General features: G+C 39.8%; 1 protein-coding gene across 1 annotated transcript; it reads right to left on the reverse strand.

Annotated features, from left to right (window-relative positions):
* Nucleotides 1–453: 453 nt before the first annotated feature.
* MUC5AC (mucin 5AC, oligomeric mucus/gel-forming) lies at nt 454–39,956 on the reverse strand. The gene is made up of 43 exons (XM_072338830.1): nt 39,637–39,956; nt 38,492–38,606; nt 37,977–38,067; nt 37,466–37,578; nt 36,716–36,932; nt 36,250–36,375; nt 35,813–35,930; nt 35,100–35,238; nt 33,735–33,845; nt 33,255–33,324; nt 32,714–32,851; nt 32,465–32,629; nt 31,613–31,707; nt 31,059–31,185; nt 30,312–30,567; nt 29,667–29,716; nt 28,924–29,027; nt 28,644–28,795; nt 27,904–28,042; nt 27,295–27,408; nt 26,791–26,970; nt 26,076–26,315; nt 25,323–25,479; nt 24,666–24,794; nt 24,185–24,326; nt 22,758–22,801; nt 22,458–22,658; nt 20,456–21,527; nt 10,869–20,059; nt 10,182–10,381; nt 9,550–9,724; nt 9,147–9,397; nt 8,679–8,862; nt 8,170–8,368; nt 6,951–7,129; nt 6,654–6,723; nt 5,386–5,563; nt 3,866–3,988; nt 3,656–3,754; nt 2,811–2,939; nt 1,897–1,954; nt 1,266–1,368; nt 454–658 (listed from the first exon to the last, which is right to left on the reverse strand). Exons 1-43 carry the CDS (start codon nt 39,954–39,956, stop codon nt 454–456), a joined length of 16,269 nt encoding a protein of 5,422 aa, XP_072194931.1.
* Nucleotides 39,957–66,220: the final 26,264 nt, after the last annotated feature.

A 66,220-nucleotide genomic window follows, 5' to 3' on the forward strand; every position in this document is an offset into this window, starting at 1 on the left:
TGTCAAGTAGTTGCAGAATGTAATGGCCAGCAAAACTTGATTTCCTACAGAGTAATATTTACTCTGCACCATTGCAGTTTACGTTGTGCCACCAAAGGAAAGCCTAGAGGCAGAGTAGAATGTCATTCTAATAAAAGACTTCGTGTGATCTCAGTCTTATGGTTTAGCACTTCTCATAAGACAAACTAACCAGAAATACAAAAAAGATCTTACACTGTACCCCTCAAGGTGTAAATAAAAGTCAAAAAATAGTACGAGATATAATGGTAAGGAAAGCTGAAATAGTGTGGACAGACATATTGAGCTTGTATGCAGAAAATATAATCTGTTTGTCAAAAATATTAGCTGCTTTTGACACTTTTTTCAAATGTTTGTTTTCATCTATATTCAACTCATTTGGCTTCTCTTTGGTTTTAATTTTAGGCATTCCCTTTTTCTTGTGAGGTCTTTATCTCATATGTTGCCTGTTTGTTGTTGTTGGTTGACAATGTCTTGGGGAACACATTCAGCGCTCACACAGCTGCATTGGTCCACATAGGTGTATGAGTGATCAAGATAGGTTCCGTCACTGCATGTCAAAGTCACCTTTCTTACACTAGTCTGGATTTCCTGACAGCATGAGCATTTGTGTTCCATCATGTTTGCTTCTTGAGAGTACCTGTTTTCAAAACCAAGGAAAGAGAAATATTCAGAAATAATGTGAGATATACCACTACCTCTCTCATACATTGCTAAATATAACTAGAATTTGTGTGTTTGCATGTGGTAATTTGTCTTAATATTACCATTCTTCCAGTAGTTTAATGACACAGAATTTGTTCTTCATTGTAAAAATGGGTAAGCCTTTGTCCTGATCTAGTGGAAGACATCTCTTCTCATGGGGGTGGGGGTGGGGGGTTTAGAACTAGATTATTTTAAAGGTTTCTTCCGGCTCAAACCATTCTATAATTCTGTGATTCATTAAGACAAAAGACTAATCCAGATAATGTATCAAGCCAGTCCAAAGTGAGAGAGACTGGTATGAAACAAATAACCTCACTTTTACATAGGCAAGATCAAAACTTGGGACCAGTCACTTAACACTCAACAGTCTGTCACTTAACAGTCTATTAAGACCTGGTTAGTCTTGAGGTAATTAAGCTAATGTAGCACCATGTCTGTTAAAAATTCTGGTTAGCTTAATGGGAACAGTTGATGGCTTGGTGAGTGTTAGACATGGTACAAAATCACTACAGGAGACTACAGTTGTCTTTTACACCACTTACTTTGAGTAAGCATCACAGCTGCCTTCACAGTACGTCATCTCAACAGGTGCAGAAACACATCCATGGTATTTGATGACACTAGTGGTGTTGTACTTCTTGCAACCTGATATTGCCACAAACCAAGAGAAAATAGATTAAAATATGTGTATATAGATAGGCACCTGTATATGATAGACAATCCTTAGCTGAAAACTGAGGTGGATAGAGCTGAAATAGGAAATCATGTCACAGTGTGTTTCTGTTTTAATTGCTTATGGCTAAATGATAGATCTTTCTACTTGTCTTAGCACTGAATGGAAAATTCCTCTTATGCTGCATTGGTGTGCAGGATGCAGAAATATAGAGCAGTGCTGTGTCAACTGTTCAAAGCACATCCCAGGACCATTTTCACTTTCATCCTTTAAGAGAATGTGTCTGTAGAAGTTGGAGAATAGACATAGTCCTCTCTATTTCACTAAAGGCTAATATTGAGCAGTATGGGGCGGGAAAGTTCACCATATCTGTGTTTTCAAAGGCCCTAAATGTTCTGTTCTGCTTTCACCTCTTCTGTCTTTGCTCCTGCCTTGCAAGTTGGACTAATACAGCTAACAAGTCACATGTTGTACTTATACCCAAAATTACCATTACTTACCTGATGGTGGGATTGAACACACTCTACAACAGCCATCATCTGATAGCCTGATGTTGTCCTTGAGTAGGGAAAAAAGAAAAAGATAACTCAGGTTTCAAATACGGATGATAAAGCAGAGACTTTCCCTGCCTTGTAGGGTTCTCTGGTGCCAGAAAGTTCTTTGTATTGGCATGGAATCTAATTTCAAGCAGATCTAAATATTAGAGGCATGTAAGTACTGCTTTAGTATTTACTAAGACTTTTTTGGAAGCATATATTGAAGGGACTTGAATTGCTTTGCTGTCATCAGAGTTGGGTAGTAAAAAATTCAGAAATAATGCTTGCAGTGCACGTGGGATATTGTGAGGTGTCAAAATCAGTGTAGATTAAGGTTTATGTCAGACAGTGTAACACAGTTAATGAACTACTGGCTCTCCAGATGTCTGGTCCTGGGGTGTATTCTGTCCTGAGGTGTATTAAGTAAACAGAAGTAGCTTGTTTTCCTTCACTCTCTAAATGATTGATTTCCAAAAATGAAATTATAAGTCTAAATAATTTAGTCGTAAATAATTTAGTCTAAATAATTTAGTCGTAAATAATTTAGTAGTAAATAATTCATTATTTTTTCTGGTAATATTCTTGTTCCTAGACACCTGGTACTTTTAGGAATGCAAAGCATTATGCTGTGCCCTTTTCTCCAGTACCCTGTGCTATCTTCTTTCCTCAGAGAGGATATATTGCCATTTTTAGATTTGATTTGTTTTTTTTAAAGTTAAATTTGATGGGGGACTGTTTCAGAGAGGATAAAATCAGAGTTACATCCTGTGTGATGGTCCTGCTAGGTATTTTCCTAGGGCGCCATGATCTTTCTATTGCTGGTGCTAGTCACCGCAGTCTTTTCAAACCAACACGAGAGCTGGTAGACAAGTACTTACAGGTTCACAGAGATCAGGGTTGAAGGCGGGACAGCTTTTCTTTGAGATGACTGTAATGAACTGGCCATTGTATTTTTCACATGTGTAAGTTGTACAGTTATTACCAGGTGGGCTCCAGAATTTTCCAACCTGAAAGCAGGTAAGTTAAATAAAGGTGAATAAAAAGCTTCTTGCATGAAAGTGAAGCAAAAATACCCAAACAGCTGATGTTCTATAATTGCTGTGCACTGCAGCGTGCTTATTCTGAATTATGTCCTTGAATTGCAGCTGTTAGTTGCTTATCGTATAATCATCCTACTGTCTTTTTAATTAACCAAGCGAAGATGCTGTGATTTTAGGTGGCTATAGTTATGTTTTTTTGCATGAGTGGGATAAGTGAAGACTGATTTGTGTTTCAGAGGATTTGTTGTCAGAATTTATGATGTGCCCTAATCCTGTTGAGGTACATGGCAGAATTCCAGGTATTTTCAGCAACTCATCCTGTTCTTGAGCTCACAGTTAACCTGAGATTGGATATTTGGAGCAGAAACTGCCTCCACACATAGAAAGACAAAACCGAGCAAAATTGATGCTATATTTTCTAGCTGAAGGCAAACAAGATGGCATTGCTTTCACATATTTTTCTAAAAGCCATTGTTCAGTATCACAGTTGGTTCCAGAAGCTTCATTTAGCCTCGTGACTCAAGGTTCTGTTCAAGCCATGTGAGATAGTCCTTCCCCATCTAAATAAGCAGTATTCTAATATATGAAAAGACACTACAGGTAAAAGCGGTAGAGGCAAGGAAAGGAAAGAGTTAAAAGGCAAGCAGAGTTCACCAAAAGTGAACTGCAGCAGGGCTAGTTACCTTAAGTATGTGTGTAGTGTTGTCTTCCATGACCACTATGCAGGCCTCAGCCTTGCATGTGCCACAGCACTTTCCAGGTTCCTTTGTATACTTGTAACCCTATTTTGAAAGAAACAGAGAGGGAATATTGTTGAGTCAAGACACTGAGCTTTAGCAACAGATTTTTGAACTGAGCAGGGTAGGCATTACTGAGCACAGAATAACACTCACCACTGGACAGCGGGTGTCACAGACAACAGGCTGGCACTTGACAGCAAACTTCTGATGGCTTGGATACAAGGATTTGGAGCAGGTGCAGCTTTCACAGGGGCCCGATGGGATCACAGTTCCAGGCTAGGGAAAGACAGAAGAAAAATCATTATTAGCAATAGCAGGGTACTATGTGTATGTAAATCACAGACAATTCAAGGCTGAACTATCTGTAGGCTAAGCTATCCTTAAATTCAATTTTGGCTGTTTAATTTAAGCAGAGTTTCTGAGTTTCTGTTGTTGGCTATGTGCATGCTGCTTCTCACTGTGAAAGGAGATGATGCTAATGTTAAAGGTGAGCAGATAATACTCCTGCATGTAGGAAGGGTGCAGATATGCTGACCTCATTTAATATCTTGATCTTTTTTGCAAAATAGGCTCTATAATAAGGGTCTCAAAAAGGTTTGATTGTGAATCTAATGTAAAGTTGTATTTTTATAATGAGTTACCCTGTGTACTTACTGCATAGTAGGTTTCATTGACTACGCAGCCATGTCCTGGAAAGAAGGAAGAAAGATAGTGTCACTGAGGTATAAAATTGAAGAAGCAGAAGTATGTGGAAAAAACTGCTATTATGTTGGCCCAGTATGACCACACTGATTAATCACATCTTTTTTCTTTTAAGGATTTTTGTATTCATAGCTCTGAGTAACACATTGAAAAAGTTGCACAGTACTTACTGCATTCAAAGGTAGGGCAGCATTTTCCAGGCTGTGTTACTGTAATTACTTCCTGTCCCTCTAAGCATTGGTGTGTGACCTCAGGGCAGAGGCTCGTGTTGCAGTCTGTGTAATATAACAGAAGTCAGCAAATTGTGAATTTTTAAGTAAGCAATTTTGTTTTGCATGAACTTCAGAAGTTTTCCAGTGAGGCAAATATAGTGTTGTAGGTAAAAACCAGTTAGTTTAATAACTATTTCAGTATATTTACCCCTCTATTTTTAAAGTGAAAGAGCTTTTCTATAACCTTTGCAAAACAAAGCAAGAGAAGAATAGAGTGATGATGGCTTGAGAAGTCATATTTCCAAAGAGAAGCTAATCAGAAAATCTGATGGCTGTATGAATTTCAGACACTCTCTTGAACATTCTTTAAAGTTCAAGAGATACATTAAGACTAGATAAAATGTTTATGCTGGTCTTTGAAAAATAAGAGGTATTGAATAGCTGTTCATTATTGTTTTAGGTGGTGGCAGTGTTACAGGCTTTCTTTTTTTCCTTTTGAACATGAAATTACAAATTTCATTCCTTTGCCTACGAGTGTAAAATCAATTCATCTTTAAATGTTTTCTCTTCAGGCATCTAGTAGATGCTTTGCAACAGGGCTCTAAGAAGAAGTATTAGGGAGAAAAATGTTATGAGATCAATGCAAACTATATAATTAAAAAAAAAAAAAAAAAAAAAAAAAAGAGCGAAATTACTGTTGTAGTTTCCCAAAACAAATATAGTGTATTATGCACAATGTAGAACTGAGACAGTACTTACAGCACTCAGTCCTGGTGCAGCATGGATCTTCAGGCATCTGTGTCTGAACAGGCATGTATCCTGGTTCAGAACAAGACACTTGCTGTGGCAGAGGACATTCATATTTTGTGCAGTGCACTCTGAGAGTATATCTGTCACAGATGCATTCCTGGCAATTTTTTGTCCATTTTTCTCCTGGCTGTAGAAAAAGAAAATGAAAAATAAATAATCTTTTTTTTCTTTTTTCTTTTTGTCTAATTGTTTTATTAATAAATACAGTGATAGCTAATTACATCAACCTTTTCATGGTCCTATTATTTTTATATTTGTTAAGAAACCCTTAAAGTGAAACAAATAAGGAGAAGATCCTAGCGGCCACTGAAGGTTCTGAGGACGTTAAATTGCTCCTGTGAAACACCAAACAACAAATGTCCTCTTGTTTCAGCTGCATGTATTTGATAAATTACATTGATACTCACCCATCTGGATACTCCATTTGGTTCTCTGCAAGCTGGAAAAAAAAAAAAAAATAATGGAGATTTATACTACTGACACCTGACGGGAGGAGTAAGTTTGTGCAGCTTCAAATAAAAACACCATGAACATAAATCTAGCAAGAAAATGAACATACGTACTAGTTCATATGAAATGATAGAATTCTTCCATCTTGCCCAGTCTCATGTAAGTAAGAAAGATGGGGAAAAACTAGGATTTTTTTTTTAATTATTATTCTGTTTTTAGATGGGGAAACTAAAGGAACTCAAGTTGATTTGCCTGCAATCTGGGTATGTAAAAGATGGCAAGTCTCCTGCCATTGTTAATCAGGTCTCCTCTTTAACAATACAGACCTCCATTGCCCAAATTAGTTATAGAGTACTTACAGCATTCAGAGACACAAATGTTGCTGTCTTCACTCAGGAGCGTCTTTCCATCAGGACAGTAACAGCCTTCAGTTACTCCATAGCCGGCATGGTCAACAAAGCTGGAGTGAGAGGAATATATATGTATATATGTGTATTTGAGTACCATGTTTTTGCAGTGAAGCTGGAGAGACAGGTGTGTAAAGAGGGTCATTGTGTCAGATACAAGGGAGACAAATGAATTTGTATTTTGCTGAATGGAACAGGATGTGTGTATTCGTAGCAGTGACTGATATCTATGAATTTTGAATAAACTATGAAAATTCATGAGATTTAATTACAAAATAGTTCAGTTTTGTAAGGAAGGTAGGTAGCTAAAAACAGAAGGAAAAATAAAAAAAGACAAGCATTTGTTTGGTCTTTCCATACCTTTGGCTGCAGGTAGCAGGATTAATGGACCCACATGGCTTGTATACCATGTTTGCTGGACAATTGTATGCTGCATGACAAAAGATGGAAAATGATCAAAATCTGATAGTAGGTATTTTTATGGCGAAAGTGGCTCTGTCTTTACTGCCTACATCTGTGGTTTCTGATAGTAAGGACATTTCTGTATTTTTGTAGGTAAAAGGCTATAGTCAAGTGTGAGGTGTAAGATATACTTTCTCAATAAAATCCTAACTGCTGCTGGTGTACTCAGACATTTTCGAGTTCTGCAGTACTTACGGCAGGTATTGTTTGTCTTTCCTCTCCAGTCAACGCAGACACCTCTTGCAGCACACTCTGTAGCATATATCTCTAAACTGGAACACTGCATGGATTCATCAGTTATGCGACATCCATCAAAAACACATCCTTTGTAAAATGGGTCTGGCGGTATCACGTCATGGCATTCTGCAAAAACTCTACAGACAGGAAAAAAAAACAGAAGAAAATGGTCATTATATAAAATCTTATCACATGTGGCATTTTTCCAATTAATGGCACGTTACCCTCTGCTTCAAGAGGAATGTATTATGAGAAAGAGAGTTAGTTATATGAGTGGCCACTACTGTGGAGATAGATTCAGAAATGGAAATATTTAGAAATTTGAAGCTCTATTTTTTTTTTTTTTTTTTTTTTTTTTTTTCTGAAGACTGTCATGGTTACAGTGTTTATGTAAGTGTACACAATGTTTCATCAACCCGACCCTAGAAATTTCTTGTAGAAGGCAATTGCATCAGGTAGATGAAGAAAGAATGCTACAAGTATCTGAGAAACAGAAAACTAGGATAGAATAGCTTGCAACTTATTAGACACTACAGCAAACATGCAGGTGAACGTCTTTACAAATGACACAGCTGAAAAAAAATCTTCTGCTAGAGTTCACACAAGTAAAATAAATATTTCAGGAAACAGTCTTTGTTGGTACTGTTTTTTGTTGTTTTTTATTTGTTCTGGTTTGGTTTGGTTTTGGAATTCCCTAATTTACATAAAATTTAGAAAGAGTGAAGGACTCTCTTGGCTGAGATGTTTCCGTCTGTTCTGTTATTCTGGTTGGTAACCAGATTCTTTCCCTTCAGGAATAAGAGATCACTTCACATGTAAAGTTTAATCCTTATCTTAATAGCGTGACTAAGAGTGAGTAAGTGTGCCCTGGAAGGCAGGGAGGGAAAAAGATAACAGAAACGATATGGTAACAATCCAGGGTGTATGGGCTTTTAGTGCTTGCTATCTCTCTCATTTTCTAATTTCACTTCTCCTTGCTCAGTTATCTTTGCAATGCAAGTCCTTAAAGAAGACCAGTTTCTTTATCAGAGGCCTTTTATTGTATCCTTATATTGGGCTGATGTTTTCAGCAGTGATCCCATGATAGGACTGTAGTTCATACAATTTCATAAAATACTGAGACATTTCTATATAGAAAGAGCAACTTCATTCTGGTTGTTTGGGGTTTTTTTCTTACTTGCTAATGATAAGCTTGCAGAGTTCAGGAACGTGACACTGTGGCCTTGCAGGAGGTGTGGTTACTATTGGTGGTGTTGGTACTCCAGTGCATGATGTGTCGTTACCAACAAGCCAGTGATGAGCCATTTGGGGACAGGAAGAAATGATCTTACCACTCGGCAAGCGGCATTCATCTTTTTTGTTATTCGTACACGTTCCTGGAAGATAACAGAGACAAGTTATGTTAGCTTCGTATGCCAGATCCGCAATGCGCAGTGCATTAGTGTGCTGATACTAAGTTTAGATGTGATGTGCTTGTGAAATGTATAATTCTCTACTTCACAAGGATTCTTTACAGTCATATGAGTTTTAATTTAGTTTATGAAAAAACACAGTCAAAATCCAAAACCCAAACCTAATATCAGAAAACAGCTCAAAATATATCTGCATGCCATGATCTTGCATAGCCAGAGTAGGTAATGATAGCCATGGAGGGTGGGCAAAATATGATAAGTGCATCTGTCTTACCACATTGTCCTTCGGTATTGTTGCCAAATTTGCTGTACGGAAGTTTCACAGAAAAAATCAGCCCACTGAAGGTGATGGTTGCACCAATCTCTGGTATTTCTACAATCATGTTGATACCAAGTGTGGAGAAATAAATGCCATCTTTGTGAAAGCCTGGTTGGACAATCTTATTGTTGAAGTACATCTGAATGCAGAGTTTAAAAAACAAAACACAACTTCAGAATAAGCTTCTGCTTCTGTCTGACTGTTTAAAATAATCTATTTTCTAATCTTCATAATCATGCATAACTTTGTATTGTTGTGCATCATATCCAACTCCTGTTTTCATAGCAGTAGCAACATACAATGTTCTTGTCACTTTTATAATCTGATATTCTAATAAACTGTATTTCAAGTGAAAAACTGTAAGGCCTGTGTACCTTATTTCTCTTTTTCAATAGCAGAGAAGTAAAAATAAATTTATTTTACCACATTAGTCATCACACCATGCAGGAGTTCACGGGTCAGCTTCACTGTTGCAGATTTGTAGAAGATAATAATGGATTTAGGACAGGAAAGTCCATCTTTTGAATCACAGTAGTAATTCTCAATGAGAACACGGAAGTTGTCATATTTAGGCACGATCTGTTTCACCAGTACATAAGTGCAGTTTTCAAGGAAAGTATAGTAGGTTCCATCAAAAGTAACATAATGAGGATCACCCCATCCACTGCACACACCTGGCATTGAGAAAATATTTATGTTAACACAAAAGTAAATGTGGAAGAATATACTACAATTTCAAATGCAACCTTAGGAAAACATAATTTCCTTATATTCTGTGCAAACATTTGTTTATTTTCAAAAGTGTAATTCCTTAATTTATACTTACATTGACACTCATAGTGGTAACAGCATCCATTTTCATCAGGTACCAGTACTGCTGGATATTTGTTAGCACAGGTAATTTCCTTTATAGGTGGACACACTGTTTGATTTACTACAACTTTGTTGTTTCCCTCACAGATGAGTTCTGTACAGTTGGATAATTTGAATCTCTGGCCAGGCTGCAAAATGAACAGAAACTGCTGTCACAGTTATTTGCAAACAGGTATGAATTTTACTAATATTGTTATGAGATATCATGAGTAAGCCTCTATACTAGCTTTTATTTTTCTCTTCACTGAAGAGTCAAAAAGCACAATAAAAGTTGCTTTTTTATTTCATTGAGAAGGTTTGTTACATACACAATGCAGTGCATTAAAAAGCATGTTTAACTAGCAGTGGAATCATAAGAAAAAAACCACTGTACTTCTCTTTCTTAATTTACAAAAAACAAAAAAATTAAAAAAAAAAAAAATTGAAAGAAGGCACATAGAAATTTTATGCCATATATTGACCGGCAGCAAGAGTTATTCTGACAACCAGAATATATAAGAATGGCAACTCTTCCTTTCCTATATCTTTCAGGTATAAAACTAATACTGATGTTATTTCAAAAATCATAACACAGAAATGACATACCTGAAGGGGAGGGTGAGTAGCAGAAACACAACCTGGAGGAAGAATTGGGTGTGATGTTATGGTAGGCATCTGAGGGGTTGTAGTCGTTACTGGAGTAGTAAAATTACAGTCTCCAGTGTAGCGTTCAACTGTACATGTTTCACTACATCTAGCATAAAATGTACATCCATCGCTATCCATTGTGCTGTAAATCAGTTCACCTAAAAAATGGGGGGAAAAAAGAAGTCAAACAAAGAGAGAAAAGAAGAAAATTCATCAAAATAAAAAAAAGAATTACTGAGTGTTTTAATTTCAACCGGAGTGAACGAGACATTTTTATAAAAAATAAACTGCTAGGGTACGTATAAAGTGGTAATGAAAAATTCATGGGGAATCAGTTCTTAGTTTATACTATCTGTCAGAGATTTTTTTATTCAGAATTTAATCATTATTATCAAACACTTGCCAAAACTAAGGCTCAGGCATTTATATCTGTAAATTTCAACAGTGCCTCCAAAAGGGACAGACGTAGTGAAAAACTCTGATCACAATTTGTGTGTCCAATTCAAAGGTAATATGATATATGACCTTTGTGATAATACCGTTTGTGTAAATATTAAAATAAATAATAAAATAAATTTGAAAAAAATATTTTAAAAGGTACTAACAAGAAGATATATGCAAACTGAAAAACACACCATCACTCACCAGGAGAATAGATGTTGTTTCCAATTTTACAGAAACAGGGTGTTGATACAGAGGTAATAGTGCTGTAGCTGCTAGAAGTTGAAGAGGTTGTGACCGTGATGAAGGGTGTAGTGGAGGAGGTTCCTGTGGAGAAGGTGGTGGTGGGACTGGTGGTAGGAGTAACGGGCTGTACGCATTCGGGGTTAGGCCGGCAGCAGAGGACGCGGATCCTGTAGTTGAGGCACATCTTCATATTGTCGTGCTGGTCCTGGTTCTTGCACACCAGTCCGTAGTGGACGTCACACTGCACAACCTGTCCGACCTGTTCGATGGAAATCTCGGGGTAGTCCTCGGCCTGGCACTCAATTTGTTTTGGCTGTCGACAGACTTCCTTCCCGGCAGCGCGGATGTGCTGGTAGGTTTCGAAGTCTCCCTGGCTTGTCCCCGAGGAGGGGAAGTCAACGTCGAACCAGTCGGTCCAGGAGCAGAGTTCAGGTGTGCAGGTGGAAACGCTGTACGTGGTGGAAGGTGAGCTGGTGGAAGAGATGAGAGTAGGGGTCGGCGTGAGGGTGCTGGTGCTGGTGGAGGTTATTGGTGTTGTTTCCGAGGAGGTGGGCGTAGCGGTGGAGGTGGAGGTGGAGGTTGTGACCGTGATGAAGGGTGTAGTGGAGGAGGTTCCTGTGGAGAAGGTGGTGGTGGGACTGGTGGTAGGAGTAACGGGCTGTACGCATTCGGGGTTAGGCCGGCAGCAGAGGACGCGGATCCTGTAGTTGAGGCACATCTTCATATTGTCATGCTGGTCCTGGTTCTTGCACACCAGTCCGTAGTGGACGTCACACTGCACAACCTGTCCGACCTGTTCGATGGAAATCTCGGGGTAGTCCTCGGCCTGGCACTCAATTTGTTTTGGCTGTCGACAGACTTCCTTCCCGGCAGCGCGGATGTGCTGGTAGGTTTCGAAGTCTCCCTGGCTTGTCCCCGAGGAGGGGAAGTCAACGTCGAACCAGTCGGTCCAGGAGCAGAGTTCAGGTGTGCAGGTGGAAACGCTGTACGTGGTGGAAGGTGAGCTGGTGGAAGAGATGAGAGTAGGGGTCGGCGTGAGGGTGCTGGTGCTGGTGGAGGTTATTGGTGTTGTTTCCGAGGAGGTGGGCGTAGCGGTGGAGGTGGAGGTGGAGGTTGTGACCGTGATGAAGGGTGTAGTGGAGGAGGTTCCTGTGGAGAAGGTGGTGGTGGGACTGGTGGTAGGAGTAACGGGCTGTACGCATTCGGGGTTAGGCCGGCAGCAGAGGACGCGGATCCTGTAGTTGAGGCACATCTTCATATTGTCGTGCTGGTCCTGGTTCTTGCACACCAGTCCGTAGTGGACGTCACACTGCACAACCTGTCCGACCTGTTCGATGGAAATCTCGGGGTAGTCCTCGGCCTGGCACTCAATTTGTTTTGGCTGTCGACAGACTTCCTTCCCGGCAGCGCGGATGTGCTGGTAGGTTTCGAAGTCTCCCTGGCTTGTCCCCGAGGAGGGGAAGTCAACGTCGAACCAGTCGGTCCAGGAGCAGAGTTCAGGTGTGCAGGTGGAAACGCTGTACGTGGTGGAAGGTGAGCTGGTGGAAGAGATGAGAGTAGGGGTCGGCGTGAGGGTGCTGGTGCTGGTGGAGGTTATTGGTGTTGTTTCCGAGGAGGTGGGCGTAGCGGTGGAGGTGGAGGTGGAGGTTGTGACCGTGATGAAGGGTGTAGTGGAGGAGGTTCCTGTGGAGAAGGTGGTGGTGGGACTGGTGGTAGGAGTAACGGGCTGTACGCATTCGGGGTTAGGCCGGCAGCAGAGGACGCGGATCCTGTAGTTGAGGCACATCTTCATATTGTCGTGCTGGTCCTGGTTCTTGCACACCAGTCCGTAGTGGACGTCACACTGCACAACCTGTCCGACCTGTTCGATGGAAATCTCGGGGTAGTCCTCGGCCTGGCACTCAATTTGTTTTGGCTGTCGACAGACTTCCTTCCCGGCAGCGCGGATGTGCTGGTAGGTTTCGAAGTCTCCCTGGCTTGTCCCCGAGGAGGGGAAGTCAACGTCGAACCAGTCGGTCCAGGAGCAGAGTTCAGGTGTGCAGGTGGAAACGCTGTACGTGGTGGAAGGTGAGCTGGTGGAAGAGATGAGAGTAGGGGTCGGCGTGAGGGTGCTGGTGCTGGTGGAGGTTATTGGTGTTGTTTCCGAGGAGGTGGGCGTAGCGGTGGAGGTGGAGGTGGAGGTTGTGACCGTGATGAAGGGTGTAGTGGAGGAGGTTCCTGTGGAGAAGGTGGTGGTGGGACTGGTGGTAGGAGTAACGGGCTGTACGCATTCGGGGTTAGGCCGGCAGCAGAGGACGCGGATCCTGTAGTTGAGGCACATCTTCATATTGTCGTGCTGGTCCTGGTTCTTGCACACCAGTCCGTAGTGGACGTCACACTGCACAACCTGTCCGACCTGTTCGATGGAAATCTCGGGGTAGTCCTCGGCCTGGCACTCAATTTGTTTTGGCTGTCGACAGACTTCCTTCCCGGCAGCGCGGATGTGCTGGTAGGTTTCGAAGTCTCCCTGGCTTGTCCCCGAGGAGGGGAAGTCAACGTCGAACCAGTCGGTCCAGGAGCAGAGTTCAGGTGTGCAGGTGGAAACGCTGTACGTGGTGGAAGGTGAGCTGGTGGAAGAGATGAGAGTAGGGGTCGGCGTGAGGGTGCTGGTGCTGGTGGAGGTTATTGGTGTTGTTTCCGAGGAGGTGGGCGTAGCGGTGGAGGTGGAGGTGGAGGTTGTGACCGTGATGAAGGGTGTAGTGGAGGAGGTTCCTGTGGAGAAGGTGGTGGTGGGACTGGTGGTAGGAGTAACGGGCTGTACGCATTCGGGGTTAGGCCGGCAGCAGAGGACGCGGATCCTGTAGTTGAGGCACATCTTCATATTGTCGTGCTGGTCCTGGTTCTTGCACACCAGTCCGTAGTGGACGTCACACTGCACAACCTGTCCGACCTGTTCGATGGAAATCTCGGGGTAGTCCTCGGCCTGGCACTCAATTTGTTTTGGCTGTCGACAGACTTCCTTCCCGGCAGCGCGGATGTGCTGGTAGGTTTCGAAGTCTCCCTGGCTTGTCCCCGAGGAGGGGAAGTCAACGTCGAACCAGTCGGTCCAGGAGCAGAGTTCAGGTGTGCAGGTGGAAACGCTGTACGTGGTGGAAGGTGAGCTGGTGGAAGAGATGAGAGTAGGGGTCGGCGTGAGGGTGCTGGTGCTGGTGGAGGTTATTGGTGTTGTTTCCGAGGAGGTGGGCGTAGCGGTGGAGGTGGAGGTGGAGGTTGTGACCGTGATGAAGGGTGTAGTGGAGGAGGTTCCTGTGGAGAAGGTGGTGGTGGGACTGGTGGTAGGAGTAACGGGCTGTACGCATTCGGGGTTAGGCCGGCAGCAGAGGACGCGGATCCTGTAGTTGAGGCACATCTTCATATTGTCGTGCTGGTCCTGGTTCTTGCACACCAGTCCGTAGTGGACGTCACACTGCACAACCTGTCCGACCTGTTCGATGGAAATCTCGGGGTAGTCCTCGGCCTGGCACTCAATTTGTTTTGGCTGTCGACAGACTTCCTTCCCGGCAGCGCGGATGTGCTGGTAGGTTTCGAAGTCTCCCTGGCTTGTCCCCGAGGAGGGGAAGTCAACGTCGAACCAGTCGGTCCAGGAGCAGAGTTCAGGTGTGCAGGTGGAAACGCTGTACGTGGTGGAAGGTGAGCTGGTGGAAGAGATGAGAGTAGGGGTAGGCGTGAGGGTGCTGGTGCTGGTGGAGGTTATTGGTGTTGTTTCCGAGGAGGTGGGCGTAGCGGTGGAGGTGGAGGTGGAGGTTGTGACCGTGATGAAGGGTGTAGTGGAGGAGGTTCCTGTGGAGAAGGTGGTGGTGGGACTGGTGGTAGGAGTAACGGGCTGTACGCATTCGGGGTTAGGCCGGCAGCAGAGGACGCGGATCCTGTAGTTGAGGCACATCTTCATATTGTCGTGCTGGTCCTGGTTCTTGCACACCAGTCCGTAGTGGACGTCACACTGCACAACCTGTCCGACCTGTTCGATGGAAATCTCGGGGTAGTCCTCGGCCTGGCACTCAATTTGTTTTGGCTGTCGACAGACTTCCTTCCCGGCAGCGCGGATGTGCTGGTAGGTTTCGAAGTCTCCCTGGCTTGTCCCCGAGGAGGGGAAGTCAACGTCGAACCAGTCGGTCCAGGAGCAGAGTTCAGGTGTGCAGGTGGAAACGCTGTACGTGGTGGAAGGTGAGCTGGTGGAAGAGATGAGAGTAGGGGTAGGCGTGAGGGTGCTGGTGCTGGTGGAGGTTATTGGTGTTGTTTCCGAGGAGGTGGGCGTAGCGGTGGAGGTGGAGGTGGAGGTTGTGACCGTGATGAAGGGTGTAGTGGAGGAGGTTCCTGTGGAGAAGGTGGTGGTGGGACTGGTGGTAGGAGTAACGGGCTGTACGCATTCGGGGTTAGGCCGGCAGCAGAGGACGCGGATCCTGTAGTTGAGGCACATCTTCATATTGTCGTGCTGGTCCTGGTTCTTGCACACCAGTCCGTAGTGGACGTCACACTGCACAACCTGTCCGACCTGTTCGATGGAAATCTCGGGGTAGTCCTCGGCCTGGCACTCAATTTGTTTTGGCTGTCGACAGACTTCCTTCCCGGCAGCGCGGATGTGCTGGTAGGTTTCGAAGTCTCCCTGGCTTGTCCCCGAGGAGGGGAAGTCAACGTCGAACCAGTCGGTCCAGGAGCAGAGTTCAGGTGTGCAGGTGGAAACGCTGTACGTGGTGGAAGGTGAGCTGGTGGAAGAGATGAGAGTAGGGGTAGGCGTGAGGGTGCTGGTGCTGGTGGAGGTTATTGGTGTTGTTTCCGAGGAGGTGGGCGTAGCGGTGGAGGTGGAGGTGGAGGTTGTGACCGTGATGAAGGGTGTAGTGGAGGAGGTTCCTGTGGAGAAGGTGGTGGTGGGACTGGTGGTAGGAGTAACGGGCTGTACGCATTCGGGGTTAGGCCGGCAGCAGAGGACGCGGATCCTGTAGTTGAGGCACATCTTCATATTGTCGTGCTGGTCCTGGTTCTTGCACACCAGTCCGTAGTGGACGTCACACTGCACAACCTGTCCGACCTGTTCGATGGAAATCTCGGGGTAGTCCTCGGCCTGGCACTCAATTTGTTTTGGCTGTCGACAGACTTCCTTCCCGGCAGCGCGGATGTGCTGGTAGGTTTCGAAGTCTCCCTGGCTTGTCCCCGAGGAGGGGAAGTCAACGTCGAACCAGTCGGTCCAGGAGCAGAGTTCAGGTGTGCAGGTGGAAACGCTGTACGTGGTGGAAGGTGAGCTGGTGGAAGAGATGAGAGTAGGGGTCGGCGTGAGGGTGCTGGTGCTGGTGGAGGTTATTGGTGTTGTTTCCGAGGAGGTGGGCGTAGCGGTGGAGGTGGAGGTGGAGGTTGTGACCGTGATGAAGGGTGTAGTGGAGGAGATTCCTGTGGAGAAGGTGGTGGTGGGACTGGTGGTAGGAGTAACGGGCTGTACGCATTCGGGGTTAGGCCGGCAGCAGAGGACGCGGATCCTGTAGTTGAGGCACATCTTCATATTGTCGTGCTGGTCCTGGTTCTTGCACACCAGTCCGTAGTGGACGTCACACTGCACAACCTGTCCGACCTGTTCGATGGAAATCTCGGGGTAGTCCTCGGCCTGGCACTCAATTTGTTTTGGCTGTCGACAGACTTCCTTCCCGGCAGCGCGGATGTGCTGGTAGGTTTCGAAGTCTCCCTGGCTTGTCCCCGAGGAGGGGAAGTCAACGTCGAACCAGTCGGTCCAGGAGCAGAGTTCAGGTGTGCAGGTGGAAACGCTGTACGTGGTGGAAGGTGAGCTGGTGGAAGAGATGAGAGTAGGGGTAGGCGTGAGGGTGCTGGTGCTGGTGGAGGTTATTGGTGTTGTTTCCGAGGAGGTGGGCGTAGCGGTGGAGGTGGAGGTGGAGGTTGTGACCGTGATGAAGGGTGTAGTGGAGGAGGTTCCTGTGGAGAAGGTGGTGGTGGGACTGGTGGTAGGAGTAACGGGCTGTACGCATTCGGGGTTAGGCCGGCAGCAGAGGACGCGGATCCTGTAGTTGAGGCACATCTTCATATTGTCGTGCTGGTCCTGGTTCTTGCACACCAGTCCGTAGTGGACGTCACACTGCACAACCTGTCCGACCTGTTCGATGGAAATCTCGGGGTAGTCCTCGGCCTGGCACTCAATTTGTTTTGGCTGTCGACAGACTTCCTTCCCGGCAGCGCGGATGTGCTGGTAGGTTTCGAAGTCTCCCTGGCTTGTCCCCGAGGAGGGGAAGTCAACGTCGAACCAGTCGGTCCAGGAGCAGAGTTCAGGTGTGCAGGTGGAAACGCTGTACGTGGTGGAAGGTGAGCTGGTGGAAGAGATGAGAGTAGGGGTAGGCGTGAGGGTGCTGGTGCTGGTGGAGGTTATTGGTGTTGTTTCCGAGGAGGTGGGCGTAGCGGTGGAGGTGGAGGTGGAGGTTGTGACCGTGATGAAGGGTGTAGTGGAGGAGGTTCCTGTGGAGAAGGTGGTGGTGGGACTGGTGGTAGGAGTAACGGGCTGTACGCATTCGGGGTTAGGCCGGCAGCAGAGGACGCGGATCCTGTAGTTGAGGCACATCTTCATATTGTCGTGCTGGTCCTGGTTCTTGCACACCAGTCCGTAGTGGACGTCACACTGCACAACCTGTCCGACCTGTTCGATGGAAATCTCGGGGTAGTCCTCGGCCTGGCACTCAATTTGTTTTGGCTGTCGACAGACTTCCTTCCCGGCAGCGCGGATGTGCTGGTAGGTTTCGAAGTCTCCCTGGCTTGTCCCCGAGGAGGGGAAGTCAACGTCGAACCAGTCGGTCCAGGAGCAGAGTTCAGGTGTGCAGGTGGAAACGCTGTACGTGGTGGAAGGTGAGCTGGTGGAAGAGATGAGAGTAGGGGTAGGCGTGAGGGTGCTGGTGCTGGTGGAGGTTATTGGTGTTGTTTCCGAGGAGGTGGGCGTAGCGGTGGAGGTGGAGGTGGAGGTTGTGACCGTGATGAAGGGTGTAGTGGAGGAGGTTCCTGTGGAGAAGGTGGTGGTGGGACTGGTGGTAGGAGTAACGGGCTGTACGCATTCGGGGTTAGGCCGGCAGCAGAGGACGCGGATCCTGTAGTTGAGGCACATCTTCATATTGTCGTGCTGGTCCTGGTTCTTGCACACCAGTCCGTAGTGGACGTCACACTGCACAACCTGTCCGACCTGTTCGATGGAAATCTCGGGGTAGTCCTCGGCCTGGCACTCAATTTGTTTTGGCTGTCGACAGACTTCCTTCCCGGCAGCGCGGATGTGCTGGTAGGTTTCGAAGTCTCCCTGGCTTGTCCCCGAGGAGGGGAAGTCAACGTCGAACCAGTCGGTCCAGGAGCAGAGTTCAGGTGTGCAGGTGGAAACGCTGTACGTGGTGGAAGGTGAGCTGGTGGAAGAGATGAGAGTAGGGGTAGGCGTGAGGGTGCTGGTGCTGGTGGAGGTTATTGGTGTTGTTTCCGAGGAGGTGGGCGTAGCGGTGGAGGTGGAGGTGGAGGTTGTGACCGTGATGAAGGGTGTAGTGGAGGAGGTTCCTGTGGAGAAGGTGGTGGTGGGACTGGTGGTAGGAGTAACGGGCTGTACGCATTCGGGGTTAGGCCGGCAGCAGAGGACGCGGATCCTGTAGTTGAGGCACATCTTCATATTGTCGTGCTGGTCCTGGTTCTTGCACACCAGTCCGTAGTGGACGTCACACTGCACAACCTGTCCGACCTGTTCAATGGAAATCTCGGGGTAGTCCTCGGCCTGGCACTCAATTTGTTTTGGCTGTCGACAGACTTCCTTCCCGGCAGCGCGGATGTGCTGGTAGGTTTCGAAGTCTCCCTGGCTTGTCCCCGAGGAGGGGAAGTCAACGTCGAACCAGTCGGTCCAGGAGCAGAGTTCAGGTGTGCAGGTGGAAACGCTGTACGTGGTGGAAGGTGAGCTGGTGGAAGAGATGAGAGTAGGGGTCGGCGTGAGGGTGCTGGTGCTGGTGGAGGTTATTGGTGTTGTTTCCGAGGAGGTGGGCGTAGCGGTGGAGGTGGAGGTGGAGGTTGTGACCGTGATGAAGGGTGTAGTGGAGGAGGTTCCTGTGGAGAAGGTGGTGGTGGGACTGGTGGTAGGAGTAACGGGCTGTACGCATTCAGGGTTAGGCCGGCAGCAGAGGACGCGGATCCTGTAGTTGAGGCACATCTTCATATTGTCGTGCTGGTCCTGGTTCTTGCACACCAGTCCGTAGTGGACGTCACACTGCACAACCTGTCCGACCTGTTCGATGGAAATCTCGGGGTAGTCCTCGGCCTGGCACTCAATTTGTTTTGGCTGTCGACAGACTTCCTTCCCGGCAGCGCGGATGTGCTGGTAGGTTTCGAAGTCTCCCTGGCTTGTCCCCGAGGAGGGGAAGTCAACGTCGAACCAGTCGGTCCAGGAGCAGAGTTCAGGTGTGCAGGTGGAAACGCTGTACGTGGTGGAAGGTGAGCTGGTGGAAGAGATGAGAGTAGGGGTCGGCGTGAGGGTGCTGGTGCTGGTGGAGGTTATTGATGTTGTTTCCGAGGAGGTGGGCGTAGCGGTGGAGGTGGAGGTTGTGACCGTGATGAAGGGTGTAGTGGAGGAGGTTCCTGTGGAGAAGGTGGTGGTGGGACTGGTGGTAGGAGTAACGGGCTGTACGCATTCGGGGTTAGGCCGGCAGCAGAGGACGCGGATCCTGTAGTTGAGGCACATCTTCATATTGTCGTGCTGGTCCTGGTTCTTGCACACCAGTCCGTAGTGGACGTCACACTGCACAACCTGTCCGACCTGTTCGATGGAAATCTCGGGGTAGTCCTCGGCCTGGCACTCAATTTGTTTTGGCTGTCGACAGACTTCCTTCCCGGCAGCGCGGATGTGCTGGTAGGTTTCGAAGTCTCCCTGGCTTGTCCCCGAGGAGGGGAAGTCAACGTCGAACCAGTCGGTCCAGGAGCAGAGTTCAGGTGTGCAGGTGGAAACGCTATGCGTGGTGGAAGGTGAGCTGGTGGATGAGATGGTAGATGGTGTCAGTGTGGTAGTGGGGGTGGTGCTGGTGCAGATGTACTCTGGTGTTGTTGTAGCAGTGGTGGTGTAGGTTGTGACTGTGGGGGTAGTTGTTGATTTTGTGGTCTCTGTTTCTGTGCTGTATTTTGTTGTTGTTTCACTGTGAATATTTTCTGTTCTTGGTGGTACTGTTTCTGTTGTTGTTGTCTTATGTTTTGTTTGTATCATTGGCGTGTATGTTGTTGTAGATACTTCTGTGTATGGTGTATGTTTTTTTGTTGTAATTGTCTCAGTTGTTGATTTTTTTGCAGTTGTAGATGGTGTTTGTGGTGTTTGGCATGGTACTCTTACTGTTTTACAGCATTTAAATCTTACTTCATAGTTGTAGCAGATCGGTGGTAACTGGTCTTTATTGTAGCATATTAAACCTTCTTTAGTGTTGCATGTAATATGCTGCTCCAGGAGTTGATATGGTGTATTCGGGAATCTTACCGCTCTGCATTCTACAGCCTTTCTGTTAGCACAGACTTTATACCCCTGTTTTCTTATATTCTGAACTGTATCGAAGTCTCCATCATTGTATCCTGATTCTGGATAGCTTACATCATACCAAGTTGACCAGCTACATTCTTCTTTTATGCACATTTCTGCTGTTGCAGGAGATAAGGTGACTGGTGATGTTATTTTAGTTGTGAATTTTGATGTTTCTGAGGTTGTAGTAGCTGGTGACTGTGTAGTGGTGGTAGTAATTTCTTCTGGTTCTGTAGTTGTTACTCTTGTTTGGCAGTGGCTGTAGTCATCACAACAGAATACTTTTATCTGATAATTGAGACATATATGCAGTTCTCCTTTTTGATCTTCATTTCTGCAGATAAGTCCATATGTGACATTGCAGTGGACAACCTGGCCTATTTCTTCAATAGGTTTATGTGGGTATTTCTCTGCTCTGCATTGTATTTTTTCAGGGTTTCTGCAAATTGCTTTTCCTGCAGATCTAATGTCCTGGTAGGTTTCATAATCACCTTTGTTGTGCAAAGTTGGGAAATGGACATCATACCATTTGGACCATTTGCACTTTGGTTGGCAAGGTGTTGTACCTGTTGTCTCTTCGGAGATACTTGTTGTTTCTGAAGAAGTACTTGTGACAGTAGGACTTCCTGTTTCTGTGATTGTAGATGAAGTTGTAGTAATGGTACTTGCTGTTGTGGTTGTCATTTCTGGAACTGGGGTATGTGTGATCCGTGTTGAAATTTCATAAGGTGTTGTGGTGGATGGAGTGGAAGAGCACGGTACAAAAACACAACATAAGATTCTGATTTCGTAATTGTAGCACATTGTTGAAATTTGATCTTTGTTGTAACATATAAGCCCAGCTCTTGTATTACATTCTACTCTTTGGCCAAGGTCCTTCAGTGGTATGTTAGGAAATTTCTCTGCCCTGCATTGAACAGCCTTTGGATCTCTACAGACTTCATAACCTTTAGCTCTCAAATCACTGAATGTTTCAAAATCTCCACCATCAAATCCAGGTGTTAGTGAACTTCCATCATACCATTCTGACCACTGACAGACTTCATGAACGCATGCTGGTGTTGGTGATGAAGTAACTGAAAGAGTGAAAGAAAATACTTTGAAACTTATTTGAAACTTAGAATAATTTCCCACATAGTTTTTACATATTGTATATGTTTTGAAGGAAAAAAGCCTTTTTTTTTTTTTTTTTTTTAATGTTTTAAATTGTTTGATTCAGTGCAATTGTTTGGTTTTGTGTCTTGTTTCATTATTTAGTAGTTCCTCCTGAGTGTCAAGTGTGACGGAAATAACAGCATTTATTTCACTAGTATATTTAAATTTCATTTCTAATGAATTTATTCCTCTTGAAATTTATGGCATTGCCATTACTTCTTCATTTGAAGTCACGATATCTCTGTTGCAACATTATTAGCACCTTGACACTTTGTTCTTTAGTTCTGCTCTTAAGAAATTATTTATTGAGTGGAGAGCAATCTATAAGATTTTGCAGACAAATTATTCATATGAAATGGCTGGAAAATGGCTAACAAATTCCAGTTGTGCTGATGGTTTCTGAGATTTGAAATCTCGTAATTCAAAATTTTATATTGAACATGTATTTTGTTAAACGTGGTCACAGACCTACTTAGTACTGTAATTACACATATCATGAACCCTATCAGGAAATCTATAGAATGTAATCATTCTGTAATTTAATAGGAAAAATGATGAGTGATCTGTTTATTTAGTAAAGATTATTCCAGGTATCGAAATAGTTACAATGAGAGTTAATAGATCTCATATAGTTTACTTATAGTTTGCTGTGAAAACAAACAAAATAATTGTATCAAGATAGTGTGCAGTTATTTCTATGTTGGTGTTTTGGAAGCATTTTTGTTTTCTGTATTGTATTAATTTGATTACCAAATATTGACTGAAACCCAACACTAATAAAACTGATATTTAGTAGCTGTATTTTACCCAGTAATACATAGAATAAGTTCCTATGGGCTATAAGATTATACCTGTGGAAACAGTGGCAGGCGGTGTAGTGCTGAAGTGAAACGGTGTTGTGGGTGATGTTGAGATTGGACAGTCATACACAACTCTGTGAAGTGTTCCATTGGGTCCACAGGTTGCCACAATACATCCTCCTATGCCATCTGTAGTATTGTAGATAATGTCTTTATATTTATATGTCCGTCCTTCATAAATGCAGACACATTCTGTAAAACAAAAGAGGATAGTATTCTTTAATATCTAAAACACAGAGCAGGGTGTTTTAAATGCATTGAACTCCTATGAAAACAGCTTTTTCAACATACCATGTTTATCGTATTTGCATATTTTGCCATCGTATGTGCATTCACTGGAAAAGAGAAAAAAGAAGATGATGAGTCTGAATGTATTGGTTAGTAGTATCATTTTACTGTTTCTTTTTTTGTTGTCTTTTGTTCATTGCATGTTGCAGTGTACAAGGAGACTAATTTCTCTAAGTCAGATGTTCAGTTCTGCCTTACAAATTCAGGTTAGATAGGATCACTCCTTTTTGTGGCAAGAAAATCAACTCTCATATAGCATTATACTAAATGCAGGATATCATCAGTGGTGCCTTTAGAGGCAAGGCAAAGATATGGGGAGGTGTGAATAGGAATGTTCTTGTCTCCTTGATAGGCACACGTTTTAGGAAGGGAAAGTGCAGTGAAAATATCAGTTGAGAAAGGATCATTGTGTTACAGATGTTGACACTGTTCATACAGAGAATTTTCATCAGATTTCCGACAAACTGCTTCAGGGAATGTAGTTTTTAAAGAGAATTTATCTATTATCTGTTAAGAATTGAATCCTGATAAATTTATTTACATTTATATGACTAAGGGCATATGTACACTTCATAAACTTTAGCAAATACAGATATGTATTTAACAGTTTACATTTAGTACCATTGATGTCATAGGTGAGGCAATCAAAGCTATCTATGAGTTGCAAAGTGTAACATGAAAGTTGAGTAAATAGTCAGATGGGCTTTGTACTAGACTCTTTGCCGATCTGGCTGCACTGCTTGCACTATTCATTTTTAGCTATTTTAAAGATCATAGAATCATAAAATTGTAGAGTGATTTGGGTTTGAAGGGACCTTAAAGATTGTTTAGTTTAGTTGAACCCCCTGCCATGGGTAGGGACATTCCCACTAGACGAGGTTGCTCAAAGCCCCATCAGACTTGTCCTTAAACACTTTCAGGGATGGGGCATCCACAGCTTCTTCTGGGCAACCTGTTCCAGTGCCTCCCCACACTCATAGTGAAGATTTTCTTCCTAACTTTTAATCTAAACCTACCCTGTTTTAGCTTCAAACCATTACCCCTTGTCCTATTGCTGCAGTCTCAGGGAGTCCCTCCCCAAGATGTCTCAGAACAGTGTTAACAGCTTCACAACTGGTTCTGCTAACTTTGTGCTATTTGATAGAAAGTTTGACATGGGGATATCTTAATGTAAGTCCTCAGATTGCTTACAAAATTATTATTATTTTAATTTGTTTTTACTTAATAATGTTTGTAATAAGAATGCAGAGTGAGTAATATATTAATCTCCCTAAAGTAAAATGTTTCATCTTTTGCATTCCTGGGAACAGAAGGAAATTATTACGCAGCCTGGTTGGCAGTGTTTTTGCTAGCAAACAAAAAAACAAATGCGTGATGAATTAAGTTCTGCAACTTTAGGCTCGACATTTAAAAATCTTAATTAATCTTACCATGCTTGGCAGTTCTGCTTTGATGGCATCTGCATTCCTGGCTTGTAATGTTTTCCGTTCTCATAGCAGCCACAATTAGAAACACAAGCCATGGTTTCTTCATCAAAATAGGGCTTATTCTTTGGACAGTGTGGATAACAACCTGCAATAAAATAGAGAGTCATATTGATGCTGATCTTTCACAATTAGAGGTAACTCTATACTCTGCTAATATCTGATCTTGTGAAATTATTCTATATGGTAATTGGAATTTCATCTTCCATTACTGCAATTTCATTGATTACAGATTAATTTTTGGAAGAGTTTTGTCCTTATCTTCACTCCAAACTAGTGTATGATTCTTTGGGGAGTTAGTTTGTCTTCAAATTTCTGCTATAAACATTTCATACACTGAGTGATCTAAATTTTGTTAATCTTATTTGGTTTTTGTTTGTTTGTTTGTTTTTTAGAAGTAGAATGAGATATGCATAACTGTGTTTACCTTCCAAACCTCTCAACTCATGAAGGCACTTCCCACTTGGATTATTGCAGGTCTTCATACAAGGGGCTCCACAGGGCTTGTAGTGCCATTCACATTCTCCCTGTGGATTGTAGTAATCGCAGAACAGAGCTATAGGAAGGAGAAATGACAGAAAAGATTTAATTTTATTTATTTTCATAGGTGTTATTTTGCTGGGTGAAAGTCCCATGTCATCAGCATAATCATGTAAGTGGTGAGCAGCATGTTGTCTTAAATTTCTTTTTTAATACTATTGTTATACTTTTACAACATTTGGAAGCCAATGAAGTTATAAAGCAGTGAACAGAGTTGCACTTTAAGCATGCAAAATTATGACTGACAAGTAAATAGGACTCTAATTTAAATACTCTGGTAGTTACTGGCAGGTAGTTTCTTTCTAAGTAAATTGACTTCCAATGATTTACTCAAATTACTTTTTTTTTTTTTTTTTAATTATTGCACTTTTTTTTTCTTCCCGTTTTTAGGATACAACAGTGTCTCTTACAAATATAGTTTTATCCTTCTTTCTTCTTCCTACTCTTTTTTTGTTGTTTGTTTCTTTGTTTGATTTTGTTTGTTTCTTGTCTGTTGCTTTCTTTCCCTCTGAACTCCTTCAGAAAGAAGTGGGGTGAGACTTACGGCAAATGGATGGAGTTCTCCATGAAATGCAGATGTCCAACTCATTGCATGCTTGAGCATAGGCAGCTACTGCTGTACAGAAACATTCACAGTCTCCTCCAGTGTCACAAGCACAAGCATCATCTACACATGCTTGATAATATTCATTTGGTTCAACCTGTTGGAGGAAACATTTGAGTTTTATTTCCTGCACTTGTTCACTTTTAAAAGGTGTTTTCTGTACTAAAAAAAATAAAAATAAAAATTAGAAAATATCTGAAATTGGCCACTCTGTATATTTGAGAAAGATAATAAATTAAAAAATTATGATAATATTTTGAAAAATTTAAGAGAAAAATGTTGAAGACAGCTATTAGTAGTAAGTCATAACCATAAGAACAATTTGGTGTTAATGACACAATTGCAAAAGGAGGAGTATTGCTACATTACTGCATGCTTGCAACAATTGCAGATACCATGTAGCTGATATTTATATTAATAGAAAATGACAAGATCACAATTAAAATGTATCCTGCTATTTATCTTTAACTGTCTATAACACAAGAAAACAAGTCCTATGAATTTTTGCTTTGTGTTAGCAGATGGCACAAGCTGAGGGAATGGAGGTGTATATCCTTTCTCCTCAGTCTAGAGCATGATCTGACTTTTCTTATTTGTGACTAAGTTCATATCCTAGTGTGTTTTCAACTACCCCACATAAAAATTGATGTAATCTCTGGCTTAAAAGAACTTCAGACTGAAGCCTTATCATACCTGGGAGTGACACTTTGCAAATACTTCACTGGTAATGATGCTGCATTGCTTCTGTGCCCAGGATTTCCTGTATGGGTTTGCGGTGCATGGGTCTTTGGTTTGATTGGCATTTGGGCAAGTAGAAGACACTTTCCAGCTATTGGCAAACTCCAGCACATTTCCTACCACAGATTGACTGCGCGTAGTGAAGTCATTGTTTCCATTGCCATCGTAGTTTCCACAGAGGCCACAGACATGTCCCTGTGTGGGGATAAACACAAAATAATGAAGATCAGCAAGGTACAGATTCTCAGTATCTGTGAGGAACGTACTCCAGAATTAATCTTATTTAAAATGAGCTGGGCCTCTTCAGCAACAGTCTTGGACATTTCCATAAAATGGCTTTCATGAAGAGATGTCTCTAACTTATTCTTAGGAGTGATAGGGAAAGAAGCAGAGTAGACTTGTTGTTCTTGTTCTTAGGATTAATATTAAATGTACCTCTTCAGCAAAGTGCATTTTCTTGAAGGAAACTATTGATGCAGCTGCTGTTATATCACTGTTGAATAACATAATTTATGGAAAAAGTGTATATAGAATCCGAGTCAATGTTACAAAGATAATAGGTAATAAATGCTATTTCAGTTGTAGCCTAAATTTCCATATTTCCATGTGAGATAGACCATGAAAATGGGTCAAGGAGTGTTCACTCCGGGGTTTGGATTTTAAAATGTACCTGAAAGCTGGGGCTAAGTTTGATGAATATACTGGTTTTCTTGTCCCACATGAGTATCAGACCAACAGTAGTGTCAACGACCGTGTAAATGCCCATGGAACGGATTTGGAATGGCATTTCTCCTCCAGGTGACCTTTGGATGACATCAGAGTGTCCATCACTGAGTACCAGCTCATAGTTCTGGGATGAGAAATGAAAAAGTTAGAGACTGATTTAAAAAGTCACCCATTAGGTCCAGTTTCTTATATTGCTAGTAACCATTTTTGAAATAACAATTATAATAATAATAATCATCAAAATGTTAAGATTATCCTCTTAATCTGCTTCTCTTCAAAAATCCCTCCATTGCTTTCCCCAACAGAATTGTTGGCAGTGAGCATGGAAGTGTGATAACATTTTTACTGTCTTGGGGGACACATTAATGATATAGTCTGTCTGGGACAACCCAGCAGTCCTTCCAGCAGATTAGGCTTGGGGTGAAACTTACTGAAAATAAATACTTACCCCCAGGAAAACTTTAATAGACTTGGAGCAAGTGGTTCCTGTTGTGCCACATGGAATGTTCTCAGTGATGACTCTGAAGGTTCCCTGATTCAAACCTTTTCTGCCACAGTAGTTCTGAAACAGAGGAATAATATTCTGTGTTAGTGATGCTCTGCGATGCAGTGTACAAGAATTATAGAACCACAGAATCGCTATGGTTGGAAAAGATCCCCAAGATCATCTGGTCCAACTGTCTACGTACCACTAGTACTTCCCTACTAAAACACACACCTTAGTACCACATCTAAATGTTTCTTGAACACCTCCAGGGACGGTGACTCCACCACCTCTCTGGGCAGCCCATTCCAGAGTCTGACCACTCTTTCAGTGAAGAAATTTCTCCTAATATCCAACGTAAACCTTTCCTAATGCAACTTATGGTCATTTTCTATCATCCTATTACTTGGAGAATCCTATAATCACAGAATGGCTTGGGTTGAAAAAGAACCTGAGGACCATCAAGTTCCAATCCCCCTGCTGCAGGCAGGACCTTCAACCTCCAGAAAGAGAGACCAGCTCCCACCTCACTGCAACCTACTTTCAGGTTGTTGTAGAGAAAGAATCTTTTACCTGGATTAGAACATATTCACAGTCTCCTTCAAAATCAAAGCGTTTGCCATCAAAGGTAGTGTAATGCCCATCTCCGTAAACTGAACAAGTTTCCAGGCATGGTTCCTCAGAGCAGTGCCACTTTCTGTTTCTACACGTGCTACACAAGATGAAAAGAAATCAAAATGTAAAAAACAGATATGCACATATCATACCAGTTTGTATTTATATTTCTATATGTACATTCTTCTGTTTTTATTTATTTTTTAATTTTAATCCTACAGTGAAAAAATAAGGTTTGCTTATTTTCAGAAATGCAGCAAAGCTCCAGAGTCCCAATTTACCCAAAGTTACCCAAAGACAATGTTATTTCATGGTGACATGAATAATTTGGGTTAGAAAAAACTTAGGTTCCACATTTATAAATCTTGTTGGGTGTATTGAGTTATAGGTATTGCCTGAGAAGGTTAAAAGAAAGCTGTCTTAACTATAATGAATATGACAGCATCTATACTACGTTTTTATTCTGACCACCTGCAGTTTCTGTCCTATGTTCCACTTTCAAAACAGAAGCGGTTTGCTTTTTATGTAAAATGGTCACAAGAGGGCCCAATTAGCCTTATTTTTTGCTTAGTTTATAATCTTATTTAGGATTCTTTCCTACAAATCTTGATACTGCTGGAGCGAAAAGCTGTAATTCAACTAGAATTTAAACTGTTTCCTTTTAGGTGCTTGAAAATAATGTTTCAGGATGCTCTTACCAGTTGTTACAGCCCACTCTGATTGAGTCTCCTGGACGGTAGGACTCCCCATTGTGAATACATGGGCATTCTTCAGCAGCTATGCAGCCACCTTTGCCATCTGATACATAATTAGGAGGACATACGCAGCCAGAGACACAGTGGGTTTTGTACTGTAAAGACCATGTAGAAGATGTGACTTGAAACATAGCCCTGATGGAAGAGTCCATCTACAACTGGTAAGCATAAAAGAGATCTGGTTTCTTATGCTTTCAATTGGGTGTACAGATTCTATACTTACACATTCCATGTCTAGAGTCTGACAGCTCTTCTGGCATTCTGCTCCTATGACACCACCTGCAGTGGCGTTGCCACAGTCAACATAGATCATGGGAGGTGCACAGACTGCAAGAGAAAAAAGCATGAGAAGTGTGAAGTGAATCATGTATTTGTATCTTTGTGTTTCCTTAAAAATTCAAAAACAAACATAACAACAACAAACAACAACAACAAAAGAACGCACCAATACCAACAAAACCAAATATATGTTTCAGATACATGCACCTTAAGAGAACACATTCAACCTGAGGTAGAAATAAATGTTCTGAAGTCATGTCCATTTTGGTTTAATGTATATGCTTGGACTGTTCATAGAAAATAATGTCCAGTTAGCTTCATGAAACACTTTTTCTCAGCAAGGGAAAAATAAGAAAAAGATCCTGTTTTACTTTGAAGTGACTGGCTTTTAGTTCTTTAATTTTAAATAAAATATATGAAAATTGTCATTTTTCTCCTCGAGTTCACCGAAGTGAGCAAATATTCTTTTCCCCTGGGTAATGCAATAGGTGATAGCTTGATGTTTATACCATTTGAAAGTGAAAACAGTGTTTTTGTTTTTTTACAGTTATGGTGTGTTATAGAATCATTGGTTTGTTTTCCTGTGGATTTCAGACTTGTAGAATTTGTATCATTATAACAAAAACAGAATTGAAAAGGTTGAAGGCATAAAGGGAAAATTAAATGAAATCTTAAGTAGTATGTTACCTGGTGGTGGTTTCTCTCCAATACAGCTCAACTTTCCATAACTGCAAGTGCTACAAAAAGGAGAAAGGTGTTATGTTTGCTTCTCTTGCTGAGTTTCAATCTGTCTCCTAATTAATTTGAAATAATGAAACAAACACTGTGTGGAGAAAACTTATTTTTCATCAGAATAGTTTGTAATATTTGAATGTATTTCATATTAGAGCTGACCAAAATACCATTATATTCTCTATGTGGAAAAGTTTTCTCTGTCCATTTGTCTAATTAAAAATTGTCGTTAGAACATTCCATTTCATGTGTAAGGTTAATCCTAGTAAGAATTGTCAAGTCTCTATCATCTTTGACTGTGAAAGAAGTCTTTTATGGTCACTGATGAGAAATTTTGTTGCAGAGAGTAAGCAAGTACCTGGGTGAGAGTTTGGCTGTTAGCCAGCGTTAACTCACTGTAGTATGGTTTGTTTGATTGCTGCAGTGGTCTAATTCAAAACATGAATAGCCCTTATAATTTCTGTGAATTCTTTTGTGTGTGTATGTGTGTTGAATTCACTGGGGAGAAAAATTCATTTGATTTGAATAAATTACATAGGATATGTGTGGTTTCATGATTGCCTATATCCAATCTCATTCTTTTCTTTGAGAATCTCTTACCAGACAACGCCATTATCGTGAATAACTTCCCCAGTAGACAGAGGCATTCCTTTGTAGTAACAAGGACAGCTAGAAGCAGGCACGCATTTGCCACTTTCATCCATGTAGGTTCCATTTACACAGGTGCAGCCATCAACTGGGACAAACTTGATGTTGCATGTGACATCAGGCTCACTCAGAGAGCGACAAGTGGGTTGACAGGAATCAACATTGTAAGTGTACTCCAAGGATTTTGGACAAGTGTTGGTGTATTTTGCTTGAGAGAGTAAAACAAGGTGAGTTAAATTTAAGGATAAGTGTAGATATAAATACAGTATTTGAGGTAAAATACATGTGATAAAAAATGGCATTACAGGTAGATGTGCTTTTCTGATGTCCTCATTGGTGTGTTTTTGTTTTGTTTTGTTTTTTTTAACTACCAAAGCAAAATTTTCCTCTGTAAATGTGTCATAAATACAAATATTTTGTCAGAATTAAAAAAGCAAAAAAGCTCAAATATATTGATACATTGTGTGTTTTCCTTTATTGCTATTTTCTGAGCAAGTAAACAAAGTCTGTTGTTCATATTCCTCCCTGTATGCTTTGTCTTTTATGGTATTCTTCTCTTCCCCAAATTCCTGGAAGCAAACGCTATACTTAAAACATAATTTAACACAATTTACTATGGAAATCCCATATGTTCTGAAAGCTTGTTTGTAGGGTCTTTTGGGTGATTGTTTTCAAGAGCAAAAGGGGTGTACAACTTACTGCAGACTTTGTTCCTCCATCCATTGAGGAGTATTCCTTTAGCAGCACAGGCTCTGACATAGCTGGAAAGGGCAGCGCACATGCAGTCCTCAGTATTCTCACAGTTACATGTATCAAAAATGCAGTTCTAAGGAAAGAGGATGACGTGAGATCATCAGATTATCATTTCAAAACCATGGCTCTTTAGACTTTATTTGAAGTGTCATGTTCATTACAGCTAAAAGCAAATGTAATTTGAATGCATATAAATAAGCACATGCCTGTTTTTCATTTGAAGGTTTCCTTGAGCCCTTTCGGAAAAGATGATTTGCAAAGAAAGACAGTAATCAGAGGCCCACGGTTTTAACTTATTTTTCCTTTTTGTTGTTTTTCTTTACTTTTGCAGGTGGTGAAAGGTTTCCCAGCTGCTTCCAATTTGTAGCCATGGTACGATAGATAGTGGAACAAGTAGTAAGTACTTAATGCTGCCTGACTTTTGCATCTTTGCTAGGCTCTCTGATTCAGAGGAATAAAGGGGGGGGGGGGGGGGCATGAAAATGTTAAGAGCCAAGTACCTTCTGGTAAACTTCTGGATTCACTGTTGAGTGACATTCAGCAAAAGGTCCCATGGTATCAGAGAGCAAGCCACACCAGTGCTGAGCATACTTATCTGTGGATTTGAAACATGCAAATTAATATTGCATTTAATTGCTTAAATTCTTGCTTCTACATAACATTACTTCCTGCAGTGAAATTGGTGAGGTTTTTCCTTTACAGAATTCAATTGCTTCCTCAAATGTTAACAGTATTCTGCATCATCTGTACAAAAATAATAACTCTTCATAGACTGAGTGCTCTTGATTTATGGTAGTTGTTGTGGAATAGAGTAAAATGGCTTAGATGATAAGGAAGAATCACATTGAGAACTGAAAGTACAGTAGTTCTTAAAAAACTGAAGAGTGTCTGTGGATGCTGAAAAGTTAAGTGTTTCTTTGGTTGAAATTCTTAAGATTCAGAGAGCCATGAAGTCATTCAGGAACTATAAGTCTGATTGACAGAGTTTGATAGTGGGAGTACCACAGTGAGTCCTCCAGTCTTCAGTTGAGCTGTGTACAACTTGCTTTCCTGTATGACAACTAGTGCTTTCCAGGAATAGATTCTTTATATGCTGCATGTTTCCAGTTCCCTTTAGATAAATTGGCAAAAGCAACACTGGCTTTCTTTAGCCAAAGGAATATTTTTGAAGATCCAAAATACTGAACTACTTACTACTTATTAATTGAAAATTTCTAGTGTCTGCTGAAGAAAATAGCATGTGTATGCAAATAGTCTGCTGTTACTTTGGCTAAACACTTTCTGGTTGATCAGCTCATTTCTTCTTTCTGTCTTAAAAGAGAACAGAAAACTTTACTATATCCTGAGCTTACCATTTTCGATGCTGAGTGTGCAGGGATTCTCAAAGGTAATTTTGGCATCAGGACAATCAGCCCGAGTTTTCCAAGTATTGCCAAAGGCAGCTGAAGTACCCTCTACTACACCACTTGTGGTTTTGAAGTCATCTGTCTGGATGTCATTGAAGTTTCCACAGAGACCTAAAGGGAAGTAGATAGGTTGTGAAAGTCTCCTACAAAATCAAGCATGCTGATGAAGGCAGTTGTTAGAATAAGATCACTTACCACAGGTCTGCCCTTTCTGTGATGGATCTAAGTTTATAAAAAGTTGCATGAGAGGTACAATTTGAATCTGCAGCTGAAGACCAAGAGTTGTTTGTAAAACGATGTAGAATGATGATGGTCTGAAAATGGTGACATTGGCTGTGGACAAAGAGGAATAATTTCATTTAAGATAAACAGTTGAAACAATATTTCACTGTATAGGAGGATTACACAGCTGTGTGTGATTCTAGTTGTTGAAGAACAAAAAAAAAAACATGCACCAACATGGGCTGTCTTTACTTTAAAGAATGAATATGCAATAAAACTTCTGCTTTTCCATCAGCTGTTTTAAAGTGGAGGGAAAGGCATACGTTTCTGTTCCTATGTAAAAGACCACATTTGCTTAATGAAAATGTTTAGCATGATTTAGTGGTAGACTCCAACACAAAGCTATTCTGTCATTTAATGGTTTGCTTTCTGTTCAGGTGCAGCAGTGTCTGAGAAGAACTGGTAGGATACTCTCTAATGAGAAACATCAGGGAAGTCTTCCACAGGATCTTACCTGCAGAGAAGGGCAGCTGTGTGTAGATCATATTCACAAATACACTGCCAGAAGGCTGGATCACAATGTTCTGTCCACAAGAAAAGGCAATGATTAACAAGCATGCTTAGGAAAGGTAAAACACCTTCCAAACGTAGTATATCTATCTAGCATTATTGAAGATGAAGGAAAGGAGTGGGGGAGGGAAAAAGGAAGAAGGAAGTTGGTGGACTCAGGCTATCATGATTTTCATATCCCGTTACTATTTCTTTAATCGTTATTATGGAGATCCATTGACGCCTAAAACACAACTAAATGACAGAGAACTATGAGGATTTTAACTTCCAGTGTATCTGCTTTGTTCTTTTCAAAAATTGGATTCATTTTCAAATGAGATAAAACAGAAATCAGTCAGTGCTGTAATGACATTTGCCTGCTACTTGCTTTTTGAGGCTAGAAAACATCACTGCAGAACATTAGCTGTTTGCATTTGCTACTTACAGTTTGTCCTCTGCTTAGACTGATGGCTACACCCTTGAGGCATGTCTCCGTGTCAGTCAGACCACACTTGTGGATATCACCCAGAACAGTGAAATCATTGCTGTCACAGAGCTGGTGGATGAAAACCAAACAAGTCCATTGTACTAGAAAGATCACACTCAGTCTTTGTTATTTTTCACAGACTGTGTTCTGTGAGCTGTATTTGAAGTGTGCTTAATGGCCAAGTTATTACAGAGAAACACACAGAACTCATATTCTTGGTGTTAACAATACTAAACTGAAGATAGCTGAGATGTGGAATTACAGCAATAGGAAAACGGAATGTTCAAATTTAGGGCTTTTTAGATATTATCTGTCCAAGTTGAGGGTTTTGGTGTACTTCCAGGGCCCCGTGAATCTAATTTTATGTGCTGGTGCCAAAAAAGGGAGTTTAACACATATGCTCATGTTGTTGATCCAGCCCTGTGCTTGTGATTTTCACTGAAAATTTTCATTGATTTTCATTGAATTAGTCTAATCTATTTCTAAATTTTGTCATTCTAGCTCATTTCTTAAGTGTTTATGGTCCACTTTCCTGGTAACATTCAACATGAGCTTTTTCAAAGCAGGTTTTATTTAGCATAAAGCCATTATGAAATTGATTTTGCAATACTCGGCACAAATCAACAGCCAAATATACATTGCATTCTGAGATTTGAAAACTGTAGTCATTAATTGAGACATACCTACTCAGAATTTAATCCCTACTGATTTCATAAGTCCAGTAAATCTTAAGTGTTTTTGTTTCTGTTTGTTTGTTTGTTTTTCTTCTATATATGTAATTTCTGATGATGGTTTTAGAACCATGACTTCTTACTTTTTCACTTCTAAATTCTAGTGCATTCTGCATTTAGTGGGAAAGACTGTTTGGAAAGTTGGTCATTTTAATGATATATCCACTCTCACAAATTCTGTTTAATAATTCAAATCTAACTGCTGTCAAAAAAATAATTAAAAGGGCTATATTAACTGTGACAGAGGAGTAACAATTGAGGTAATGAGAATGTTTCTTTCTCGGAATGAGACAGTTATGAAACACCAGACAGGGAATATTCAATTAAAAAAAAAGTGTAGAGGCTGTTTCATGGAAACTTAAAAACTCAGTGCAATTCTTAAACAATGATCAAACAGACAACAATACTAAAATATATTTATTTTCTACAGAACTATCAGAAAGCCCATTGGGATCTATTTAAGGTTCCACTTTTCCTTTAAGTTTCAGAACATTGCTGTAATTACCAGTAGTTTAAATGAAACATCCTTGTATTTAATAAAAGGGTTTTCCTTTCGCATATTACTAAAGCAAGGAATGTGACTCCTTTTTACCTTGGTTAGGACATAGCTACAATCTCCATAGAAGGAATAGTGTTTTTCATCAAATGTTGTAATGTGGGAGCCTCCCTCGATGCTGCAAGTCCCTGGACATGACTGGGTGACGCAAGTCCATTCACCTCCAGTGCAAGTACTGAAATGAAGAAGGCATTCTGTAACCTTGATAGTGCATGTATAAATGAAATTAGACATAAGGGCACCTTAATTTTCCTTGCTGCTGATCATGCTGCCTTCTGGAGAAAATAGTACTTACAAAGAAACCACATTAAGAAACCAGTATTAACATACTGTTTTTTTATTTCCAGTCATTGGACAGAACTAAATTCTTTAGACCTGGTATCCATTCTGCTGCATATGAAAGATTGTCCCTCATTACTATCAGTATATTTCTAGTGTAGCACAGAGCTGTAAAGGATGTGACATGGTAATTTGCAACTACAAATGGCTTTTCAGCCTCCACAATTTGTGTTTGATTATTCCCTATAAATGGTTAGTCTTGCCCTTGAAGAATTTATATCTAAACTTAAAATTGTGCTTCTGAGCCTGAGGAGAAAACAGAAGTGAAAATCCTCTTAAAAAGAAATTGAGGAACTTTAATTAATAAGTAGTTCATTTCTTTTTAAGGAGTAATTAGTAATTTTTCCCTGTCTCCAAAATGTTTAGGTGGCACCCCGAAAAAAAGAAGTATGAGAAAGGAGCTATGTTACCATGATCTGCATTTAGATGAGAAGGAGGTACCAGGAGCATAAGTTTCGCCTTCGTAAGTACAGTGGCATTCCTTACGGGGAATACAGCCAGCGCCGTTAATGTCATCAAATACCATTCCTAGGGAAAGAAATAGTCTGTTAGTCATTCTGTGTACTACAGGATCTGTTTTTGTCTACATATCTGTCAAATGTATGAAGTGTTTAGCATTTCTCCTGCACATGAAAAATGTAAAGCTCCTTAAAATAATAGGATGCTAGCTATAGAGGAAATGAAGGAGCTATATTCCATTGAAGCCTATCTAAAATCCTAGGATGGTCATAAGGAACTTCTAAGTAAAGTCTTTTCTGTTATAAGCTTTGTTAGATTGGAATTAGGATTAAAACTACTAGAGAGTAAAGTGGTTTTGGCTATTAATGAAGGGTAGGAAGTAACTTGCCTGGAGGACAGGTGCAGCCATCTGTACAATGATCTTCACAAAGTGCAGATCGTTCTGGGTTGCTGCAGGTGTCGGAGCAGGGGGAGCCACACTCTTGGTGTTGCATGTTGAAAGGACATGACTTGGCTGAAAGTAGAAAGAGTAGTATGATGCTGGCTTTTCCTTTAAGGTTTTGAGAAAAGAGTATTTAATATCAAGGATGTTTTCTGTCAAGTTATAATTGGACAACATCCAAGTGTAGGTTGCAACATTTTAGACCTTTTGATATATGTTGAAAACGATAATGTAAAATCCTCTAAACCTTCATATCCCTGAAATCTTGAGTGTACTCAAGTGTAAGCTGATTTCATGAAAACTATATGTACCTTTAAATGTCTGTCTTCTTCAGGAAAAAAAATAGATAATAGAAGCTTACTGTATATATAAGTAGGCAGCATAACTGGAAGTCTCTTCCAGGGATACTTACGACATAATTCTGAGGTTCTCCAGTTCAGAGGCTGTCCACCTGCATGAGCACACTGCCGGGAATATTCAGCAAAGGTGTTGCACATGCAGAAGTCAGCCATAGAAGTATCACAGTGGCAGAGATCTTGTATGCAAGTTTCAATGTAGTCCTTAACATCCACAAGTGCATTACAGCTTGTGAACGCTTCACTGGTTAATACTGTCTTGCAGATAGAAGCCTGGAAAGGGAAACAGTGAAATAGTGTTTAGAAAACATGGAAAAAGTTTTTTCATTTAAGACATGAAGCAAATCAAATCAAAAATCCATCTGGTCCAAAACCCCGTCCATAGGCAAATGCTGAGGGAAAGATCTATTTAGAAGCTTAGAAAAAGATGTTATCACAGTAGGACTCATGGAACTCCCTTGATAGTTCCCATATGTCGAGTTAGTTTCTCAGGTGATTTTGCAAGCATTGCATAGTTTCCTTGTGTTTAGACATCCTCAGTAAATTCCTTTTTTGTTTAAAAATGTCCAGTCTCCTCTTGAACTCATGTAATTTTTTAAATTATTATTATTATTATTTTATTTTATTTTAAATTCACTTTAGCAAAGAATTAAATTCTAAATTTGGGAATCGTTTATTTCCAGACCCATGTCTGGCCATATTCATGCTGTATTTTTACCAATCTTAGCAGCTATTCTCCAAACAAATAGAGAAAAGGATAACATATGTTACTTTGAAAAAACAGATTCTGAAGGAGAGGTTCTTACAAATTCAGATGAACAGTTCATCAGAACAGCAGAAGGAATAGGATCATCACACTGCTCTGTGGGTCCGTCTATCTTCTGCCTATTCCCAAACTGTACAGCAGTCAGTTTTGCATCTGTATAAAGTAGACGAAGTATTAGAATGATATTTACTGCTTTACTAGCTTCTGCATGGAGGTATTTTCTTTTGAGACACTACCCATTAAAAACAGTGACTACCAAATAATATCATTATAGTACAAAAGGCAAAAGGAGATGAAGAAGGCATATAAGGGACTGGGATGTAGTAACTGAAAAAAAAAAAGTGGAAAGTTACGTAGTTTTGAAAGATCTAACAGTTGTGGAAACACCTGAATACATCTGAAAGCTGTGACTCTATTAATGTTAAAACTGACATCATAAAAATACCGACTGGAAGATGTATCATTAGTTTTGCAGTTAATACAACCCATGTCCTGTACTGCTAAAACGAGAAAAAAAGTTCCAAGACCTAATAATGCTTTTTATTACTTACTTTGTGAAATAAACTCGTTGTTAGTTGGAATTCCATTGAAGTCCCCACAGAGTCCACAAGTTTGGTTGGCATATTTCTTATCTAGTTCCACCTAAAGGAAGTGAGGAAGGCAAGCTTAGGTTCACAGTAATGTCAACCCTGATGGTTACAAACACTGTCCTCATTTAGTCAAAATTTGACATGGGTATGCTGGTACACACTGTAAGATGTGGAAGGTCAATGATCACCAGGGAAAACTTCATCTTAGTCTAGACCTAGGACTGTGAAGATCTGAGTACTGCCAAGTCTGGTATTTCACCATGATGTAGGAACACTGTAATAGGGGGATATATTGATTCTCAGTGGGAAAAATAGAAAAGCCAGGAAAAGGCTATAACATAGATTTGTATCCATACTAAACAGAGGTACAAGTTCACAAAGAATTAATGTCTGCTTGACTATTTTAAAATTGCAAAAATTTAAATGGACTATCTTCTAACTACAATCTTTCTGTCACATTTTGGATATTTTCTTACCAGGAGGGCATCCTCTTCATTCCAAAGGAAGGTCAGTCCTAATTTGGCAGCAACTTTCAGATAACTGTTGCTTCTTTCTATCAAGACTCCCATATGGCTGTAGGGCATCTGAATCCTGGGAAGAGATCACTATAATTCAGTGGGAGTAGGGACAGAATGTCCATTGAAATTCACATTGATACCCATTCTCACACTTTGATAAGCTTCAGTACACAAAGATGAGGAAATTAGCCAGATCAATAGCTAAATACAGACAGCTCAAATTTATGTTAACATTTGGCTGTTTTGATTGTTTCTTTGTCCACAATGGATCAGCCTTGCTTTCCCTACTGTTCCTTTTGCTTATTTCTGCTAAAGGTGAAATGTTGGCATGTCTTCAGTTACATTGATCAAAAAAAGTGCTGGGATATTCTGTTTTGCAGGCAATATGCTTCAGGATATTGCTGAATACTCCTTTAAGCCCTTGATAATGAAGGGATAGAGTCTTCAGGCTTTCTGTAACATGAGTGCCATTTGTAAAGTTGTATCCAAAATAACCTTTAATCTAGCTTGCTGTAAGTAGCTGCCGTCGTGCACAGATCACTCTGAGATAGCTGTCCAAATATTTAGCCAAAAATTTGGGTTGGCTTCACACCTTTTGCCAAAGTCAGTGCTACCATTTCTTCGTGGGTAGGAGGCTCCCAGATTAGTTTATTTAAAGTAAGATCAAGTGCAATCTGTAGTTGCAGTGTGTTTAACTACATTTCTGGGTGCAAGCACAGGAACAATCAGAAATTCCTCACAGGGCTCCTAACTGGTAGAATTAATGACAAGTAGAAACTTAAAGGGTGGGAAGGCCTAATACTTTGGCTTATATACTCCAGCTTATATAATCAACTGCCTATGTAGACAATTGTTGCAATAGGGCTGCATCTGGAATTTAGCTCCTCTAAACAAAATGCGCACAAGGATAATCTGCAGAAGTTTCATGTAGCTCACTGTCAGGCACTCTGTTTTTTGTTGATGCCTCAGGAAGGACCAGAGCCCTTCAGCTGGCTGGGAGCAGTATCAGATCAGATGAAAAAAAGGGATGCTTGCTCAAAGAGCCTTCTGGGAGTGAAAGCAGTCCCGACAGTTTCGGTTCATAGTAGAAGATGTGAACGTACTGTTTGCCATTGACCAGGACGGAGGTGCGGGTCAGTTCAACCACTGTTCCTTCCAGCCTCATGATGACGTGAGTGATCACGGTAGCATTTTCCACCATGGTACGCCTAATCTGGATATTGAAGTCCTCATAGGGAGATTTGCAGTTGGAGGCAAAGATGTAATTGCAGACCCCAGGGAAGTAAAAGATGTCCCCATCAAAGTTCTTGAAGTGGAAGTTACCCCATGTGCTGCATACACGGCCATTGTGAGAGGGGTTGCCAGCTGTGGATTCAAAATGAGCCATAAGAATTTCCTGCAGTTTGCTGTAGATACCCTCCATTGAGTTCCTTAGGTGAGATATCTCACCAATGTTTTGAACACATTTAACTTTCTTTACTGGAAATAGCGCATATGATTTATCCCAGTATTTCATATATAATATTTTTCCCCAGTTCCGTCATATTAATAAAATATAGGCTGGAGGTCACGCTGCTTGTAGATTATCCCTATTACTTGATTATTTTTCTGGTTTCTGTTTTATTTTATCAGGTTGAAGGATTTTATAAATTTTATAAATCTGTTTAGGTTAATCCAGGTTTTGTGTGGTACTAATACACACATATCTGAACCATGACATTTGTTGAACTCACCCTTTACTTTCAGTGTGTTTGGTAGAGGCGGGATGATTGTCACTCCATGGGATTTGGAAACTGGTGAAAGATCTAGGACAAAAAAGATGGTCAAGTTTAATCTCTTGAGAAATCCTGAAAAATGGCTAGAGATTTCTGAAGTTTTTTTAGTGGTATAACATTTTATAGTACTAGTTATACCCTAGTGAGAATTTCCACAATGTTTTATTGTTGCTTTTTGTGTGGTGGTTTGTATTCTGTCTTTCCATGTGTTTTACTAGCAACCAAATCTCAAAGACAGTGGTCTTCGGCTGTAGTTCTTATTTCCATTATTCGTTCAAGACTCCCATCTAATGCTGGCCTTGCTGATCTGAGCTCAAAGGCAGCAGTGTAATCCTTAGATTGCTGTGTTATAACAGCAGTGGAGAAATAGCCATGCTAATGTCTGTATCTGAGCCTTCACCTCTCAGTACACTTAGAAGAACCTTAGAAGATGAGAAACAACAACTTTTTTTTTTTTTTGAACCTAGTCCCTTTCTCTCTGGTGAGGATGCAACTTTGCACAACCATCTGTGAAAAGGTTTTGATCTTTTTTTTTTCTTTTTTGTTTCTAAAAGAAAAGCTGTTTAAATTCTGTAAAGCTTTAATAATTTGCTCTTCATGCAAAGACTTCCATTCGTAGGATCCTGCCTTAAATTTTTTATGTCCAAACCCAATGTTTTCTCTATAGCTCCAGCAACAAAAGAGAATACTTAGAGAATCTACTATATATTTTCTTTACGTTAGAGTTTGAGGATTTGCTGCAGATTCTCCCTTGACAGTTTAAAATTGTAGAACAGAATAACTTTCAAATTGTAGGCTGTGAAATATCAGTAACTTACTTATCTGTTTAAACTAAAACAGCAGTAGGACAAATCCATGATTTTAGGAAGGCAGTTTGGTTCAGTCTTGATGTAAGGATTTTAAGGGAAAGCACATATACTACCTTATTTAATAATCTATTCCAGTAACTAAATGCACTCTTATGAAATAATTTGAAATATACTTCCAATTTGTGTTCAGTACGTTTTTAATTCCCAGCTAATGATTTCACAAATTGCCAATAGCAGTGCAGGCTAAATGGTTAATTATTGCAGCGTCATCACCGGCATACCAGTTGGCATTTTATCTTTTCACCCTTATTTTGCTGTGTACTGTTACTGTGTTCCAGTATGTGTCATAAAACCATTTCGCATACATGATGACTTAGTGTTTAATCATTCTAATCTTTAAGGTAGTTACAGTTCTGTTATTCTCACTTGTGAGTGATGCGATCATATTGACACAGCATAAAAAAATGTATCTTTTATTACCTTTTATCAAATACCTTGGTGATATGTATGTATACACACCCCCTTCTGAAAATACAATTTTTGATAGAAAGTATGTACCTTTCATGAAGTTAAAGATTAGATAACTGTATCACGTCAGTTGACCAGATCTACTGGGCTAGATCTCAGAAGAAGTTAGTTCTCCAGGGAACTGCTGGGACTTGGATATTTTATAGACTTTTTTTTTTTTTTTCCTCTCCATTTGATTTATTTATTTATGTTTGCTCATTTATTTTATTTGTAAAGGGAAAGTCGGTTAAGCTATTCTAGGCCCAGTCTGTGAATCTGGATTTTTATCAATTTAACTTGGGATAAAATGTTAGAAATATGCCAGCATAAAAGTACTCACTGTTTTTTCGCTGCAGGAATGGTGGAGAATCATAGTTCGATTGTGATTGTTGCTCACTGCCCTGAGCTTGAACTGTACCAAGGAGAGTGAAAAAGGAAAGTGTTAATGTTTAATTTATGTGAGTTCCTTTTTTTTTTTTTTTTTTTTTTTTTTTTCCCCAACTACGTTTCTTTAAACTTGCATGAATCAGTATATAAAAATTGGCAGTTAAGTTTGTGTGCTAGGAGCCAAACTTACCTCAGGACCTGTGCTCCATGATGGCCCTATACCACTCCTCAAACTATTATTTTCTGCAGGCTAATGAAGCACTACTGCACTACTGCAAGGAAGCTATTGAAAATGTGCTAGTGAGAATATGAGCAGATTCATATGCTATTAATTGTTGTAATATCTCCTCAATATTTTGTTACGCTTTTCAGATAAATTACTTATGATTATTATGATTGTTATGTCCTTTAGTCATAAGTAAAATTCTTTGTCTATCTAAGGGGCTTTAAAAATAATTCAGATTTTTACAAGACTAACTCATTTTTGAAGTGGAGGAGCGATCTCTGTCTTCTCTTACTGAAAGCCAAACTTACTACTTATTTTACTGTTTTGTAATAAGCAGCAGAAGAAAAACCCACAAGCCACACAGAAAGAAATAGGCTCAATCTGCTTTCCAGCAGTGAAACTGTTTTTCAGTCCATTCCCCTTCAAAATAGGGATACACACAAAATCTGTAGGACCCAAGAGGCATTTCAGCTTTCTGAGAGTTTGTTGGATACAAGGCAGGTTGCAGGAGAGGCCATGGCAGCTGTAGAAAACTACAAAGGCAGGCCAGGCTGACTGTTTGCTGTGTCCCACAGCAGGGCAGTCTATGGGTAGCACCACTAGAGGGGCTAATACTGAAATTAGAGCTGAAGGGAGCTCCATAAATTCTTCCTTTCTTGCATCAGATAGGAATCTGCAGCTAGGATCGGAAAGATGTGTTGTATCCCTTTTGGAGAGGTTAACCAGTCAGTGCTTCTGGGTTCCTTTCCTCCATTCCTTATCCTCAGAGTGCTTTTTCTTCTTTTTAGATGCCTAGTATGGCCCAACACTCTGCTCAGTGCCACATGCTCCCCTGTTTCCCATTTCCATTGCTTTGTATGGTAATACTACAGCTAGCCTTGTGATGGGCTATTCTTAACACTACTTTTTAACGTAAGTTAGTGTGGAATTATCTGATGCAAGAAAAATATAAAGAAATTCACTAAGATTTATGTCTGAAGCTAAAACACACTAAAAACTAACACTGTTCTCACCATAATCTTTAAAGGAAACTGACAGGTGGAATATGAATAAAACAGATTTCTACCCATCTGTAAGTATTAAGTGCCTTTTTATAATATTTAAGGCAAATCTATTTGTTTTCACACCCTGAAACAAACAAATATCTGCTGTAAGCTTTTGTACAATCTCATGCTTAAGGATAAATGACATTTAAAATATAATGTACAACGTTTTTTCAAGAAAAATCCTGATAAAACAACAACAAAGAAGTATTTGATAATGCAAACAGATTCTGCTAGTTCTTTCTTAAATGTGTTTTTGCACCTTTTGTTTTGTGCATTTATAAAAGATATACTTTTAGAGGCTCACATCAAAAGTTAAATGCCAGTCTTGAGGTACAGTGGTAAAAATATGAATTATTCCAGATTTCAAATGGATAAAATGTGTTAAGAACATGAACTAGAATATGAACATCGAAGACATTTAATTTCCACTTTTTAGGAAGGAAAGTATTTGTAACAGAGAAGAAGATTTTGCATAAAGGCATACATTAGCTCCTCAAAGCCAAGAAGAAGGTTTCAAACTCTGAAGCAGGTCATAAATTCTTTAAAACTGTAAAAATGCCAAGCAAGTAAATCCTCCTACCTTTGATCTGTATGTAGGCAAGTGCTAGTATTGATATCCATAGTGGTATTTGTGTCCCACTACCTGTGCCCATCTTCTGGAAGTCCGGTAGAAACTACCGAACAACCTGCCTCTGAGAAAGCACTGGTCTGCTCCTGAGTTTTATATAGTGAGAGAGCAAGTTTTGGCTCGGCTCCCAGATTGCTTCACAAGGTCCTTAAAAGGTGGGGCTTCAGACGTTTTACTTTTCCTTTGCAGGTGCACAGGTAAATAGAGGATGCTCTGACTTCCCTACGGTATTTGCACTCTAGGAGGAGTCTTCTTTCTACAAGTCTTGCAGATGAAATGTCAAAAGGTGAACAGGAAAAATTTTTGCTCAGTCTTAGTCCTCCAAAATCGTTAATATTGTAAGGTAAATGTAATCTAAGGGACTCTGAGTCACATTTGTGCAGAACCCTGGAACTCCACAGTTTTATAGTTTTCCTCCTTATAGTTAAAGATGGCAACTTCTCAAAAAAATTAAAGTTCCATCTGACACTAATTTTTCATGAGTTTGCACTTGTGCATGTAGCTACTTTGTAGCTACTTTGCCTGTGAAAATGGGAAAGTTCAAAAGCCATTTAAGGACATTTATCTACAGGATGACATAGTGAAAATCCTTCAGCTTTGGACAGCTGGTAGTATAAATCCTTTCTTAAGGATTCCTTCTTCTCTCATGTGCAATTTTATTGCTAGTTCAGCAGTTCCTTCTGTTTGTAAACATGATCTCACCATAATAAATTAGATTGATTTTTAGAGTTAAAAATATGTATTCATTTTACAATCCAAATAGATGTATTTTGTTGATTGCTTTACCTAGAAACACAAAAAAATGAATTTACAGGAATATGCATTGTAGTGGTCGGTGTTTTAGGAACAATGAGGGAATGAACAAGGTTTTGTGAATATGTTAAAATATGGTTTTAAAGATATATTACTATGGTGAACTAACCTTTCAGAATGTTTTTCCCTGGGTTATAGATAAACAGTTTTTCAGAAAGGGGATGGACTGAACAGTTCCTGTAGAGAAGAAAGTACTAAGATGTTTTCCATATTCGCTGAGAACAGGACAAGACGTAATAAGGTGTAAAGCCAGGAGTGGCTTTTGGGTTAGACAATGGAGAAAATAAATTATTTTTACGCTTGTGGTGAGGCACATGTTTGAGAGGTTGTTTGAGAAGACTCTTGGATTTCCATCACTCCTATTGTTTAAGAGCAGATTAGACTAACACCTGTCTGAGCATGGCATCAGTGTAGCTGATAGTGTAGTGGGTCAGGGAATGGAAAAAATGGCCATTTTAGATTTCTTTGAACCCCCTTTTATTTCTGAAAAAAAATTATATACTATTGTATTCTCTCTTTGGGAGCAGTTATATTTGAGTAATTAACTTCATTATTAAGAAGGGAGAATTAAAAGGCACTCTTTTTTTTTTTTTTTTTTTTTGTAAGTCATAGAAAAGCAAGAAATGATCCTATTTTTATCAAATATTTTAAAATTACAAATAAAATTGACATAACTAAGTGAAGTTGGAAGTGTTGAAGAAAAGAATTGGTCACTTTCAGTCATTAGTAGCTCTGGCAATTTCCCTGACACATACATCAGTGTAGAATTAACCTTAGTATTATCTGAATGAAGAAAAGGTGGCTACAGAATACTTGCATACATGGAAATACGTGCAGTACAAAATTAAGCCAGATGTTATTGTCTCAGTTATTATGAGATGAGAAAAGAAAAATTTTAACAGAGGTACCTGCTGCATAATTAAAGTCATGATAAAAGAAAAAAAAATAAGATAAACTCATCTGGCTAACAAACGTAAGTTTATTAAGTGATTCTGATGGAGTAACACATCTTAGTGAGAGGGAAAATATGCTTTATGAATCATTACGTTGCTACCACTGAAAAATCAATTACTATCAACAGTTGCTATGCTGTGGTTTCAGATACACATGTTAACATTTCCTGCATGTTCAGGGAAGTGTTATGACCTCTCCGAAGCCCCAGACTTGTCATTACTGATTATTCCTTTTGTAAGCCACCACAAGTAAAGCCTAAACAGATTTATACTTACGTTTAATTATTTTGACCTGTAAGACACCATCAGAAGCATTTGCATATGTCTGTGGTTTTGTTACAGATCACATTATTCCCACACTCCATTACTACCTCGATTAGACTTCCTGCCAAGTTAACTTTCATTATCTGGTACTGAGACTTTTCAGAAATTATAATGAAATGTATCAAAATATATGAGACTTGTGAAAATAATTTCCTAATACTTGTGATAAATTAATTAAGTAGTATTACTAATTATTCAAATGAGTACTTCCTCTTTAAGTTGTATTTCACCGCCATTCATTCAATAGACTCACACAGGCAATGTGGAAGAGTATTTTTTAATTCTATCTATTCAAGGAAAAACACTTGAATACTGTATACTTCAAATAGATCTATGCTCATAAAGTAACTAAATGTTGTTTCCTGGGAGAGATCTGAAATGCTGTGACTGATGTTGGCTGGGTCAAGTGAACAATAATGTTAGCATTAACACAATAATGTGACATTACCACAAGTTCCCAGTGTAACCTTGCTAGTAACTAGTAGAGGTGTTTTTCTTGTCATAAGGCACTCAGAGGTTGAACAGCTCTGTTTTAGCCCATTTCTTTCTTCAGACCTTTTTCATAAATCCAGGTTGTCACGCTCAGGATTTTTGCATGCAGAATAACCCTTCTAGTGACTGTCTGCTTCTGCCAACTAGTTATTTGATCAGCTCTACTTTGAATTAATACTGCTCTTCAGTCTTCCTTACTTTTCTTCTTCCTCTAGTATCCATTAACTTCCTCTTCTTGACATAACCACTCTACTTCTAGGTTTTGCTTCCATAAAATTTGTCCTGCCTTTTTTGTCTCCTACAGTGCATGGAAAATGGAGAGAGATGTCTTTCAGGAGCCTGGGAGGTTCTGACTGGATATTAAGTAAAGCTTAACTTACTGTGAAGGTGGTCAGACACTGGAACAGGTTTCCAAGGCAGGTGGTTGATGCCCTGTGCCTGTCAGTGATCAAAAGGCATTTAGATAATGTCCTCAATGATACATTTGAACTTTTGTTCGGCCCTGTAGTGGTCAGGCTATTGGACTTGATGATGTTTGAAGGTTCCTTCTAACAGAACTGTTCTGTTCTATTCTATTCTGTTCTGTTTTCCTTTGTAGAAAACTCTAATGTTTATGTTTCTTGTTCATAGTTAAGACATGCGAGTAGGCATGATGAAATACAGAAATGCTACTTTAAAACAGGAAAGGACAGGGGAAAAGGTTATTTTCTGCAAAGACTTAGTGCCTTTTGTGTGCTTGTATTCTGAAATCAGGCCTCATTTATCTGCTTGGGTTGTTCTCTGAATCCATGGTATTGTTCAGTGCCCATGATTTTTTTATGGCAGTGTTTCCACGAAGGTGTCCAGAATGCAGTTTTTAATGCAGGCATTTTTTAATGTTACCTACAGTCTGCCCAGAAGTACAGGAGATAGAGTATGTGAGCAACATTGTTCTTTTAGGTTTATGTAGCTATAGTCTACAATTGCAATTGTTCAAAATCAGACAATACCAGAATTTAGATTTGGCCTAACAGATTATTCTCTGTTGGGCAAATGAACTGTGATCAAGAATTAAGTTTTCTGATAAAATATGAGTTATATAATAGCACACAACTTCTCCAGAAGACTCTTGCACAGCTGAACCTCTGTGATTTCCACTTCCCAGTTAAGAGCAGCAATGCTGTAATTTGTTTATATCTATTCACTACTGGACCAGATCTTGTTTACTGGTTCCTATTCACACCATTCTCTGGTAAAAGAATGACCAGTTTCCTCAAATAAGTCTCTATAATGCTATCACTGTAGCAACTGACTTCCTCACAAATTGCTATTACCAAGTGTGCTTTTACAAAATTCTGGCAGATGAAGAAGTGCAGCTGAAGTATGGTCAGTAGTACTACTAAGTTTGGGTGCATGGTTGAAGACAACTTAATATCTTTTTTTTCAGAGTATTTGGCATTACATACCATGTAGCATGGCTTGCACTGGTTTTGGCAGTAGTTGAATGCTCAGCATTTCTGCACACACTGTGTGACAGTGTCTCAGTGTTTCAAACTAATCATCCAGAAAATGAAGAAAGTACAGTTAAGAATCATGACTATAATTTGATACAAATCTTTTGCTGATATCACAAATGAAGTTTATGACATTCAAGCATCCTGTCCTTGCTCTTTCCAGCATTTCCCTCATTCAGTCACTTCAATGTTAAGCTGTACAACAAGGAAAAAGAGTAGGAAATCTTTCAGGCTATATTCTTCTTCTGTATTTAATTCTTTACCAAAAAATCCCTACACTGCACTGAGTAATAGAAGGGACTGTAGAAAAAAAATGTGCATCCTGCATCAAGAAGAGTATGAAAACAAGTGACAGTAAGACTGTCATGTCACCTGCAAACATCCAGGATATCTCTTGTGTGCAGAGGGGATCAACACCTAATCCTCTCAACAGCTTGTAAACACAAACATTACAACTGTGCATACTGATGTTTGCAATTGATTGTGTAGACTAGAATCTGCATGTGTACACACATTCTTGAGGACAGGTTTACATTGTGCAGTGGTGCATGTTGCAGACATCCTACTGCTAACAACAGCCAAGATAAATTTATAGTACTAGGGACATGAAGTTGCAGATAAGTGATTTTACCTTTGTCTGAGGCAATGACACTGCAGCAGTCTCAACAAAAATAGAGAACTAAGCAGAATGACTATAACAAATGTACGCTGGTGAAAGGGGTGTCTGAGCTGAGCAGCACAAAACCCTGGAAGGAGCAGTAGTGATGCACAACCTTGAAAAAGTCATTATATTGGAACTAGTGGACATCATTCTGATATGTTCGTAATACTAGTAGGAAAACATGGTGTAAAAATTGGCCATGTTAATTTATATATATATATATGTATATATATATATACATCTACAGCATTACCACTGTATGTACTTACTTATACATTATCTGTATTGATACAATTAATTGTACAACTGCTTCCCAAAGTGCCAAAGTTTCCCTCTTCCTTTGAATTTTTCCCACTTCATACCTTCTGTAAAACGCCTGTTCTTTTGCACTCATAAAAATTCCTCCTTTCTTTTTCCTCCTTAATAGCTTATTTTGGCAGCAGGATGTTAGCAGAGTCTCAGACAGTGAGACTGCATTTGTTACTATTTGTCACAGGGTTGTCAGCAACAATATTGAGCCAGTAGGCTTGTTTGGTTTGCTTTATTGGCTTCACTTACGTATTTTTGCAGGGTTGTGAGAAATATCTGAGGATCTTACCATGTGCCATCTTTTCAGTATGTCTAAAATTAAGTCTCTTCCTGCATGGCAATGTCTGCTTGCCACATTCATTTCTCAGGAGTCAACTTCTCTAGGCAACGTTAGGTTGGTCTGTGGATAACAATCACATTCACACATTCAGACTCAAGTCCAGGTTCATCCTCCATACTACAGGTTCATGCTTTGCATTCAGTGAAATAGAGACCCTGTGGAGAATTGTGAGATCTGGTCATGGAGTTGTAGGTTGCATAATACTGTGTATTACACAGATGGCATGTTACGGCTTGAGATAGCCTGAAGCCTTTATTCATATAGACAGTACTTCCCCAGTGAGTCTGAGTAAGTCGAGGAGAATTTCTCATGAGAAATCCTCATTTCTCTGAGTTCTGCGTTGTCACTTATCATAGTCTGTGGTTTTTTGATATTTTCTCCAAATACGCATCATGGAGGTGACTAATTGGTGTTCGTGTTTTGCTAAGGCAGGCTGTCAGCATGCTTATCGTTTTGGAATGACGAAGTATGATATAAAACAAAAATGCTGTCAAACGTGAACAGCTAGACTTGCTCTGTATTGAACATCAAATACGTCATTGGGTGAATTGTCTACTGACCTTTTTTATAGTTAGTTTGGGATTTTATTGTTCAGAAAACTATGAAAATCCTTATCTGCTTTGATTTGTTGCTGCAAGCAAATGAAAAGTGGTGTTCCATGTTCATATTTTATATTTCAGAACAGCACTGAGTGAATTTGCTTCCCATGACCTGAAATGCCTGACAAAGATGTATGAGTAAATGAATCTGCTCTTTATATTCTTATAATCAGGAAAGCTTTATCAATGGCAACGTGACTGTCAGTCTTCAGCAGGAATATAATGGTGTAAGCTGCTGGTTGATGGCTATCTCCATTGTCTTGTTTTGACAGAGTATAACTTCAGCTCTTATGAATGCTGTATTTCCAACTGAATGGAGGTAGAGTCTGCATTATTGTTAATCAAGTGAACTGAGAGAAGCCCACATAGACTTCAGAGCTATGGGGAGGCTTAGTGAGATGCTAATTAGGAAATTAAGGATGAATTACAAACTATTTTTGATCACCCTAAAAACAACAGTATTTCTTAATTCCTTAAATAATGTCAAATTCACCTAATCATCAAAATCACCCAAATCACCTAATTTTCATAACAAACTACTTACTTCCTAGAGGATAAATGTGCCTTTTCATTTTATTCTCCAGGTTTTCAAATACTTGATTTTCTTCCATATCTCATCTGTCTGTTGATATAGTAATCATTGTGGTAAGGAGAAATATGTGGAATTTTTTTGTCTTTTTTATCTTCCTGATACTTTTGTCCTCCATTACTTTATCTTAGGACTTACTGTGTTTGTAGTTAGTTCTGATACATGCTTGTGGAGTGGAGCCATTACACAGGTACAGAACAGAAGAGCTATGATTCCTTTTTGTACGCTACAACAAAGCACTATCTCTTGTTTATATTGCCCCACAGCTAGCGTTAGGGACATATCTAGCAGTTGTTCATGTGTCTTCAGTGCTTTTCCCATCTTTTTATGATGCAGTATGTGATAGAACAGGGATAGTTTGTGATAGAATGTATTTAACTTCTTCACTGAAATATATCACTTGCATATGTTTCAATTTCATGACAGAAATAATAGCAGATATTGCTTATTGCTGAAACAACTGAACTTTAATGTCTAGTAAAGTAATTCTGTGGAAGCAAGTTTTTAATTGTTGATTCAAACTAAGCTCAACACTATTATTAACTTGTCTACAGTGAAATTTATTCGAAGTTCATGAAAATGACTACAGAGCAGACTTTAGTAAGAGGCTGACCTTTTTTTAAATTGAAAGTGGATTAGACTTCTTAATAATGTTTATCTCAGATTAATATTGACAGAGGGTTGTCTTCCCTTATTATTTTATCAACGCAATTACATTTTTGATAGAGAAAATGAGGAATCATTTTTTCTGTCATTACAAGTAGGAAAAATAAGTCTACTACGATCCCCGAAGAGAGAGAGAAAATATTGCTGTATGTTTCATAGTAGACAGTGAGCTCTTAAGCTGTCTGAAACAGGTGCAGTCTGGGAAGCTGTCCATCTATCTCTGTGTTCTCTTTCTGGCCAACAAGAAGAGAAACAGGAAAAGTAAGTTTGCTTTTATGGTGTGGATCCTGCAGTTTTGGAACTCCTTTGTATGCTCATTTGTTTTCTCTGAATCATTCATGCAAACAGGTGGAGAGCACTTTCTTTTCTTACAGTTTTTGGATTGAGTTCAAGACTCCAGGAAACGCAGGTCTTCTGTGCTGGTGTACTTTCAGAACACTTCAGCAGAGCTCTGTGGAGCTGCACAGAAGTAAACCTGAGCCACACTCTTTTCCAATGATATTCAAAACATCTCCTAATGCATTTCAAGGCTCAAAGATGTAAACCCATCAGAGATCATTGTGATAATTTTTACTGAACCAGAGTGCATGTATAACTCAGACGAAACCACAGAATCACACAGAAACACAGAATGAGCTGGGTTGGAAGGGACCTCGAGGATCATAAATCTCCAACCCCCCTGAAACCTTCTCACATTCTTATATCCTTTATTTTTTATTTATTTATGTATTTATTTTCCATGTTACCAGTTTACCATTTGATTTAGGGTGTATCTTTTAATCCAGTGTCCCTTCTTGACTCAAAGATTTCCAATTGCAAACAATTGTCTCCATCTGTTGATAAGCTGTTCTGGCTGTTACAAATACAACATTGCTGAAACACAGTCTTATTTTTCTGAAGGAAGAGTTGAGCTGAAGAAGTATACATTCATCAGCCTTTGAAGAGTTGCACAGCTGAGTGGTACTAAAAGCAGTTTGCTAGAAGACTGATGTCGAGATTTGGCTAAAGAGGGTTTGACTGCCAAATAAACCTAGTGGTCCTGGGAGATGATCTGCCTTGGTAGTAGAATTTGATAGCTTACTTTTCCATGAGAGAAACAAGAGAAAAATTCCATGGGCTTGTAGTACGAGCCTTCTTAACCTCTTCTCTGCAAAAGTCCAGGGAGTAGATGGAGGAGTTGTGTGTTGAATAGAAACAGATTTGCAGAATTACTTTCTTGTTCAGAAGCTTAAAATTTGGAGGCATTGAAGGGATGGTGATTTGTATTGGAAAATAAAGGGATAGAGGAGAGACACCAGAGAAGTGTGGTCAGAGCAAGACTTGCAAATTAAGAGGTAAATAAATGTTTTACACTTTACAGGTCCAATGTGTAAGATTAACCAGGAAAAATCTCATTAAAATCTTAAATATACAGCAAGCCCGAGCCACTGTCTGGGCCATTGCATAAGAAAATTCAGCATTCAGTAACCCAGAGTAGTAGGTTAAGTGCTCAAGATGGGTGGAAGCAAGAAATTCTGGCATGCACATACCCTGGGTATACAATTCAATCTCTTCCATGGGATATTCCCTGGAAAATAAATAAATAAATAAATAAAAAGTGTCCTAAATCTCAGATCCAGATACTGCAGTGTGAGAACTCTAGAGTTTTAATGAAATGCTGGAAGTCTGAAACGATGCTTTTATTGCAGCCTTCTTGACACATGCTGATTCAAACCGTGAATGAAACATTGTGGTACTCTGCATTAGATAGTGTATAATTTATCTGCTCCAGATAAGGATCTTTGCAGCAGTGCTTTTTTGTTTGTTTGTTTGCTTGCTTGGTTTTTTGTTTTGGGGGTTTTTTTGTTTGTTTTGTTTAGTTTTGTCCCCAGCTCTATGAAGAATAATAACTACACTTAATGGAAACGCTGCCTCAGAACATGCTCTGGCAGGCATCCTGAGAATTTTGCTATGGCCCCTCATGGGAATTTTGGGAGACAAGGGAGAAGAAGTGGATGCAAGTATCTGGTGGAGTAGTAATGTTGCATCTTAAGTTATGGCCACAATCCCAAAAGAGATTTGCATATGGCATAATGTTTCTCAAGAGTACAGAAACATTAGTTAAAATGAGCTAAGATAGCACCTTCTGAAAATGCAGCCAAGGGGGCCAAGCTGATCTGAAGATATTATGGTTTCTTTTTTTCACGTGTCTCTACCCTAACCTACAAATACCAAAGCTTACCTTCAGAATTCATAATGCATGTAGAGAGTCATGCAGTTGTCCAGCTTACTGGTAGTTGTTTCACATGTCCTCAATACTTTGGGTCTCATTAGTATATCCTTGACTGCATTATTTAAGGCTGATGGTGATTTCTGACACTATTGTTGTCAGCAGGAAATGTAATCATAAGAACCACTGGAAGTTACAGATTGAAGTCTAATTTGGTAATTTTTCTAATAAGGATGATGAAGCTGCAGTGTACTGCAGTGTACATTCCTGATAGCTTGCATATATAAGACTGTGCAATAGTGCTTTGAAAGCATAAGAGTCTCAAATTTATTTTGTGGTAAAGAGGAAGTAACTGAATGGAGCTTGGTATGATGCTATTTTACTAACATGCTGACTGGAAATTATAGCAAACTGTACACCACTTTCCTGGCTGGTTTGTGGTACTTGATTCCCTCTGCAATTGCAGATCCTTTTACCAACCCCCAGACTACTGCTCAAATAATTTATATGTTCTGGTCTTTATTTTAGCTATCTTTTATAGTTTATCTGGATAATTTTGTTGCCTGTTCTGTTTTTTCAGTGTACCTGTTGGCCATCTTGAATCATCAAGAAATATCATTATCCAAATCATGAATGCATAACTGATTGGAACTGGACCAGAACTTTTCTATAAAGAGCTAAAATTGTTTGAAATATAAAAGGACAATTATCTCTGTAATTCTAAGGTAAGTGTTTCAGATTTATATATAGACATGTAGATTTGCAGATACATTTAACTGTATTATTTATAATACCTTATTACTAATATGTTATTTGTGAGTTATACATTTTCAATGTTATTTTTATAAATTATTAATTTATAGAACTGTGCTGTGTAGACAAGTAGATGAAAGGAAATTTGTCAGGTTGTGGTAGAATAAAGTACAAATGTCCCACTTCATTTTACCCAAAATAAATACCAGGCTTTCTCTTGATAGTAACCAGCTAGCCCATAACCAGGGAGGTCCTAATTCTGGAATTCTTATTCAACCGAAATTTCACTGGTGTCAAATATTACATGGTTAAATTAATTTGTTTCTGCAAAGATTGTGTAGTTTTATGTGATGGGGTTTTATTCGAAAGGGTTTCCTGGGAAATGTGATGCAAATAGAAGAATCTTTTATTCCTGGTTGTGTGCTGTGGACCTATAAGGAATATAGTATACTGAACTGAATATGAGAGTCAGTGTACATGCTGAGCATACCAATATACATTTTATTTCTTTTATGCAACACAAGAGACAAATTATTTTGTCTCTGTCAGAGGTAGTTGGAAGTGACCTAGAATATCATCAGTATGAGCTTCTTTCCTGTCTGGCTAAACAGGGAGCAGCACACCTGAAAGGAGATGTTCTAGCTCATATCTATGAAGTGGTACAGCAATGACAAGAAATAAATAGAATCCTTGGAAATCTGGCTTGCTACTGCTCATACCCCATGTTCTTTCCATAATTATATTCACTTGCAGATCAACACCTTTCCCTCAGGAAATCTGACTCTATTTTGATCCAAAATGCTAAGTCAGGTTAAGATCTAGATTATGAAGTATACTGAGTATGAGATATTGTTCAGGCTTACAGGGATTAAGTTAGGCAAGACAAAGCCCAGATGGAATTGAATCTGGCTAGGCAAATAAAAGAGAACAAGAAAGGCTTCTGTAAGTACACTGTTGTCAAAAGACTGTGGAAAATGTGGGTTAGCTGTTGAATGACTTCATTACACAGGGCATGCAGGCTGAGGTACTGAATGCATTTTTTTGCCTCAGCCTTCACTAGAAAGGCTGCCCTTCAGGAATCCCAGGTTCCATAGGCCTTGCTGGAGCAAGGGAGATGTTTATTTAGTGGAAGAGGATCACATACTTATGTCCATGGGCCCTGATGAAATGCACCCACAGCTGCTGAAGGAAGTGGCAGGTAGCATTGCAAGGCTACTGTTGATAAGCTCTGATCAATTGTGGTAATTTGGAGAAGTGTCTGAAGACTGAAGGAAAGCAAATATCACTCGTATCTTTGAGAAGGGCAAAAGGAGAAGCCAGGGAAACATGATTCACATACTGTCTGGAAAGAATATGGAGATGTCACCCAGACATGCGTAGGTGGGATCAGGAAAGCCAAGGCATAGGTGAAACTGAACTTGGCAAGATATATGAAAAATAAGAAGCGGTTCTTAGACACATTGGGCAGAAGGGACAGACAAAAGAGAGGGTATCTGCTTTGATAAATGAGAAAGGAGAAGACGCTTCATCAGACATGGAGAAGGTTGGCATACCCAGTAAGTTCTTTCCCTCCGTTTTCACTGGCAGTCATACTTCCCATGCCTCTTGTGTCTCCAAACTTCTACGTGGATGTCAGTGAAGCAAAATCCATCTTACTGTAAGAGCAGAGCAAGTACAAGATCTGTTTATGAGTCTGGATGAATACAAGCCAGTGGAAGACAGGGTCCTGAAGGAACTGGCCAGTGTGGGCCTTCTGGCTCTGTTAAGAAATTATTATATCAGACTATTTTTAAACCATTCAAAGAATTACAGTGCTCTTCCCTTGAACCCAGATTCAGTGGATGTCTACCTAGCTGTAAAAGACCTGGATTTATAATATGTGACCTCCCTAAACTGGCAGTCACATCAGACACCTAAGTAAGGTTACAGAGCAAGATTTTTGCTACATTTTGGTCCACATTTCCAAACATTTAAGGCTAAGCCAGGATTGTAGCAGAGTATTTTTGCAGTCCATCCATGAAAAGTAAATTTGAGCCAGAATCTTTAAATGTGACAGTCTTGCAATTTAGTAATGCTCTTAAGGTATAAATTGTCCCTAAAACTCCAAAATTTGACAAGAAGAGTTTCTATAACAAATGTTTACATCAAATATCTTAGGAAACCATTATCTGGAAGGACTTACCTAGAAAATTTCTTCATTGTTACAAAAAATAAATAGAGACAAATTTTCAAATACTGTCAGCTGTCTCACTTCTACTAACATAAATCTAGCTCTAAGTGATTTACTTAAGTTACAAGTCTGATCTGTGAAGTACTGTAACAGAGGTGTATGTGGTCTGTACAGCTAGCCTTTAGAAGAGATACAAAAGTATGGTTCTCTGCCCTCTACTGTGGCAATTTAAATTTAGCCCAGAAAATTAGCCTTGGAATCATGATTTACATCTTCCAGAGGCCTGAGAAGGTATGGGTCTGAATCATGCTCTTTTCTCTTACCTCTAGTTACAGACTGGACTCTGCTTGTTGTACATTTATGGCTACCAAAGGTTTGTTATTTTACAATGCATGGCTCAGATTATGTGTCTAATAGAAGTGAAGTATTTGGGAATTCAGGAAAGATGGCCTGCTACAATGATAATGAATGGAGAAATAAAGGAGGGGAAGGAGCTGAGTGACTGCCCATCTTGTGGAAGGAGGTACAAAGAGTTGAACATGTACAGAGCAGATGAACTGCTGTCCTTCCTATTAATGAATAGTTACCAGTCAAGAAAAAACTATTCTGCTAGACATGTAGAAGCAAAAGATTCCTGTCTTCCAGAAAGGTCTTGCAACCAAGGAACAAAACAACAGACAGCAAAGTAGTCTGTGGATGGCAGGCAGGTAAAAAGTCTACAAGGAAACTAGATAGCGGTCCTGGAAATACATGCAAATACCAGAATGCATTGAAGCGGGATATATAGTGCAGCTGTTCCCTAGAACAGAGAATTTTTTAAGTAAATATTAGCAAAGAATTACCACAGATGTTTATCCAGGGCCAATGAAAATGGACATGTGTGTGAAATCAGCCGATCTGCTCAGCCGCTATACACCTGTTCTCTTAGAGACATGTCTTTGACTGGAAGGAGCAAGTGCAAGGCTGAAATGCCAAAACACCCTGCCACAGCCTGTTCCGCCAGGCTTGCAGCATTGCACAAGACCCTCATAAAAGGAGAAACTCATGAAACTGCGTGCAAAATGAGAATACCCTGCAGGAAAAACATCTGCCCCCACTAAACCTTTACCTCTGAGATGTGAAAGTTAAGACTGGGGCTGGGTCAGTGAGGGAAATGAGTTGCGTTTTAAACCTCTTTAACTGTGTTCAGTCAGTCACCTATAGCTAGTATTGCTACTTCTTTTCTCTGTCTAGTGACAGGCCTGAGCTAGACAAGACTCTGTTTGTAGAAACAGGTCTTCAATGAATGAGGTGATAGGACCTCATGAACCTCCATTCAACATGTATTCACTGAACCGTCATGATGAAAGAGACTCTCAGTTTGTAGTTACAGTTTGTTGGTACTTCAACAGCCACATCAACAGATGGCGGCATCCAAGGTAGTCTTGATAGTGACTGTTGTTTTTTTTTTTTGCCTTTTTTTTTTCAGTAATTCTCTTAAAAGCAGATTTGACAGTACCACATGCATCACTAGTTCCCAGCTAGTATTCTATGTGGGAGTGAAGATGAGATTTGGAGCATAGAATAATCTCATCTGAAACATTTCTGGGCTTCATATCTTGACAGTTTTAGCACAGCTAAATTTGAGTCAAATGCTGCCCTCATCTCTTTCAGACACAATGACTTTGTTCACTAGTGACCAGTCAGCTGTCATAATACCACATGATGGTAAACACAAATTACATTAATGATTTATAAAGAAGTAATTCACCTCCACCTGTACACAGAGATATAGTCAGAGGTCACCAATTAACCATATGGGATTCTTGTTCTCTCAGTTGCTTCCAGAAATAAAGCCATATCAATTTGAGTTTTAAGAGAACAGTTCCTGCTCTATATCAGCTCTTGACTCTATCCTCCTTAGTCTTGTATATATGTAGCTGAGTGAAGGGTCTCTGGGAGAAAGCAGAGCATCTCCAAGCATTTCTTCCCTTTGGAAATTTACTCTAATTACACTTCCCCAAATAGGACTCCAATAGAATGAAAAGATGCATTAAACGTAACAGATGCAACACACATAGTTTAACTATGTCTGAAGTCTGTGTTTCAATATTAGAGACTCCTAGCCATCATTTCCCCCAAAAATTCAGATAACCCAAAGCTATTCCATAAAAGAGTTTTACCTTTTAAAGGATTCCTGGCTGTGCTGTATTTCTGTCTTCACTGTGCAGAGGAGCAGGATTAGTAGCAGGAAAGGAAAAAAAAGACACAAAAGAACAGAACAACTGAAGAGTTGTTTTTGCTGAGATGCTGACATCGGACCAAGGATTTTAGAACAGACAGTATAATTTTCTAGATCTCTGAAAAGACAGAAGTTATACTGCCTACTAGCTATAGATACTGCACCTGATTTTTGGGCTTAAGCTGATTTTGGTCACTCGCATGTTAGAATTACAGCCAAACTAGAAGAAATATTACGCCATGGTATCATGGACACTTCATAGATAATTATGATGAGATGTGGTAGGTGCCATAAACATAATAGAATAAAGGTGTCAAAATAGGTTCCTATGTCTCTGCATACTTTATATACCAATAGAGTTATATTTGGTAGCATACATAGGCCTAACATCTTGCACTGCATTCTGTTCTCCAGAAAGCATGTAAACCATTTTAATAGCTAATAAAACAAAAGCAAACTCATTTACTCTTCTTTTTTGTATACTAACACGTTAGCAAATAGAGCTCATATTCTCTTATCTGACCAATAAAAATGTTAGGGGTGTGTGGAAATGTAAAGAGAGAAGTACTTTTCTTTTAAAAAGAACATAAGAAAGGTATGAAAACAGAGTACACATGTATAAAAGCAGAGTACACCTATATGAAATTCATAAACAGCGTAATAAAAGACTTGTTGTGGGTATATGTATATCAGAGGAAAGCAAGCCAGAATATTACTAAAAGAAAATGTTACTTATATAGGAAAATGAGAAGCAATTGTCATTAGTTGAGAAAACATCAAGCAGAAACTTACTTGGCTTAAAATAAATTTGAAAACAGAAATTCATTCATTTTAAAAGAAAGAAGTATGAAGAAAAGAAAAAGGGTATGTGAAGCAGAAATAGAGATATAGCTTAGTATGAAATAAATTTGAGGACAAAGTTAAGGGAAATAAATTGTGAAAGAAACTTTAATGTTAACATTAAACTGAAAAAAAACAAAACCAAAAAACCCTAAGTGAATATATAAAAATACAATGCAGGAACAAAGATTATAGTCCTAATTCTTCCCTTCTAGACTTGCAAAATTTTCCCATTCCTCTACCCCTTTCACCCGATCATTTTGAAACATATATTTTTAATTTTTTAATTTTTTATTTTTAAATATTCAATATTATATTAATGTTGGACAATCACATACATGTGTTTCTCCAAGTGCCCACTATGCATAGTTCTAACTGTAGTGCTTGTTGATAGGAGAAGAGGGAATGTTTTTTGACTGAGACAGGGGAGGTTTAGGTTAGATATTAGGAGGAAGTTTTCCTCGCAGAGGGTGGTGATGCACTGGAACAGGTTGCTGAAGGAGGTTGTGAATGCCCCATCCCTGAAGGCATTCAAGGCCAGGCTGGATGTGGCTCTGGGCAGCCTGGTCTGGTGGTTGGTGGTCCTGCACATAACGGGGGTTGAAACTAGATGATCATTGTAGTTCTTTTCAACCCAGGCCATTCAATGATTCTATGATGATTGTATGTTTTTAAGTCAATCAAAAATGAACTTCTTCACCTACCTGGAACTTGCATGTCTTCACCTGTTGCTCTTTTCAAGTGTGACATTTCAGTGTCCTTGTAACTCCAACAAATTCTTTTGCTTGGAATTGGAGCACAGATTGCTTGAGGAAGCCTGTAGGCTCAGACCACTTTATAAATTTAAAAGAGTAAGTGTTCATAGTCAAGTCCAAGCAAATATTTTCCCCAGTAGTGGAATATACAGTTTTTGCTGTAGGATACTAATGCTTATTTTCTTTGAAGCCAGGGAACTCCACCATTTGTCTGAAAAACACTGAACAAGGAACCTCACAGAAGCCTATACTCTCCCATTGACTGGAAGATGCTGCTTTAGTGGCCTCAACATGATCTTGGTTTTCGTGACAGCTGTTTAAGGTATGTGCTCAAGGTTGTTTTGGGGACATTGCAGAAAAGATTGTTATCCTCTGTTCACCCCTGCAACTCTTTTCCCTTAAAGTTCTGTTCATTTTCAAGTAGGAACCACTGCTGTAAAAAAATTCATACAGAGAGTAGAAAATGTGTCCATTGGATACATGAGAAAGACATATAAGGGGTGTGAAACAAAAATCTTCATTACATTATTCTACCAGTCCTTTCAGATGTTTATGAAAATGAGAAAGTCCTGACTTATTTTGCTTTTCATTCCTATTGTGTAAAGTTAATTACTATTTACTCAAACAGCCATTTTTTATTTTAGAACTGGGATATCAAGTTTGACTATCAAGTTATATATTACATCTAGATAAGTAAATGCAGAATTTTTTCTTCCTGTTATCATCTATTTTATGTCTTTTGACCTCATCCCTGTTTCTGAGATGAGGTTCCTATGACAAGTCTGTGGTAAACCACCAGGGTGAGAAAGGAGCCTTAGCACTTTGAAATGGATGTAGTTAAATTTGTGTTACACCCTCTGTGATCTGATAACAGCAAATCTAACACGCAAACCTTTGCAGAAGGTAGGTAATCCACTTATTTCCAGACTTGAACAAATATTGACAGAAAACATCATACTTGTGGCTAATGCCCAACCACACAGATGACAGATCAGAACCCTAACTACAACTTGTGTGTGGAAATACTGGATGTAGAGACCTTAGCTCCATTTTCCAGCAGTGTAATGAGATTTTCTTTTACGTTAAAATTGATAAAGTCAAAGAAATGACACTGAGTTTCCTGGATTGGCTATCAGAAGTTACTTTTGAATGCTGTTGCAGTGGTGTTTGCTACAGAAATAGTGACTGCTGCTGTAGCTATACAGCATGTTCCAGACAGCTTCTAAGTGAGACAAATGGCTTCCTGGTGGCACCTCTCTCTGTACTTAATAGAGAGGGAACAGGAAGCTTTAAATCCAGTTGCTGGATACAAGAGACTAGGTTACATGCTTTTGGATCTAGGTTTATTTTAGTCCTGCACATAATGTCTGCCTTCATTTTAGTTTGAATGACAGAGGCTGTTTTAGACCAATGTAAACTAGAATGTGTGTAAAATCCTTTCTGTAAAATACTTTTTGGAATACTGATCATTTAGTTTTATAGATGCTAGACATTTTGACATGATATCTGTCCTAAAAGTATCCTACACTTTGGAAGGACTGTCATCACATTTTTTTGCTATGTTATGAGCAGTTTGAAATCGTAACTAAACTTTTTGTAATTATGATGGTCTGAAGACCATCAGATGGGCAAATTTTTTAGAGAAAGGTAGAAAAAGTACGAGAATTCTAAGGCTGAATAATTCTCTCTTCAGTTGGGAAAAGGCTGGATACCTGCAGCTTCTTAAGTTGCATAACATTACCAGACTGGAAAAAAAGATTTTGAGTCTGAGATCTATCATGGAAGTTCAACAGAGTGAAAGAAAGGAGAACTGCTCAGTTATTTTTAGAAAAGAAACTATCTGGTTGTAATCCATCTCTAATTATATTCCATAACTTGCCACAGTGAAGCTACAGCTGTATGTTTTGTGAGGTGAGGACCAGCATTTTTTATCTGTTTGGGTGGATATGAAGTCTTATGTCCTCCTGATGTCCTTGGCTTAGAACTGCTGAAGGAAGTCTGTAAAGGAAAGTCTTCTCTTATCACTTGGCATTTCTGACTGGCTAATCTGATTTCAAAGAACAATTTTTTATAGGAGTTCCTGGTTCAGATCCTCTTCCCTGCTGAATCTGATGTCAAAGCATGCACATCAGTAACTGGATGAGCAAGTAAAGCTTGTTGCATTCATATTCAGATATGCTAACAATTTACTGATTTAGTAGTTAATAACCAGAGAAATAACCCATGCAAACTTATTGGGTCAGACAATCTGACGTCCTCCTACTCTGAACAAATCTAGGTGATGTTCAAAATCTATGTCAATGTGGAATCTCCTTATCAGGAGATATTCAAGTCACGTCCGGACAACCTGTGCGACCTTCTGTAGGGTGCCTGCTTTAGCAGGGGTTTGGACTAGACAATCTCCAGATGTCCTTTCCAAGCCTTACAATTCTGTGTGATTTGTTGTGTGTGATTATGTTTACCTGATGCCCTTGGCTAGATGAGCTGTCAAAAAACTGTATTTTCTCCCTTTTAACATCCCCCTCCTTATTTCCCCTTACTACGTACATAGTTTTGTTGTTCATGCTGTCTTTTTCTCACAGCATGGGTGAGTGAAGGAGAAGGGTGCCACAAGCTATTTGGCCAAGTTCAGCCTCTTCTAGGGTAGCAACATGGGAGTACCATCAGTAATAGCCTTCACTCAGGCATATTAAAGATCCACTTTGGATCTTTAATACTGTGTTGAGAGGGGAGGATCTATGCTATACCCCTCACAGGATCAAATAGTTATAGTTAGAGCTGGGTGGTGATGTGGCCACAGCTTGGACTTAACAGCGTTTTTCAGATGTCTCCTCTGTGCCCCAAATCAAATGTCCAGTTCAGTTTTTAGCAGTATATACTTAAAACAACATATAAAACATATTACAGAAAATACACATCCATTGTCAAAGAAAATAAAACTTCCACAGTTTTTTCATATTGTTTCATCTGTTCTTTTCCCTCTATCTTTTTTTTTTCTTTCCTTTCTTCTTTTTTTTTTAATCAGCTAAATATAATTATATCCCCAAAGCATTGACTTGCCTTGTTCAAGAGAGATGGGCCTTGGGAAAGTCAGTAATTGGACTCTTACTTATTCTTATTTACTCCAAAGTAGTAAGGTAAAGTCTTTATGGACTCTGTCGAAGCAGTCAGCCTTTTCACACTGGTACTTCTGGGGATCCCCTTGATGGCTTCCATCACTCAGAGTTAAAAGGGAGGAAGAAATCTTTTGGGAGTCCACAGGACTCTATTCTGCGTGGCTATTGTACTCAGAGCTCTTGGGGTCTGTTGATTAACATGTTTGTGCCCATGGCAGGTGATGAGCTATATTCCCTTACAGTAATGTTGACAATACATCAATTCCGTGCAGAAAAAACAAACAAACTTGTGACCACTTGTATCCTGTTGGCACGGTCTACAACAAGGGTTGTTTCAGTTTGGCTACTTTCCATTGGAGAGACGGGGAACAGCTGTGCAGGAAGTAAGCAATGCCCACACCATCTAATGTTTTCCCCTGCACAAACAGCCAGGTTAAAGGCATGCACAGGAATGGTGAAGTCAGTTCTACACATGAAACCAAATAAGGCTGCCACAACTTTTGGGCAGTCTGGAGACATCCCACAGCTGAGATCTGACCTCTACTACCACCAGTATTAGAGAGTCCTGTGAAGAGACACTTGCCATGTATACCTCTTGGGCAGCTGCACCACAGAGCAAATAAGAAGGGGGCTATTTTTCTTGCCTGAAAACTTCAAGAGCTTTGTTTTTCAGAGTTAGTTCCACTTTCTATAAAAATATCTAAAGATTTCATTTATTTAAGAGTTTTAATCTTTAATTTCTCTATAAAAAGATTTTAAGCCCTTTTCCACTGATAATTCTAACATGAGCAGTGTGGGCTTGTTGTTGTAGCTCTTCTTTCATTTTGCACTATAACTTTTCAGAACTTCCTTTCAAAAAGGAAAATGAAACTTCTTCTGGATTCAGAAAGTTAGAGTCTAATATGAGATGCCAAATTTTAGCAGTGTGATAATTCCAGGGAAGAGTGAAATTAGTTTGTGGACATGCACACTGTGCTATGACTTCACAGTAGAAGGCATTGTCCAAACAATCTCTGGTTTCCAAACCTTTTTTTCCTCTGAAGCAGACATTCCTGCTGGGAATCTGTTGATTTGCATTTCCTCTAGGCTCTATATGAGGTTTCTGTGGCCCAAAAACATCGTAATTCTCTGTTTGGTTTGGGCCTTTTTCAGCCTAAAAAGCACAAATCAATGAGAAGGGAGCCAGTTGTGAATCTTGAGCATGTCATTATTTGATGATTCAAGGCCTGATTGGATAGTGCTAAAAGACTGGAGCACAACAACCTGGTCCTAACTTTTGCACCTCCATTCTCCCTTGTGAGGGAAACTCCCAAAGGGTATCTCTCTAATTCAGATTTTACCCTGGGTGGAGTTAGTTTGTTTCCAAAAAGAGCCTGGGAGTACGTTGGCATACTTGAAGTATGAGCAAGCAATCGAAACCATGTCTGAGGAGGGAATATGGAGTCATAGAACTCATTAGATTTCTTGTGAGGGAAGAGTGAATGTCTAATTTCTTATGTTTCTGGCACCAAGGATCTGGAAATATTAGACTTGAGAATATTTTTTTTCAGCTTTGACATTATTTCTGTTCTCTGACAAACTTTCTACCATCAGTTTATTTTTGGCCTCCAGAGCCCTATTAGTCTTTAGGCTTAAATGGCTTTTCAAAGCCATGGATGAATTTTGTCCAGGTAACAAACACACTGAGGCATTACAAGTAGTCTTCTTTATTGTAATAAGTATCTTTATACCTGGAAATCCCCATTTCCTTTTGAACAATGTGTGAGCAAACATTTGAAGCAACACGGAAATGAAATCCTACAGATCCTTTTGCCAACTTGTTGCTCTGTACAAAAACGTAGCATTCATTGGTAATGAAACATATGCTTCCTTACTCATAAAAGGTTGAGTAGTCTTCATTAAGTGCATGAGACATGAGGTGGCACATGGGGAGATGTTTTTGAGGTCCACTTTCCTTTACAGAGCATGTAATTGTAGATATTTCTAGTGCCTCTAGATGTGGTAAAAGATAGCAACTTGATAATGCAGAAGTTTTCAAAGCAGCAGGTGGTTGTTCTTGGCTTCTTCTCCAGAGAGACTTTAGTTTTCTTCTTCTGTTTCTTTGTTTGAGTTCTCTTTGTAAGTTACCTGCAAGCTGTTGTGTAAATAAGAGTTCAGGGTAGAAAAGTATTTTTCTTTAATGAGAATGTTCATTTTATTACTTCATTTGAATTTCTGATTTGGTGTGCTTGAAAAGTTTAAACCTGACAGTGGACGTCAGGCATATTTCAGTGTGATGCAGAACTTCATGATGGCAACTGCTGTGCAGCCAAGCAAAGGCACATCGTTGCCTTTGCCTTTGGCAATAGCTTATTTTGTGCTTTTGTCCCACTGATAGTGGGAGAAGAATTCAGACCTGTGAGAAAGGATTTAATGGGTTGTTTTCTCTTGTGTTACTTCAGTGTTACCTGAAGTTTGTTTTTTTTTCAGAATTAGTTCTACTTCCTACCAAAATTTCTGAGCATTTCATTACTTAAGAGTTTTAATCTTTAATTCCTCTGTATTTCAATTTCAATTATTTTCAAATTCTTCTGATTTCAAGTCCTTTTCCACTGATAACTCTAAAGTGAACTGTTAAGTGGGCTGTTGCTGTGTCTGTTCTTTCATTTGCCACTACAACTTTTTAGAACTTACTTTCAAAAATGAAAATGAAACTCATGTGCCACATCTCTATGCCAACACTCAGCAAAAAAGACAACAGAATGCAAAACCAAAAGTACAAGATAAAAAAGAAAGTAAAATAACTTCTCTCATCTTATGATTGTATTTGTCCTAACAAGGGAAAGAAAGGTTAAATTGACACAGTGAACTCCTTTCCATATGTGTGCAGAATGAAGCAGGGAATTGATTTTTTCAGCCTTGCTGAAATGACTTTGCAAGCACAGTGGAGCTGCCAAACCTCTTTTTCTTTCTTTCTTTCTTTCTTTCTTTCTTTCTTTCTTTCTTTCTTTCTTTCTTTCTTTCTTA

Source organism: Excalfactoria chinensis, chromosome 5 (genome assembly GCF_039878825.1).
Source record: "Excalfactoria chinensis isolate bCotChi1 chromosome 5, bCotChi1.hap2, whole genome shotgun sequence".
In the NCBI taxonomy this organism is placed as follows: domain Eukaryota; kingdom Metazoa; phylum Chordata; class Aves; order Galliformes; family Phasianidae; genus Excalfactoria; species Excalfactoria chinensis.

Bases quoted from the DNA above. Each gene is read 5' to 3' on its own strand.
- MUC5AC (XM_072338830.1), bottom strand. From the start codon at position 39,956: ATGGAGGGTATCTACAGCAAACTGCAGGAAATTCTTATGGCTCATTTT. The intron at 27,409-27,903 runs GTAAAAGATTCT...CCTCTGTTTCAG, and splicing joins GTGAATATGTTCTAATCCAG to AACTACTGTGGCAGAAAAGG. The intron at 659-1,265 runs GTAAGTGGTGTA...TTTTGAAAACAG, and splicing joins AGCTGTGATGCTTACTCAAA to GTACTCTCAAGAAGCAAACA.